At 40.6% G+C, this 72,089-nt stretch overlaps 2 protein-coding genes and 1 long non-coding RNA gene across 6 annotated transcripts in view; 2 read left to right on the top strand and 1 right to left on the bottom strand.

The window, feature by feature from the left end:
• Positions 1-18,292: 18,292 nt before the first annotated feature.
• OPRM1 (opioid receptor mu 1) lies at positions 18,293-42,204 on the top strand. The gene is made up of 4 exons (XM_057364885.1): positions 18,293-18,688; positions 32,875-33,227; positions 34,110-34,630; positions 39,916-42,204. Exons 1-4 carry the CDS (start codon positions 18,369-18,371, stop codon positions 39,952-39,954), a joined length of 1,233 nt encoding a protein of 410 aa, XP_057220868.1. The 5' UTR covers positions 18,293-18,368; the 3' UTR covers positions 39,955-42,204.
• On the top strand, positions 23,969-29,437 carry LOC130572877 (uncharacterized). The gene is made up of 3 exons (XR_008965269.1): positions 23,969-24,084; positions 25,843-25,885; positions 29,039-29,437. It is a non-coding gene; the product is annotated as an uncharacterized LOC130572877 (long non-coding RNA).
• Positions 42,205-54,948: 12,744 nt separating the features above from the next.
• Positions 54,949-72,089, bottom strand: part of IPCEF1 (interaction protein for cytohesin exchange factors 1) — a 75,168-nt gene continuing 58,027 nt past the window's right edge. For 3 of the 4 annotated variants that reach the window (XM_057364880.1, XM_057364881.1, XM_057364882.1), the window contains exons 9-11: positions 69,953-70,322; positions 60,762-60,955; positions 54,949-57,543 (exon numbers count right to left, since the gene is read on the bottom strand). In XM_057364880.1, the coding sequence (XP_057220863.1) occupies positions 57,343-57,543; positions 60,762-60,955; positions 69,953-70,322 (765 nt within the window). In that variant the 3' untranslated portion in view covers positions 54,949-57,342. The remainder of the gene's footprint in view (positions 57,544-60,761; positions 60,956-69,952; positions 70,323-72,089) is intronic. The other variant, XM_057364884.1, reaches the window with a different exon arrangement.

The following is a 72,089-nucleotide window of genomic DNA, read 5'->3' as shown; positions in this document are numbered from 1 at the left end:
TATCTGAACTGGAGATTCTGGGATAACTAAAACATTTCATGAGTACCATGACTGTACTGTAAACTAATTTTGATTCAACTTTTCAATTTAAAATTTCAATTAGAGCAGAGGACACTCATAAAAATTAATCATAGATGAAAACAATAGTATTTTGAAAGTAAAAATTTGCTCCATGTGATTTTTTTTTTCTGGAAATTCTTTCTTGGCAAATTTTTAAATGTCAGGTTTCRTATACAGCTGAAATTAAAGTAATTTTTTACAACTGTAAGCTTCTCTGAGAGAATGAATTTCTACTCTGTGTCTCAGACAGAGATTCTGTGTGGGCTTGAGAAATTTAGGCTGGAACAAGTAACTTTTGAAGGAGACAGGAAAAGATGCAAGCAAAGTATTGAAATTTTCACTGTTAAGCAATTTAAAACTGAATTGCTCTTTAGCTGCTGGCCTTCTAAATGATATCCAAACCTYGCTTGGGCAGAAAGATAAGGTATTTTAAATTAAAATAGTATGGTCAGACTGAGAAGGCAGACTGTGCTCTCCATTTGCAGAGTTGTTTGAGATGTAAATTACCTCTTAGTCACTTATTTTTTGGTGCCCCCAGATTCAATCTGGAATACAGACTTCTGAGTGCATTTACAGAGTCCTTCTAGAGAGACATTTCAGAGGGAGGCAATGGAGCTGAGCTTTTCTTCTATCTGGAGGACCATACAAAGGAAGACACATGCTGTATACATACTATGTCTCTCCACAGGTAGGTTTTCTTCTCTTTTCATCACCCTTCTTTCTTCTTTCTTCTACTTTTAATACTAGAAATAAGTCTCACAAGTTTGGTAGTCTTTGTAGGAGGTGGGAAAAATAGAAATATAGGTTAATCTTTATTTTAAAGTTCACATAAAGTGAACATTGATTATACCCACACGTGTTCATCCTTAAACACTGCTCTGGGATTAAAAGCCTCCTTGGAAAAAAGGGAACGGTTTCCAGCCTTCAGGACACAAATCTGGTCCCCAGGATGACTGGAAACATCTGGTAATCATGCCTCATCGCCTTTGCCTTGCAAATATCTATTAGAAGGAATGAGCAAATTCTTTAAACAGAAAATATTGGGTAGTTCTAATAGCACATTGAGACAAAATTAGCCCTTCATTCTTTTAAAAATTAAAGTCTCTGCTGTTGCATAGAGCTACTCTACTCATATTTTTCTATCCTACCAAAGAAAAGTTCAAAACAACAGTTAAAAATAGAAAGATATTTATGGTGAGAAGACACATCATTCACTAATACCTGACCACAGATAATGGTGATTGATATATCTTGGTTTATTTGCTAGCACTGCTTATAGAACACCACAGGAAAACAATGAGGAAAATCTAGGTCCATATGTACCAAGTGAGGAATCAGCCCTGGCACCTCCAAAGGGGCACCTGGGCAGGTGTTTTAGTGCACTCTTAATGCAGTGAGGGCACAGYTTGGGATCTGAATGCATTTTGTCAGATCCACCAGCAAGGAGCTGGAACCAGACTGCCCAGCCCCAGTTCAGGATTTCCCYCTCTCCAGGGCTGGGACAASAGCACCAGAGTCTATTTCAAAGGAACAACTTTGAACAACTTCATTATACCACAAACTTAAAAGGAAAACTAAAGAGAATTCATTCAAGAGAGTACTGTAYTAATGGTATTGAAAAGGCACAATTCCTGAAAACCTACTTTAATTTACACCCAACAGAGAAAAAAGCTGATCCTCATTGTTACAATGCTATCGAAGACAAGAAATAGATACAGATAAACTGAAGTCAAACTTCTGTTGCCTTAGTCTGACAAATTCTATTGCTTTGYTTATCCCAGGGCAGAGGTCATGGCATGTTCTTATAGGCAAGCTATTCCCTGGAAATTTATGAAATTGAAGACTAGAATAATTTTACTTGGTCATTTAACAGAGGCACCCATGTTAGGGATTTTGAGGCCCAACATGGACACAGGAAACAGAAGGACAAAGTCTTGCTCAGGAGAGAGAATGCCTCTTACATGATTCAATGCATTTCTCACTCTGCCACTACTACTTCTCCCCACTGTAGCTGTGTTGTCTATTCCTCCGGTACATCCTTCAGGGCTGGGACTCTTCAGTTCCTGAAGGAAAGGGAATTTCATTATGKTTGGGCTGGAATAACAGCAGATGCCGTAAGAAAAGTGAACTGGAAGTTGCTGCAGGTTTATGCTACCCATGAACAAAGGAAAGTTTTGTTAGAAGAACCTGGAAGGGAAGAAATAACCTCTCTGGCTTGCGGAGTTATTCATTAGAGACGGATCCTCAGCTGCAATTACCTCTTCTGCATTACAGCTGAAGGGCCCCAAGCATTTGCCTACATTCTATTTTGTGCTTTTGCCCTAACCCCACTCAGCATTTGATGGCACAATGCTCCCCTGGRCACTTGCATTTAGGGAGCCCCATCAGAAGGGCTTCCTGACGGACCAAGTGTGCCACAGGAAAGCGTCAATCGTGGGCTGCTCTGAACCCAGTCTCAAAATACTTGAACATAAAAAACCTATGTTCAAGCAAAGAGGGCACACTGACTTCAGCCTTTCTTCTGCACAAATGATTCATTCCAGGACTAATGAAACGTCAAGGTTTTGGCAACCCATCCTCCCACAATCTGCCATATCAAGGCACAAACSTACAAGGACAACCTGAACTCTGATTTCATGTTCTAATTACTCTGCTATCTCGACCTTAGAAGGTGGTAAAGGAACTGCAGAGGTAATCATGCCTGGCAGGTGAAACACTCACAATAGCAGGAGCGTGGTTCCTGCCTCCTAGACTTCCGTTCCTTTGTGCTTATTTTCACAATGAMTTCATAGGTTCTTACAAGATGTAAGGGATGGAGAATTGTTGAGCTTTTTATATAAATGAAGTCTTGAACAATGATTTGTCACTCTGCCTTCAATTGTAAGCAATTTCAATGAGCAGCAAAATCTCACACCCCCTAATGTTATATTTGGCCAGTACTGCTGCACAAGTTCAAGTGGCCTCCTAACCAAGAAAAGAATGCTTCTGCCTAGGAGTAACTTGATGAAAGATAGAAATACAGCAAAAATCATGCACTCAATGGGTAATAACCATTTTGTGTGCTTCCACTGTACATGTCATCTGAGGATTGCAGAACACTTCTCAAATGTTAATTGAACTTCGTAATAYCCTTCTGAGACACATAAAAGACGTAATGAATGCTTCAGCTCCGCAGTAAACTGTACTAGCTTCCAAGAGAGAACCAAGAAATTATCTGACAGTATATAAACACTTCAGCAGGAAGTGAGAAATGTCAGCATATTACTCTGAAAAAAAGCAAAGGGAATTCAGTGGCAGTTTATTCCAGAAGGCTAAAACTTCCTTTTGCTTCAGATTCACTGAAACATTAACAAAAATACAAGTGAGGAGCTTGCTGTTCTCTCCTATTAGCTCAGCTGTTCAGTAATACAAGTGCCCCAAGTTCTTTCTGAAGTACTGCTGCAGTAAATTCTGCCAAAAAGCAACATCCCTTCCTTCGCTCCTCCACCTCCTGCTTCATTTACTATCCCTGTACAGCAGCTATACCATCAGCTATGGGTGTATATGAAGTGGTGTGGCCCTAGGCAGGCCAGTYCTGTGAGACCAAGGCTCTAGAAACATAGAATCATAGAATCACAGAATGGTCAGGATCGGAAGGTACCTTAAAGACCATCAGTTCCAAAACCCCCATCATGGGCAGGGACATTTTTAACTAGACCAGGTCACCCAAAGCCCCATCAAGCCTGGCCTTGAAWACCTCCAGGTGTTCCTCCTCCAGGGGTGGAGCATCACAGCTTCTCTGGGCAACCTGTTCCAGTGCCTCACCACCCTTATGGTAAAGAAGCTCTCCCAACTATCTAGCCTAAACCAGCTCTCCTACAACTAAATGCCATTGCCCCTTGTCCTACCACAGCATTCTCTTGTGCAAAGTCCCCTTCCAGCTCTCTTGTAGGTCCCCTTTAGGTTGTTATGGAAGGTTTTTGTGAGGTCTCTTTTCTCTAGGCTRAACAACTTCAATTCTCTGCGACTTTCCTCATAGCAAAGCTTCTCCAGCCCTTTGATCATCTTCATGGTYCTCCTCTTGACTCATTCCAACAGGTCAAGGCCTTTCTTGGATTGGGGGCCCCAGACCTGGAGGCAGCACTCCAGGTRGACACTGAGTCACAAGAGCAGAGCAGAGAAGGAGAATCAGCTCCCTCTCCCTGCTGGCCACGCTGCTTTAGATGCAGCACAGGACACTGTTCGCTCTCTGGGCTGCAAGAGCATGCTGAGCTTTTTGTTCACAAACATCCCCAAGTCCTTGTGCCCGAGGCTAATCTTGATCCATCCAGCTCCCAGTCTGTACTTGTGCTTGGGATTGYCCTGACCCAGGTGCAGGACCTCACACTTCATCTTGTTGAGCTTGATGAGAATTGCACAGACCCACCTCTCAAACCTCTCAAGGTGCCTCCAGACACCATCCCTTCCCTCCAGTGTGTCGACTGCACCACACAGCTCYGTGTTGCTGGCAAACWTGCCAAGASTGCACTCGATCCCACTGTCCATGCTGTTGACAAAGACATTAAAAGTGCTGGTTCCAATACCAAGCCCTGAGGAATGCCACATGTCACTGCTTTCCACTTGGACACTGAGACTGCAACTCCTTGGCTGTGACCATCCAGCCAGTCTTTTACCCACCAGATGGYTGATCTTTCAAATCCCTTTCTCTCCAGTTTAGTGAGAAGGATGTCATGGGACAGTGTCAAATGCTTACACAAGTTCAAATAGATGGTGTCAGTCATGCTTTTCTCTTCTACCCCTGCTGTAACCCCATCACAGAAGGCCAACAGCTTTGTCAGGCATGATTTGCCTTTMGTGAAGCCATGTTGGCTGTCACCAATTGCTTCCATATTTTCCAGGTGACCTCCTTTGCCATGTCTCTTTCCCCTGGTGCTCTACACATTTGCTTATAGCAAAAGGAAGCTCTTTCCCACCTCCCAGAACTTGCAGTCTRAGTAAATCAACAGAGCAGACAGATTCTGTTCCTCTGGGTAACAATAACAAACAAGTCTTTCCTCAGGTTCCTGTTGCGCTGTGAAGCTCCACTGATTTCAGCAGAATTATATCCTACTTACTCCAGTAATATCAAAGACAAATTRCTCTCATCATTTTCTTTATGAGTAAATGATTTATGGTACAAAAAAGGTAACGGCATGACAAAAGAAAAAGTTTTGAACATGATGCTAAGGGTGGCATATCCAAACCAGGCAAGAATAGGGCTAACATGGATACTACTACTCTATCATTTCCAGCACTTCAAATACATAGAACATAAAAAAATAATTATGCAACTATAATATCCATGTTTTTAGTCATCTATCATGCAACTTTCCTTTGCAGCCTCCATATATGCTTCCGTTTACCTCAGGCAAAAAATGCACATGCTTCTTCACTCTGTTTATTCTTGCAGGCAAGGACAACAAAGTCACACGTCAGAGGTCACAAGAGATCTTAACCTAATGGACTACAGATGTTTCATAGAAGGGAGAAATCAAAGAGAGAAAATACATTCTAAACAGTTTGAAATTATAGAAATTTCAATAAACAATCATTTCTACCATCTAAAGGGGTGGGGTGCAGGGACTATTTTTTTCCATCACTTCAAATGTCAGTGTACCCCAAAAGGACACCTTTCTATTGTCAGTGCCTATTAGCATTCAGAATCTTAGTTACAAATTAAAGGTCATCTTCCTATCTGCCATATCCTACTGCAAATTAGTTTTTGCAATCACTAATTGATGAGAAACTGCAAGTGTTTATTATACAGATAAGTGTGAAAGCTTCACTTCAAGTTGATTTCTTTCTGCTATTGTGGTTATTTGGAAATGAATCATCTCCTATGCTCTCTTTTTAGTAACTGCAGACTACTTGCAACTAAAAAGAAAGCAGAAAAGGAAGGAAGAGACAATATAAATCAGAAAAATCAGAAATAAAAGTTTATTTCAAATTTTAGATTTTATGTTGCCTAAAAATATATAAATAAATATGGGACATGTTTATGACCTTTCATCCTGTTGTAAGTAGTACTGTTATCCCTGCTATGCAAATGTGACAACTATGACTCAGACATCTAATTTTTGTAGCTTGCTGATTCTGTTATGCATTTGATGAAGAGGCTTAATAACTCACTGAGCAGASTCTCTGCATGCTTGCACATATTCACAACACTGCACTGGGAATGCAGTAACACATCCCCATGTTCCAGTGAAATCCTATGCCACGTGGCACTAGGAAAGATTGTTACCTCTTCATATGTTGTCTATTGTAGTTGCTGCAAAGAAATAGGCTGAGCAGGTATACTTCTCCAAGAAAAATTAGCCAGGAAAAGTCTTCATCCTCCTGCAATGTCTCCCTTCACCAGGTTCATTGCTCAAAATGGATTAGTGTGGGAACAAGGCTACAGTAGTTCACCTTTTTCTCAGCCAATGGACTGGCAAGCCACAGGTGGAAAAAGCACCACCCCAAGACAGCTCTGCTTTCTGAGTGCCATAGTTTAACCTCAGAGGGCAGCTAAGTACCACGCAGCTACTCGCTCACTCCCTACCCCTGCCGGAATGGAGAGGAGTACTGGAAAAAGGAATCAACTTGTGGGTCAAGATAAGAACAGTTTAATAATGGAAACAAACTGAAAAATAGCTATTATTATTATTATTATTATTATTATTATTATTATTATTATTATTATTATTATTATTATTATTGTAGTAATAATGGTGAAAGACAGAGAAATACAACCCAGGAAAATTAAGTGATGCACAATAAAAGTGCTCACCACTCAGTCACCAATGCTCAGCCCATCCCCAAGCAGTGATTATCCCCTCCCACCCAACTCCCCCCAGTTCATACATAGAACATGATATTCCATGGTACGGAACATCCATTTAGCCTGTCTGGGTCAGCTGTCCTGGCCGTGCTSCCTCCCTGCTTCTTGCACACCCTCTCATTGTCAGAGCAYGAGACACTGAGAAGTCTCTGATTTAGGGTATGCACTACATAGCAACAAAGAAAACATCAGTGTGGTATCAACAGTATCCCTGTACTAAATCCAAAACACAAGACTGTGCCAGCAACTGAGAAGAAAATGAATTCTACCCCAGCTAAAACCAGGACACTTAGGAAAAAATAAGTGGAGAAATGTAAGTGCCTTCCTTTTGTGTTTTATGTAGAGACACAATACTTTTAAGATGCAAACTCAAACATTTGTCAAAGGTATGACAAGGACGAATGCAAGTAAACAACTTCAGAAAGAGAAGTGCTCTGCCTTCTGTCATAAATCTAAACTGAGATGACATCAGCATTCTGCTTAAGATATTCTATTTAGACAATGCCATTATCTTGCAACAGTCATCCATAGAGCACTGTGTGGGTTGAGTGCAAACCCCAARGTTTCTTTAAAGCAGACACTTGTAAATGTTAAAGAGAATTTGAGCTCCAAAATCAGCAGTAATTCTTGGGACATAAGTTCCCTTACCCAGCACTCGAGGGAGATGCCTCCCTCAAGTCTGAAATCWCAGACACAACTCCTTCCACTGCTGGGTGACCATCTCCATGTCACTTCTTAAGTCACTACTGCTGCTGCTATCTCWTTTCCCTCACATGTCTTAATCTGCACCTCAAGAGCAAGGCACCCTGCAGAGAAGCTGGAAGGTCTGAGCTCTCATCTCTCATGAGATCAAAATTACCTAAGCATAATTTTTAGCAGAGTGCTTAAACAGTAGATGATAGTTCAGGCGAGACTGGGAGAAAAGAGGAAGTGAAAGATATTTCTTTTTGGAAGCTAGTCCATTTAGTTATGGATAATCAACCATTTACTTAGCCAGAGCAAAGGGACAATGATAATTCCCAGTTCAACAATTAAGAGGCTTTGCTTCCTGAGGTGAGCTTTAATATCAATCCCTACTCCAGTGAACACACTAAATACAAAATATTTAKCATCTAGTGACAAATGGCAGACAAATAGAAGTATGGAACTTCACATTTTGGGAAGGAGTAGTGATTCTGTGATCAAATATCTAAACCTTTTGTCAAACTGGCCTTTTGTGGCTAAACTGTTGACTTGAACTTGATGAATTCAGGCTGTGTTGCATGTCAAGGCGATTGTTCCTACTACTCAATAAAACAAAATGAGGTTCAGCCTCCCTATTTGCAGGGATTTCTAGGACTGCACCTGCTGTTATGAGAAGCTAGTTTGACATCAGACTCTTTATGGAATTCAAGTTTTCCAGCGTGCTTTTTGCTTCCATGTTGTTTGTCTTTGCTTAGCCTTTAGCCCTACTTCTGGTCTATAGCTGTTATGTGCAAGCTTTAAAGTGCAGTGCTGTCTCACAAAAACAAGCAGCCTCCCATTCTGAAAGAAGCAAGGCACGCTGCACGCAGCAAGAATGAACACAAATGCTTCAAGAACATTTTGACTATTAAATGTCAGAGCAGACAAATSAAGCAAGAAGAAACAGTTATGAACTGGAAAACAGAGGACCTTATTTTACACTAATTGATACTGGGAAGACAAAAGAGAGATTAATTCACTTCACAGTATCGCTTACTGCAGAAAGGTTTGAAAATACAAAGCCCAYGGCATGCCTGTAGGTAATTGCTCTCAGTCGGGCATGTTACCAGTGCTTTTTGCAAGCACTGTTTGTGAGGACACTGCTTTTATGATTTATAYGAACCTCTAAAATTATCTCCCTACAAATTACTGCAGGTACAGTAAAGTGGTAAAGTGTTCTTCCTCTGCATGTGGAAGAATAGACAGATAAAGGAGGTGAGGAGGTGCATGGAATTTTTATTTTGGCTCATTTCAGTGGTACCTCAGGTCTGGCTTATGCTCTCATCCTTTCAYGAGGGGGAAAACAGGATATTTGAAGGGCACATTGATAGTCTTCTCTCTTTCCTCCCATTTAATATATTTTATTCAACTTGGCCTAAAAAAAAAAAAAAGAAAAATCAAATAACAGAAAAAACCTTCCTATAATATAATATTTATTCTTTGTCAAGAAACATCATATTTCTTWGAAATTTTTTTTTTTTTTAGGATTTAAGGTTCATAAGCTGAGCTAAGAAATTCATCTCTTCTCTGCTTCTCTTCATAGTAATTTGCAGTATATCTAATATAATTTTTATTAGCCCTTTGAAATCTTCTGCCAACTTCATACAGTATRCACGGTTACCCAGCGGAATACTCTGAAACACTGCTATTTCTTTGGATTTTCTGAATGGCAGAAGCTTCTTCAAAGAGATTTATTTTAACATTTTATATTAACATCAAGCCTATTTCCATGGATATCAAAATAAAATGCTTGTGTGTGTGAACAAATTTATAAAATCAGTTGGTATTACCACTGACTTGTTATATTAGAAGCAATCTGAGTGCAAATGATCATCGAAGAGTTTAAAAATCAATAATAATTTGAAAAGTACAAGTAATAGCTCCTTACAAAACTCAGGAAAACATGTTAATTGTTCCAGTGATCCTAAGAAAAAGAGATCCTTGATTAATATTTAAATTTAAAATACTGTCTTTAGGACTTATTTGAATTCAAAAAGACTGTTTAAAAGACAAGATTCACACATGCATAGAATGCTAAAACACCAACTTTACTATCATGGCATTGACCACTGTGTTTTTATCTGACCAGATGGTCCAGTTTTCAAACAGAGAACACAGAGTTCATTGGTTCTTCTTGCCTTTTTCACCAAACAGGCAGATTTAGGCACTTCTGAGTGAGACCCAACAATCTGCATGCCAAGGATGTGACCCACTGTGTTAGACAACATGAAATGACAAGGACAAAGGTGTGACATCCTGCCCTTCTCAGTGACCCAGAGGTAACAATGGGTGGCATTCTCCACTTGATCCTTCTCCCAACTGTCCCAGAAAAGGACAGTTTTGTCTTCAAAAATAAAGCTGAAAGAGACTGATTTTAGACAATTCATCACAGTCATCAGTCAYGGCCAACACGGCTTTATGAAGGGAAAGCCTTGTTTGTTGAACCTGATCTCAAAGAGTAACCCACCTAGCTGGTCTAGGAAAGCCAGTGGATGTACTCTTTTTTGGACTTGAGTGAAGGTTTTGGTCRGATATGAAGAAWAGGTTTTWYACCCAAARGGTGATTGAGCACTGCAGCACCCCATGGCAGTGGTCACAGCACCAAGCCTGAAATAGTTCAAGACTCTGGACAACAGGCACGTGCTGTGATTGTGGGGGTATCCTGTGCAGGGGCAGGAGCTGGACTCGATGAAACTGAGTGGTCTGTTATAATTCAGCACATTTGATGATTCTATGAATTYTGGGTGATGACAGATTTGGGTTCAAAACCTTCCTTTATCCTATTAATACCTCCGGAAAGCAGTTTTTATTCCTACTGAACTTGTATGAGCAATAGGAGAAAATTCAAGATTCAGTGGATGAAGAAGAGGAAAGAAAACACATAAATTTTACTATAATAATTAGATCATTTAAAAATACMTTTTTTTCACCTAAAGAGAAACATATTCTATTTATCACTTGATACAAAATACATAAACAATCTTTGCAGCGGGAGCAGAAATCTCAAAAAAATACATACCCTTGCAAAAAAAAATCCTCAGTCCTATTTTGTGGAGGCTGAAGTTCATTTAAGCATAATAAAAAAGATTCTCAGTAACTCTGAAGGTGAAAATCTAAGTGACTATGGATCTCACCAGGATACAACTGACAGGTTCATAATTTTGAACCTCAACACTTGAAGTATCTTGGTATCCTGCTGACCAAGATTCTCTTGAGATTTGATATTTTCATCAAATACAGGATGATATTTGGGTTCATTAAGGTAAATTACATTTCCTAAGTAAAGTTTACWGAGATTAAGGGAGTACCTAAAGCAACTGAAGACAAGAAAGAGTGAACTCACTGAAATGAAGTTCACCAAGGATATTCAGAGGTCCTTCCCAAAGAGCACAAAGAATTAAGGTTTCATTGAATGTTCATAAAAGCCAACACATCCCTTTATGGAAGACATTACCAGGATGATCCATTAGGATGCTGGACACCTAATATTTAAATCTACCTAATCCTTACAGTATATCACAGCTGCAAATGAATTTGCAAGAAGAAGCAGAGTGCATCTTTCTCATCCAGGGAAGTCACTGCACTGAGCTGTCATCTGYCAGCTTCAGCTGCACTTTTCTTTCAGTGCTTTCATCTTGTCTTAGTGTATTCATCCCTTGTGAGCAAATAGCAGCAAAAAAGCAATAAAGTAGAAACATCATAACACAAAGATGTGGCAATCCTTTTGCAGCATGACATTTGCAACACGTATAACATCAGAATCTCACTATCAAAAAGGGCAAGAAAATACACCAAAGCCTTGCCTGTCATTAGATTTTAGGTTTTATTCTTGAAACATAGTAAAATACTGCTCCTRAGGGGGCAACAGCTCCTCCCATCAAAAAACAAAATTACCTCTGATATCTAGATGGAAGTGACAGATACATTATGCTTTTGGTTTATGAGGTTAAGCTGTTTTCATTAGGGGGTTTTTAAAGTTTACTTAGCATATGCATTTTCTCAAAATGAATTTAGGATTGGAATAAYAGATATTTGGCCAGCACAGGAAAGAGTAATTTCCAAAGTCAAGCCCTTTCTGAGAAGTGAGACATCAAAAATTCTCTATGGACGGGTGCGAGCAACTGACTGAAGACACTACTGCTTACTCCTTGTTCTTTTTGGACAATTCCCCATGTTCCTTTAGATAAAAAGAACAATTTCACTGTTGCCTGTCAAAAGACAAGGCTGAGAATCTGACTAAAAGAGATGCCAACAAAGATAAATATGYTCASTGTGCAGGGAASCCTCACCAGGAGTAAGATAAGCAGMTGTCTAAATCAAATCCTCTCCCCGCTCTCTCTCCAACTTCCAATTAGCCAGGAAACMTTTTCAATTGTCCAACCCTAGAAGTTTACAGGTAGCTTTCCTAAGGGTTGAAGATCATGATTGCTTTGAAAGCCAGCTGCAATATGTGCTCCACCTAAACTTAAAAAAAATTATATTCATATCCCAATACTGAGACTATCACTAAGCAAGACCATTATTCAGACTTGGCATTCTATTTCCTATGTGTGGGCTATACAATTTTAAAAAGTCAGGAAGACGTAGCTCACATTTTGTGTTTATCAGCCCTCCACAGTTTTGTTCTGGGCAGGAGAGACCTGGAACGTATCAGATGTAAATGMCTGCATGGCTCTAGGGATACCACACTGGGACCCACTTTGAGGATCAAGAACTGCTAAGAAGAGATGGGTTCTACCTGCAGASACTCACAGGATCACAGGCATTGCCAGCACATTCAGGAAGGCAATCCTGCCACTGTACTCAGCACCAGTGAGGTACATCTGRGTTCCTCAGTAAAAAGGAGAAATGGACCCATGGAGTCAAGCAAAGGGCCACRAAGAYGATCAAGGGACTGGAGCATCTGGCATATGAGGAATGACTGAGATTGCTGGAACTGTTCAATGTGAGGATCTTATCAATGTGTGTACCTGGCAGGACAGTGTAAAAAGGATGGAGCTTGCAAATTGAAATCCCATTTAAACATAAGAAAAACCTTCATTACCTTGTGTKTGGTAGAGCACTGGAAAAGGCTGTCTAGAGAGGTTGTGGAGTCTCCATCACTGGAGTTACTCGAAATGTGATGGCACAGCCCTGAGCAGCCTGCAGTCGATGATCCTGGTGGGAGTGGGCCATTGGACTCCATCATCTCCAGAGTGGTGTCCTCACCTCAGCCACTGCCACATCTGTGACCTTGGACACTGGAAACATCCTGAGCATTTGCATATGCACTGAGAGACAGGTGAGGGTCCTGCTTTGCAATGGCCCTCCATCTTCTCCCTTGTAAGGCAGCTGAAGAACAGACTTGAKGAAGATACAGAGAACCAGGTGAACATGCACACTGTGATGATACATGCAGGTCTGAACTAATGAAACAATGAACGATTGTGTGAGAATGGTCCTATAAACATACAGTGTGAATATCAAACTGTGCTTGGACAGCAGCTGTTGACCAAGATGAGCATTATCTTTGACATTTTTAACTTTTATATGCAAGAATAATAAGGAGTAAAACCATCCATTTGTTTAAAACTTCCCATTATTTCAAATTAAGAATATTAATATGGGAACACAAATGATGGCAGCCACACTGGACAGTTTTCTATGGCAGATCAAATGTATATATCATCACCTCTTGTAAGTGCTACAAAGGAAATAATAAACAAGGAAGGATTTTAAAGCAAACAGGGTGTGAGTTTGAAGAACAGAATAAATAACACAGTCCTCGAAACAGATCCATATAGGATGTCCACAAAAAAAGTTTGGAAATGTAAGCAGGCAGAGGCAAGGAAATGTTAAATTTGATAAATTTGTCAGGCAACAAAATCCCACAGTTGGTTTTTATGGAAAGAATCATAAGCTCACACTTCACACAGGAGCAAATTGAGACTATTCCTTCATTTGAAAATACATAGAACTTCTCAGATTTTAAATTCTGTAACTTTTAATCTTTTAATTTTCAAAAATAAACTTTTAATTTCAAAAATTAACCAAAACATACTTTGGAAAATTCTCAAAAATATAATCCTTCATTTTCCCTCATTTTCCCTCTCCTTTAGATTTTGAAAATAATTTCTCAAAATAAAATCACATGGATAAATCAAAAAGACAGATATCATTATGTCCATTCTGTAGAGATTTTGCTAGTGTCCTACCCCAGCAAAAATCAAAGTCATCTCTTTATTCTGCCACATTGTATTATTTAATTTCATTAATCATATAACAGATGGCAATTGCTTAGTGTCAGATAGAGCTCTACTTTTACTGTTACCAAAGTGGCATTATGCTGTAATTTAGAAGTGATATTTGTCACAGGGCAATTTATGATGGCTCAGAATTTTTCATTTATTTCTCAATGCCTTGTCAAACCTCTGAAGCCYATAACAAATATTTTACTAGTGCATTCTGAGGATTTCCTAGAAGCATATAACTTTATTTAAATTACCTGTTTGAATCTTCTCCCTTCAGCAAAAGCCAATTGTATGTCCACATAAATATTTTTCCCTACATTACCATCTRCGAGTGTGCAGAGCAGTCAGTCTCTTTGTGGACAGTATTTCTCCAACAGATGCATCCTTTGTGGGTGCCTRATGCTGTCTCTCTGGCATGTCAGAGAAATCAGTATTTAGCAGTGAAATTGCCAAAGATGACTCTTAAGTATGTGACCTGTATGTGCACACATTCAGGGAGAGACACAGAGACAGCAGCAGGTCAGGGAACCTAAATAATTCTCTGCCCTGGTTACTCTGGGAGCCACCAGAGGAACCACCAACCCAAAAAAGACCCATCTCCTCAGAAAGGAACTAGGGAAAGTGGGGGAACACCAATAATCCCATCAGAGAAATAAGATCTCTCCCTAGACTGTCCCCAGACTGTCACAGGGGAGTGTCAGCCCCACGGGCCAAGCACAACAATCAGCACCATGGGGGAGCAGTTTCCTGGAGCTCCTCCCCGAATGAGGGTGTCACTGCCTAGGGATATGGGATGCAATATGGGATGCAGGAGAGGATTAYCTTGGGATTGCACAAAAATGTATCATGAAATGCTTAAGGAGGAAGCACAGGCAGGAAAAGGGAGTGATAGAGGCCACCTACTGGGTACATTAATTCTAAGGATGATTTCTAGGGGGCCTCAGTGTGTCCCCTATTGCTGGGTGCATGGAAGTGCGTCCATATCCACAGCTGGAGTGGTGCTGCAGCCTCAGGGCTCCTATGTCCCTGTGCCAAAAGCAGGGATGCAGGGAGCAACTACTGGGCAGACTGAGTGGCTGATCCAAATGCTCACTGAGGAGAGCCATATGGTGCACATATACATATATATACATATATATATATATATATATATATATTCCCACTAGCAGACTTTCACCCTGAAGAGCCAGAGGAGAACAGGATGAGGTTGGTGCAGTTTGTGTTTCTGTTGGTGCTGAGTTGGTGCCTGTGCTGGTCTGTGTGGCCAGCTGTGTGTATCTGCTTATGYGTGGGTTCTATAAAGGGGTTTGCAGGCATGGCTATCAGAAATACAAGYGCAGTCTGGCTATTAGTTGTACTGGAGGGTGTAGAGCTGCAGCAACCTCCCCTCTGTACAGCTACTGGATTTGGAAAGCCTAACCARTGACCAAGAATTAAACTTGCAGAGGCAAATTACCTAAGAGTTAGAAAAGGTAAGAACTGAAGGACTGTTCCACTCACTATAGTGTTTAATTGTATCACACACTAGGTTCCTCCAGACCCTTATGTCATTCAGTACAGTGGTAGTTTTTGRAACACCTTTCACTCTTCTCATTCAATATCTCACTCCAGCTTAGCAAAAGCAAACTTATTAGTTTGTCAAGGATAGATGAGAATATAGTTAACTATCAAGGACAGTTAATACAGTCCTTTACAAACCATAATGAATCTGCTCTGTAGCCTTGCCAGATTAGGAAATTGAAGACTGTAGCACAGAATCACAGAATCATCAAGTTGGAAGAGACCTTCAAGATCATCTAGTCCAATCATCAGTGTGGTCGAACTGATACCCTGATACTGATACTGGTTATGCAAACACAAAATCTATCTTTTMTAGCTATATTTATTAAGCTTTGAAGAGACATTTTTTTTTACAAGGGCAGAACTCAGAGATGCTAAACTAAAGTACTTATTTTCAACTAATGGGTATAACATTTGCCACTGTGCAGGTTGCCCTTATCTGCAGAGTCACTGTCACAATCTAGGAAGGAGACACGGGTGATCTGTGAATACAGAAATAATGCAAATGACTGAGACTGCTTCTTTTCTGTGAGGAAGGAAAAAGCTGAACTACTATCAACAACAGCAAATTACTGGTCTTAAACTTCACAAACACTGGTCTTCAGCAAAATCTTGACTACACATTCCTTTATTGTGAAAATTGAAAATTATTTGAAAAAAGGCTCTCACATATTATTACACTTAAAATGGCCTTCACCATCTGAAAACATTGTTCTAAAGATTTATTTCACATGGCCTATGTCCTTGGGAAACAACACTTGTAATCACTTTGCAAAGAGGTGCATTCAACTATCACTCCCCTACCTTGAAATTTTGTTTAATGAGGCCTGTCTTAAACAGTCTCAGCTCCCAGGGCTGTTTGCCAGCCCTCTCTGCATCCTAAGTTTTCATCTGCACCTGCCAAAAGTTTGATTTATTCGGGCATAACCATTTTCTGTGTGTGTAATCACTTTTCCATGAGCAGTCATAAAGACTTGAATATAACACTAGATTTACCTGGGCATCTGTTTTTCAGGGTTTTTAAAGACATTTCAATGTAATTTTTAAGTAATTTTAAATGCACAAAAGGGCCTTCTGACAGTGAGGATGATAAAAATCTGGCTATGACACAAGATAGGGAATGGATCTCCTGGAAGGCTTTGCTTTGTTCCCCATCTTCCCCATCCATTCCACAGCCAGGCACAATTGCATTCAAAAAGCTAAATACTAATTGTGTTCAGGCTTACATTAAACTCTTCTGATGGCTTTGGTGCAACAAAGAGCAAGGACAGAGTGAGGATCCTGCACTCTGTGCACATACCCAGAGATGAAAGTCTTTGAGAATGGCTCAATTTTAAAGCCTTGTTCCTCCTGCTCTGTGTATGACTATACACCATGTACTTCAGAAAGGGATAAAGAGACAGTACCTTTGACCATATAAAATCTCTGAGTTCTTGCTTTCATTTGCCCTGTTCCACAGGCAATTTTTTTTCCAGAAACAAAATGACTCCTATTCTAAAGCTCTTCGTGAATGCAGGGCTAAATGGCTCTCTCCTACCAATGAAGGACTGAAAATACTCTCTCTGGCCATGAAGCAATGCATTCTATCTACTAAAAGTGCCCATTAATAGCTCACTCGATCTTCTCCTTCCATTCCACTTTGGAAAGAAAAAAGGAAAACAAATTCCCCAGATCTATGCTTCTCAAAGTCCAATGACACTCCTTGCCCATTCTCTTCCTCCCCACAAATTATCAGATACACATCAAAGGAGTGTGTGGACAACTCTGCTCTTACCTGCCCTGGGCAGCACTGGTTCCCATTGCTTGTGGCACAAGCACACGGGAAGTCTTTAGACTAAAACGCCTGGGATTCTGCATCTTTCTTTTAGGTTGCAACTTGTTTCTTCTCCGCATCTGTCTCTACCACTCTAGAAATAGCAGGAGGTGCTCTGCACARGGTGAGTAGACAGAATAAGTGTTCATCCATGATGAAGCAGGAGGAGCAATCACTGCTACTCTATCTCCTTCCTGCTCACTAGGAGGTGTTTTTTTCTGCCTTACCAAGGTTCTCTTCTGATTTCATTAGWGAGACAGTAAGAGATCAGCCATCAGTCAGTCCTGAAGATGCACCTCTGTACTCACTTGGAACGAGTGATCATGAAAAGGTGCTGGTGCAAACAAGTGGTGTGTGAATCAACCACCCAGTAAAAATGAACTTACGGCTGAAGAGAATGGGTTTCATGTCTTTCTTATCTGGGTTACCACATCCGGTAACAATCACACCAATACCTAGGGGAGAGCATCCTTGAGATCTGAATAGAAGGTCCTCTGAAAACCCTGCAGATCCATGGGTTTCGAGTAATTTCCAAAGGACAACTGTGATCACAAACACCCTCCCAAAGTGTTGCCCTAAAGTTTACCACATTTTATTACAAGGTTCTGTTATCTCCATAATCACGGAGGACATCGTTTTRCCAAGATCCCTGACTCACTACGATAATCAGTCGCGCACCGATCTCCTCTCTGCACCGGCCTTTATCCCGCCAAGTCAGTCTCCTCCGGTTCTCTCTCTCCGGTATTTGCCGCCTGCGGCGATGGGGAAGGGAATGTTTTAAGCGCTTTGCCTTCAAGTGCCACCCGCAGGGAAGGGGAACACCGCCGGCGCGCCGCCCGCTGTCCCCGGCAGGTGCGCCCCAGTTACCGCTGGGGGCGGCCGCCACCGCTCCCCGCCGGCCAGGGAGGAGCGGCGGCGGGCGGCGGGCGCGGAGAGGCGGCTCCCGGCGCTCCTGCGGACACGGCCCCTCCTCCCGGCCCGCCCCGGCCCGCCCCGCCCGCCGCACACATGTGCCCGCACCCAGCGGCGGGGCGCGCCGTCGGGGCGGGCGGGCGCCGTCGCGTCCCCGACACCGCGCCAGCATCGCCGCGCGTCCCTCGGGCGCGGGGAGCGGGTGGCCGCGCTGACGCCGCTGCGCGCCATGGCTGTCGCCTACCTGCTGGGCAACGGGTCCGCGCCGCTCCTCGCCGGCGCCCTGGAGGTCCCGTTCGCCGCCAACGCCTCCGCCTGCCGCCCGCCCGGGCCGCCCTGCCCGGCCTGGGGCAACGCCTCGGCGGCGCTGGGCTGGAACCGCTCCGAGCCCTGCGCCGGCGGCAATGGCAGCGCGGGCGGCGGCGGGCCCTGCGCGCCCGCGGGCGGCGGCCCCTCCGTGGTCACCGCCATCGCCATCATGGCCCTCTACTCCGTGGTCTGCGTCGTGGGGCTCTTCGGCAACTTCTTGGTCATGTATGTCATCGTCAGGTGAGTGCCGCCCTGCCCCGCCCCGCAGCCCACGGCCGCTGCCGTCGGGGCGGAACCCCGCCGCGAGGAGCCGGGATGCGGGACGGGGACCCGGCGGGGATGCTGTGCTCCCCCTCCGGCAGGCAGCGCGCAAAGGGCCGCGCTGGGGGCGGAGGGGCGCCGGCCCCCGCGGGAAAGGGAAGGAGGCTTTTGATAAAGAGCCGGAGTGGGTGATCGGGGAAGAGAAACTTGCGGTTGAGCCGTGAGGGACGGCCGGTCCGTCAGAAATCGCTSCGCGTCCGAGGATATTGTAAGGACCATCCGTGCCGTAGCACTCTGCGAGCTGCTSTGGTCAGCGGGGCCTCAATCCCGCACCTGTCCCGTGAGGAGAGAGTGTTTGAAGGGACTGTAGCCACTGCCTGTGAGCGTGCACAGGTACGGGATGGCCCATGGACAGCCGGCACGCATCCACCTGKCTTTCCACCCACCTCTCCCAAATATATGAGCAAAATGTGAATGGCACCGCGGCTGAACGCTTGTCTATGCCCGTGTCTTGAGATTCTCTGCCTCACATCTAGATATGTATGTGTACACTGATATACATTTATATATGTGTATATATATGTGATATTATATATGTGTATACACACAGGTGCCTATTCACGTGTATAAATGCGTGTGCCATGATCGCCACCGCTGTCCGTAATCCCGGCGTTCCTTCTGTGCTGCGGCACTTGCAACTTTCTCGCCCGCAAGAGAAAAAGCCCCCGATAGGGCTGTTACAGATCAGATCACGCTCGATAAATCCATTGCCTTTAAATGAGCGGAAAACGAGTGAGAGGGAGATGAAAGAGGCTCCTTTGCCGGCCTGGTAACGGAGCGGAGCGGGGCGGGTGGCTTCCGTGGGGGAACACTGCCACCTCCCGGGAGCGCCGGGCCGGGCGCGACAGGAACGGGGCCGACTGAGCTCATCTCCCTTCGTGGCCGCTCGTCGTTTCCAAACCGAGCATCCCCTGAGCCCTGGAGAGCCCAGCGGGCGCATTTAAGAGGGATGGAGTTAACCCAGGGGCACGSTCYYTTCCTGTCGAGGCARCCSCAGCACTTCCAGTTTCCCCTCCCGSTCTGGAGCCGGGTCCGTTCTCCCTTTGAACGCTGCKTTTCCCGAGCTGTCGGGGYCGCCGCTGTGGGGCAGAGGTGGCCGCAGGAGCAGGAGCTGTCTCTTGGCATCGCTTGCAGCCCAGCGGCACCGGGTGGCTCTGGATGCAGCGCTGGCAGTGCCAGCTGCAGAAAGCCGGGGTGAGGGTGGCGGTCATGGTGGAATGGTGGTGGCGGTCACGGTGGGATGTTGCGGCAGGGTGGAGGATGTCACTGCACGTGTTAGGGATGTCACTGCAAACCTGTGCTTCTGGTAGACCTGGTAGGAGCACAAGTGATGTCCATCAGTGGTTCAGACTAGAGCAGTTCAGAAAYCTTGCGGGTTTAATTATGCTTTAAGAGGCTGCATGTACAGAGCTGGGAGATTCTCTTCTGTCCTGTGGATTTTTTTTGTCAATCTGAAACTCAAGCTGTGTGAAGATGCATCTGCAGAAAGGCTTCTGAGTGGGAGCATGACTGCAATCACTGTAGCGGTGTTGAATGCATTCCTCTGGGAGAAAAAGCAGATGCACAGTGTAACAGAGCCAGGATACCTGTCAGCACAGAAATATGCCACAGGTTGTCSTTGCAATTATGTATTTATTATCCTGGGCATAACCCTTACTAGGTTCATATTTCTTACAGTAATTAATTGAATTACACTTGCATCACAAAGCCAAATCGAATGAGGCACTTGTATTTAGATTTCTATCTAAAGAGAGCATCTTTCCCTGAGATGACAGCTTAAAAACAAAAGCCAGAAGCAATAGGAGAAAGCAAAAATATGTTTTCATTTTACAGAGGAAAATACAAATTAAATGGCTTGTCCAAAACAGTGAGAAATTCTATGGCAAGCCCCACATCTCCTGTTCAAGAGCAGCTTTTGGTATGACAGAATTCATTCCCAATTAATACCACACAGCTGTTTGGCAATTGGGATAAAAAAGAGTTTACATTCTATGGGCTGAATAGCATCTGTGGCTTAAGCAACATGAAAATACATTTCCTTTTTGTGCTTCTCTGTAGGTGTAGACTATCTGGTCAGCAATAGGGAACTCAATGATTTAGCTCCTGTTGCAAGCTATGCTAACATGACAGTGTTTCAAATCACAGAACATGTACCTATGAAATGGTGACCCCCTGTGCTCACATTCATGCATCCAACTACACATACRAGGCCAATGTTTTATTGGATTGAATTTGTCATCATATAAAACTCCCCTTCTTTATTTGCCTTTCCCATAATGCCTGTTCAGGAAGAGCAAAACATTGAACCTCATTAATTTTGAGAGGAATCAAGGCTACTATAAATTAAGATTTTTAAGTGATATTGGTATACCTAGTTTGATTTGAAAATACTAGGAGGTGGGAGGTAGGTGCTTAGATATTTGAAACTATGCAACTCACCTTTTGGAGTCCAGCCCCAGTGAAAGCAGCCATGACTTCAGATCAAGTGTGCTGCATGCTAACATTTCATGCTTGGTTTCTTTGGAAACACTTTAAAAATAATTATATTATTCTTCTAAACATTGTGACTCTTAAATCTTTTCCACATGAGGCAAATCCAGGGGTTTGGAGTCAGAGCCATGCAAGTTCTGGCCTGGCAGAGAACTATCACTGTCACTCCACAATGCCACCCTGCTATCCCCGCTGGGGCAGACAGAGGTCAGAAAGCAGACATGTCCCAAAAGGAGTTCGACACAAGTGTGTTCTGATTATTGTTCTGTGATATGAAAAGAGGGGTCTCCATGCAAAGCAGATCCGTGGATTTCCAATTTATACACATTACTTTGTAATTAATGCATTCTCATCTACCCTCCTCATTCTTCCAGATGGTTCCTGTTCAGCTGAATGCTTTCATCCTTGAATTAATATTTACATGTTTTATATGTAGTGTGGGAGGCTTAACCTCATGTTACTGATACTGAGCTGTTTCCTTTCTCAAGTACCAAAAAAATGCCTTCAAGTGACAGCTGTAATACTTTATCAGGTTTTACTGCCAGCCATGAATTCCCTGTAATCTGAAAAATCGGTAGATAATTTTTATTACGTATTTTCCTTGTGTGCTTTGTGTAAGTGTAAATTACTAATATGAACACTGTGTTGTTATGGCTGTATCAACAACAAATGCTACTTTTAGCTGCTGTGGAATACAAGACAGTGTACAATTGGTGCCATGTGRCATTGAATTAATTTACACAGTAATCCAAAGGCTTTTGCAGCTTTCTCATCAAGTCGGTGGGATATTAATCTCACAAATAAGAGTGGAAACAAGAATATCCCTTGTGATTAAGGCAATATGCTAGAAAGCTGTAATATATCCTAGATGAAAATCTTGGGCATCACAGGTCTGGAAGACAGGAATAGCTCACAGAGGCTGCAGTGCTCCACAATTCAAATGCCCTGGGAGGACTGTAATTCCACCAACAGCCACTGAAGTCACTCAAGTTCAGAGTGATTCCTCAYTTATTTTGCTATAAATTTTGTCACATATCATAAACAAAAGGGTCCCTGGTCCTCTGATCCTTTGCAGAGGAAGGAAATGTCTTATGTCATTGAGTTAATGATTACACTGCTTTAATAAAAAATTAAAAAGGCAAAGAGGGAAAGAAGTTGAAGTCCTCTCTCTGAAATTAAGAGAAATCTCTCTGCGTGTCTCAAAACAGTCTCTTACCACTGTTTTTAAAAAAATGAGCTGTCACTGAAGTATCATCGAATCTGGAAAGACTATGCAGCAACTGAAAGCTCTGTTCAGCTTTCTCACAAGCATTTTCTACTAAAATGTTGAAATTGTAATTGTAGAAATAATCAGTATCACCAGAGGAATAAATATTCTCACACATCTGCACAGAAGTGTGGAGTCTTTTTAGAGAAAAAAAAAATCTGAAAATTATCACAAGCTCAGAAGTGGCTGAAACAAAACAAGTGTTTCTGAGAARTGGGTTCCTTGCAAGTTGAYGTGGTGTTRTGGCTGCAGTATGTCAGGCAGCCTACAGCATCTTTTGTGGCACTATAGATCAGGGAACTTAGGAATCAAGAAATGCATAAAATTCTTGCTTTTCTTTCCTGTTCACAGCCTCATGAACTTCTCTGCATTTGCATGCATTGCCTGTGTGATTGTGTGTCCTGCCTGTTCCACTGATTGCAAAAGTTCCACCCCCACGCTGAGAGCTGAAAGCCTCAGCAGCCTTATCCAGTCATGTCAATTATGAATTAATACAGCTCACAGCACCAGCCAGAGAAGAGCTGGGGACAGAGCAGAGGGAGCCCTGTTGGGCAGGAGCAGCAGAGGAGCTGAATTAAATCAGCAGCAGAGCAAGGGGGTGACCCTCAGCATCCTGCCTGACAGAAAGGCAGGTGTCCCTGTTTGCATACTGTTTGTGACAGAGTTTACCAACCTTTGCTAGTGGGTAAATGTTTGACTAGCAAGCTCCTCTCCTTTCCCCTTTATGTGTCTGAAAGCAGACAGATAAAATGRAATGTATACCTTTGTATTCTCTCTTTTTCTTTCCTTTTTTTTTAATTATATTTTACAGACATGGTCAAAATTTGACAAAAGATACATGAGGCTGCAACCTGAGGGTAACACTGAGGAAGCAGAGGTGCCTGAGGGATGAGTGAGAGCTCTGCAGCCCCAGACTCATCTCCAGACCTTGTGCCTGGCCCCAGTCCCAGTGGAGTCCTACACACAGGACAGCATCCCAGGGCCAGGTGTACAGACCCTCTGGCTCTRCCAGTGCCAACCACTGGGCAGTTCTGGGCAGAAAACAACCCTTCTCACTCAATTTTTATTAAAAAAGCTGTTTGATCCCACTGTGCTTTKCCTGGAGTACCACTATGGTAATGGCTCTCATGAAAAAATAGTGTTAAACACTTCCTGATTTTTTAAAAAAATTCTTTATAAAAATAATCAAATTTTACTGACTTTTCATGACTTCAGTAAGAGTAGAAAATACTGTATGCACATATTGCTTATATTAAGTAATTATTAGCAAGCTAATGACTAATGAGTTATTTGGCTAACACAATCCTGAAGTACTGTTTTATTTCATTTTAATTTAGAGTGTTTTTCCAAACCATCAAGCATGACTTGAGYTAATCATTGTGGATAAGCTTGTGTAACTTTTGTACATAAAAAGGTGATGTATTTGCGAAAATCTCAAATGTAACATGATGCAAGCCCAAATGTCTCAGAATCACAATTTAGCTTTGTAGCCTCTTTTCCAGCCATAGGCAGCAGTTGGTGTTTAATCACAGTGTGGAAGAAATAGGGGCAACACTGGGTGAGTATCCTCCTAAGAGACTTTTAGACTGCAGAGGGACTTWCTGAGCTGCAGTTTGCATCAGCATTCATTCAGTAGCTTTTTGTGGACATTTCTAACATGCAGAAATCCCCCAAAAAATGAGGATCAAAAACAAGAGTGGAAATAAAAGRTCACAAAGATTGCCACTTCTAAACAAAGCTGCCTTGAAACAAATATGTGAAGCATTTTTTAAAGATTCTAAGTTGGTTAATTTTAAGCTTAGGTGCTCTGAGATGGTTGTTGTAGAGATCCTCATTAACAGATATTTTGAAAAAAAATCTTTTATTTTCATGATGATTCCAAGTGAAAACAAGTTTTCAATGCTTGATAAGTCTTTTCAAAATACAAATCCGCTCTTGGTAACTATATTTTTTAAAAATCCAGAGGCAACTATTTTCTGAATTGTTATACTTAAGCTGATCTCTAAGAAAGCTCTTTTTATAACCATCTGTGTCTTCTTTGGTTTACATAATGAAGTTTCGGTTTATGGTTTTGAAAGTGGGAATATTATAATTATCTTTCAAAGACCCCTAGTTCCTTTTGGAATTGGGCTTTTAATGGTGTTCACTATGAAGGAGTTCCACAGTTTAACCGATCTGTGATAAGARGCATTCTCATTCATCCATTCAATGTTAAACACTTCTAAATTTTATTTATATTTCTCTTTGAATTTACGTGATGAAAAAAGGTAGGGATGACACACCATAGCTAATCAAATAACTGTGAAGTACATGAAATAATAGATTTTTTCCACCTTCCCACTGCGAAGTGTTCAATTATCAGCTATAAGATCTTGTATCTCAGATCAGGAATAAAACTTCAGAACAAAAATGTTTGTGAAAAATGGAACATCTCCTCCTTATCTTGTTGTGTGGAGCAGTTCCAACTGARTGATGCCTCTTTTTTGCAGGGGGAACAGGGAGCAACAGTGCTAATCTTCAGCCCTGGGATGTGCTGCCTCTATAGAAAAATCATCTAAGGAGACATTTATCCAAATTGTTCTAATTTGATTGTGGTCTTAGTAACTCCCTCAGAGCCCCAGTTTCAGACACAATCTCATCCTTGTCATGTAGAGACTGAGTCCATGATTCCCAGTACTTTTGATTTGGTCTCTTCACATAGCATAACTGTTCTCCTTCTTCATGTCATGCCTGCTTCCACCATTGCCTGCTTTCCCTTTTCCCCACATCACAGGCAAGCCTTCCTCCACATTTATTCTCTCTAGTTCCTTTGTCTCACCTCTGTCACTCCTTTCCAGATCACACTCAACAGCTTCACCAGCAGATCCCAGTCTCTTGTATGAGAGGCCATACCTTGTACACCCAGCTGGTGTCACTTTGACCTGTACAGTGTGTGTGGCCTTTCTTCCAGCCCCACGCCACCTCCCTGTGACCCTCTGGCCAGGTGGGATTGGTCACTGCTGTCYCTACCACACCTTTGAGGACCTCACATCTACTTGCATTAAGTCTTCAGAGGCTTCCCTGCAGCTTCCCTGCTAACCAGGGATGTTTCATGTACAGTCCTTATCTCAGGTGATCAGTCTACAAATCAGGAGTCAGGTACCAGCACCTGGAAACAGGACAAAGTCACTGATAACCTGTCCCCTCTAGAAAAATGTCACCACAGTTTATCAGAGATGTAGTCAGCAGTTTTACTCTCAGTCACACTTCCCTGAAGGCAGAGGCGGGGGAAGTTAAATTGAATATACTGACAGTTTTCCTTTTTATGTCTTCCTAGCAAAGCAAGAGCCTCAGCAATAAGCACCTGCTGCTGGATAATGGTAATATATTGAACTTAGCCTTTTTGGCACCATTGATTTATTTCAAAGAGATTTGTTACACAATAACCATGAAAGCAGCGACCTTTATTGGCTGCCCATATATGCCTCAGCGCCAGGCAAACAGAGATGCAAATAAAATTGGTTTGACAAACAGGCCAGATTAAGTTCTGAAATAATTGGCAGGTAATTTTCTCCCCATTTAACTAGACTGGAAGGAAGTGTACCAGCAGATGACTGTTTGGGCACTGGAGCATGCATATTACTGTCATTTAATTTTTATCATTAAGTAGCTTTTTATGATGTCTGGGAAAAGGAGAAGGAATTAGGGTAATGGGAGTTAGAAGACATGGCAACATGTTAAATATTTTTGCAGCAAGTGATTTATCTATACCTGTTCTTGTCTGGTTCTCCACCCTTTTATGAAAAAAAAAGTATCCCATCAGCTTTTTTTTTTGGTGTGGATTTCTGCCAGGATATTTTTCACATTCATGTGACTTGAAAAGGCATGAAAATAATAAGAAATCATAATCACCGGTTATGACTACTGTGAAGTTTGTGTGTTCTGTCTGAAGTAATCTCCTTGCTTGTTAATCCACTCAGTCAGACATCAAGGGAAAGAACCAGCCTTCTTCCTGAAAATGGCTGCTTTTCCCCAAAAAAAAAAAAAAAAATGCTTTTATTTTGTCTGGGCAGGGACTAAACTCATTACCTCAAGGTAAATAGCAGAAAGAGGACTTCTGTGTGATGCCTTTTGGTAGCAAAAAGAAAAAGCAGGAAGAGTCACACAATGACAGCAGCAAGTAATTTTTAGTCCAGAGCCCAACACAGGAAAACAGGATGAGTCAGATGCCCTCCCAACACTCTTGGTGCCTCATCATTCCCCAAAAGACTGGCACTGAGTCTAAAGGTGACTCTGCCTAAAAGGCTCTTGTTTAGCTCATCCTCTCCCAAAGCTGAGGYATGAGAGAAATTTGTGCTGGGTTCTGAGTACACAAGAAACAGCCCTGAGCTGGTGCTGCATCCCAGGGGGTGAGGTGCTCTGGATAAGGTTTGCTTCTCCTGCATCCTGTAAGCAAATACTGCTGGAACTGCTCATGCCTTGGCTCTGTCCTGKTGTGAGGAAAGGATAAGCTGGGAAGTAAAAGGTGCTAACAAGGTAACCCAAGGGAAGTCAACTCTGGTGACRTTCTGGCTTATTTGTGCTGTGGAGGAGAATAAAGTGGAAAAGGATCTTGGCAGTGGGAGAACAAATTTTTGGGGAGAAAAGAGGTAGCAACTGAAGCAACTGCAGTCCAGCAGCTACCTGCCCTGTGCTCAGGTCYGCGCTGACCACACATACACTCAAACTCCTTCAGAAAATAGACATTGCCTTGGCAGTGAGTGAAAAAAGGAGAGAAAGGGTGCTCCAGCACAATGTGTGTGAAGTATGACCACATATGTCAAATAATAAAATCCTTTGATTTTAAATCTGCTGCACTCCCTCAGTACGTCACGACTTGACACCTGAAGTGATGCCTAATATTTTTCATCTCTCTAATTGACTGGTTAGCACTGTGCTTGGAGTCAGGATGCAAGACTTCAACAGGAGGGAACAGCAACTGCCTTCTTTGTCTTTTTTTAAGGCAGTGAAAGCTTCTTCACTTCCCCCATTTCAGCYTTTACCCTCAGACTCGGGATGGGTGCAGGAAATAAGTGAATGTGATGCAAATTGCACAATTTCATTGCAAGCATGCATGAACGCTTTCAGCTCTAATGTTGTACCTGCTTGAGGGTTTTTTTTCAATTTGTTCTTGGTCTGGTTTCGTTCAAGGCTTACCATGTTTAAATTACAGCCTTGTATATGATCTCTTCAGTAGAACATACATCGAAAGGATGCAGGTTGTTAACCACAGGATGGCACCTCAAATCTGGATGTCTGGGTGTCCTTACTGCCTAATAACTTATCAGGGTTGCACAGAAATTTATGGTGCTTGTACCCAGTGATGAAATTTAATGGCTTAAGTAATAAATATTCAGAAGTACTCATGAATAGAAAAATCAAAGACTGAAGTTTACAAGCTGATTAAATCATGTGCTCACAGACAGAAGGGCTAGAATAGATATGACTTCAAAACTTTTAATAGGTTACAGCCTACCACAGCACAAGTCACAGCTGTGGCTGAGATASAGTGCAGATCTCTCACTCTATAGGGACCCATTACCATGTGAAGAAAGAAAAAGGACAATAARATAGGATGGACACAAGTAAAGTCCATCATTTGAGACCCTTTAGTTCAAAGATGCTTTCCAGARTATTTCTTGAGATGCTTCTTTTCAGTGTCAAATATACTAATTGGATTGGCAGACGGAAAGATTTTGAGGGTTTTTACAGACAACCTTGATATGYTGTGACCTTGTTCAAAGCTTTCAGCACTCAACTAAAATTAAAAGTACCTGATATCTCAGGAAAACATGCCAAAAAAATCCCTTCTTTCTACTGTTCTTGAGTTGCAGATATAAAGTACACCAGAACAATTATGGGGGAAAAAGAATTAATTTCAATTGATTTGACAAGGCATACTTCACATGTTTCTATCTTCCCACCCARTGCGACCTCAGCTAATCTAATGTATGCACATAATGATTCTTCATTTGTTTAACAAGTCATTTATGCAAGAAGAACATGAATTTGAAATGCTAACTTAATCTCCTCCAGCATCAACAAGAGTTATGTCAGATTGTCTGTTGGCTGTTGTTTCTTTCAGCAGCCAAACCGTTTTTGAGAGTGATTGCTTTCTGCAGTGAATCTCCAGTGATTATCTCCAGTTTTTCWTGTATTTTGTGCTGAACTTAAACACAAATCTTGAAGTTGTCTCTGTCCCCAAATTAGCATGCTGTAGGCAACACCTTGCACACCTTTGTGTTGCTGAAACCACTTATGGGCAGTCTATCATCGACCAGCCAATTTCCTAAATGCCAAAGACTATTTCTKCTTTCCTCCTCGCTGATGTTATTCAGATAGGAAATTTTTCTAATTAATTTGTAATGGTATGTATTACTCTGAGCTGTATCATCATCATCAATACTAGTAATAATAGTAATAATAATAACAATAATGATTATGATGATGATGATGTAGCTGTATTATTATAATTATTGTACTCTGTATTACAGTGAACTAAATGTGGATAACCTTCTGTAGCTTCTTTGCACCAGCCCAGTGATGCAAGGATGCTTGTAAAACTGATCTGGTTCCGAAAGGCAGAAGGCTCTGGAGGAGGGGATATCTCAGCAATCCACATGGATGAAAACCACTCGGCCAAGGAGCAGCTGGGACACAGCTACATTAGTTGTATAGACTATGATAATGATATACAAACTCTGTTTTACTTTGCTTTGGCTTAAATAAAATATGATGCAAACTAAAGATTTCATTAAATTTTAAGAAAATATATGATCTTCATGTTATTTGTTCATTACTTTTGAGTCATGGAAGCTTAAAAGAAGAGACTCGTAAAAAATGTTTGAAGGTGTTAAGGTGGAGACTGAACTATCAGAGTGGACAGGGCAGAAACAGGGCCATGGCAGGTGTCCTGCAGAGAGRGTCACAAGCATGCTCACATCTCTCCTGTTGCATGGGAAGTGCAAGAGAAGGTGCTCCTGGCTCCTTTCTGCACGGGAGTTGGAGTTCTCTTTGGTTAATCTGGTGAAAGTTTTATTTGGTTTGCAAATTACAAGTGGCCCATGAGCAGCCAGTTGAGGGGTCCATTTCAAACCTTTCTATCAATCCTTGAATGCTGGGTGGCTCTCTGAGCTGAATTCTCACTCTTTTCTCCAGTGCTTTTTCTTATTCCAAGCAAATCCYGTTTGGGTGGACCTGTACACCTCAGGTCTTCAAATTTGAAGTCTCTTTTAAAGCTTTGTTGGATTGAAAATAAAGACAAGGCTGAGCTTTCCCTAAAAAATTAGAAAGACATAAAATATATTCTTACTGTTGTAAATCTGATTTATCATCTATCATACCATTACCAACAAATCAAGTCTTCATTAACAGGAATTTTGTGATAAAAAACCTTCACTGAGGAGTTAGTAGGGGTATACTAGTGGGTATCGGTTATTATAATGAGCATAATTTAGACATGTATCCAGAGCAGTAAATATTCACAAAAAATACCTTTAATCATGTTCTATTAGTCCTTTCATTGCAGAGTTGTAAAATAAAAGGCCGCCCAAAGCCAGCTTCTGTCTTCRCTTGCAATCTTGCTTAAATTTTGTCATGCAAAATTTAATATGTTTGGTGTTTTAGGCACTGAAATTCCAATATAAACTAAATACCAGTATCCAGATTTTAATGAGTTTGCAATTAAAATTCTTTCTTTACACATCTGTAAATTTTTTGGTTCTGTAGTGGGTTTGAATGAAAGTGTAAAAGCACTATATTAAAAGATTGCATTTGTAAACAAAACTTTTGGTGTTGCTAAGTCCCTCTCAAGTATAAAGATCTCATTGCATATACATCTATGTCTGGATAATGGACATATTTGTTCTGCTTGTTCAAATAAGTACACTGATACTTTAGCAAAAGGTATAATAACAGCTAAGATCAAGACTTTGAAAATATCATTTTTGATGGACCGTTACTTTTCATGCTGTTAAAATTACATTTAATCAATTCCTTCAGTATTTGTTTGTTCGTGCCAAAAAAGAATCCTGGGGACACCAATAATCTACTTATTTGGAAAAATACATGTTTTACAAAATGTACCTTTCTGACATAAGCCCCTTATAAAATCTTTAAATACTCAGTGCAGAGAAACACCCAAATACCATACAATTTACTGAAAAGAATATTGTAAGTTTCAATAGGCTTTTGTTGATTAGGCAATTGTGGAGGTAAATGCTTTCTATCACCATAAAAGCTCTGCTTCTATTCATTGTAAGAAGAACAGCATGATTAGAAGCACAAAGATTACAGAGTACATCAAGCAAAACCCTTTATTAATGGTCTGTAGAGGACATTAAACAAAGTAAGTCCAAGAACTTTTGAGCTTGAACTGAAAAGTAGATAGCAAAACAGAAAAATRCATAGCATTTAAGTGGGATGAGGCCCATTCCCATTGAAGAAACTTTATTCTATTTATTCTATTCTATTTATTCAGGGCTTTTTTTCTGTCCATCCTCTGTCATGCTAACCTAAAAGTCACTTATGTATTGATTGATTTTTTTTTCCCTCTGTGTCTAGCATTCCCTTTAAATCATAATGGCTTTGATTACTGATACCAAAACACTGTCGTTGTTATCTGACAATGCACTCTCCAGGCTGAAGAGTACCAGCATCTTGAGGGATGGCAGCAGCGCTGAGCAGCAGTCCCGAGTGTGTTTCCTTGTCCAGCCATAAAGATAAGGCAGGCAATCACCTGAGGGCTGAGCAGGGATCAGCAGCCTGGGTGAGGGCACAGAATCGTCATCACCTTTCCCTGTCTGTGCAGASCTGAGTGTCATTGTCCCTCTGCCACTGTCCCTGCCTGAGCAGATCAGGTGGGAGCAGGTCAGGTATGTCTGCTCTCGACACAAACCTTCAGGTTAGCTCTGGATACACCTTCAGCTACTCCTGGATATGTCAGACCTATGGAGAGACATTCATTTTGATAAACCATGGAGCTTAGTATTGGATAATAGTAAAAGCAAAATAAAAATGTTGCTGCTTTCATTCTCATCTGCAAGATTCTCTGGCAAATTGCCCAAGAAATATTTTCCTCCTTCCCTCCAGTTTTTACAGCTGTAGCTTTTATTGTGTACCTCTTCCACACTTCAATCCTGTACCTTTTTTCCAGTTTTCAGAAGAGAGAGTCATGGATGCCTGCAACATCTACCTCCTCCCATGTTAGTGTTACAAAGTTGTTAGATAAATGGAGTGAGGAAAGATTTTACAGGACTTTGAGAATATGAGAATTTATTTACAACTTAGTAGTATCATATTCAGATCATGCTTTCTCAGTAGTCAAGATAGAGTTTGAATCTATTTGAMAATCTGTTTTTAAAAAGCACCCTAAATTGATATTAGGGTGATTAGTGGCTCCTCATGCAGTGCTAAAAAATGAAAGAACAAATCCAATACCAGTGACTTCAGATGTTCATCATAAAACAGATCCATTCAGCATGAAGTCGGCATTTCTGCACACCCTACCAAAAAGAAGTTCCAAATGAGTGTTGCCTACACAATCCTTTCCTTGGGATTTTTTTGCAACTGACTCATGTTCTGAAGAGATCTAACTCAGATAAAAACCATTAAATACTGTATTTTACATTTTGTCTTATTTAGCAGGTATCCTGACATATTTTCAAGTGGGCTATTTCTCTTGATTAAACTCTCCACTTATTAGTTTTGCAGAAACAGAAGAAAGTTTCATCAAAAGAGCAAGCCATCTGACCCAAAAAGCCAAGCAGCCACAGTGCCCAGAACCTCGACAGCAATCAGGGCAGAATGGCCAGGAACATTACTTAAATCAAAACATACGTTGTACCACTGCAAAAGTACTGCATCCGTATGGAAAGTGGGTTTCAAGTGCTGCTCACTTAGAATGAAATCATTATTACTGCAACCTACAAATTAATTTTCTGTTTCTACAGAACATGGTTATGATATTTAGCATGACCTTAGCAGATACAGAAAATCTATCCATGCAGTGCAGTATCTGATACGTAAAGACAGAATTTTTTTTCAGCTTCTCAATTCTTTGGCATCTATAACATTGTTTCTTCTATGTCTTTTCCTTCTACACGAGTTAAATTGATCTTTTTTTCTTACACCCTTTAGCTGATRTCTTACTGAACTGCCAACATGTAGGTGGATCATGGCAAGATCGTTTAGTTAAAAGCAGTAAATGTTATCTTTGACAGCATCTGTCACATTATTTTATAGAAGTTTATTATAGATGATGCATTGAATTCAGTTTTATGTAACGGTGTCAGTTGTGGTCATTCACATGCTCTGCCAATTTTTTTCCTAGGTACACGAAAATGAAGACTGCCACCAACATCTACATTTTCAATCTTGCATTGGCAGATGCCCTGGCGACAAGTACTCTGCCATTTCAGAGTGTGAATTATTTGATGGGAACATGGCCATTCGGTACCATCCTCTGTAARATTGTTATATCCATAGACTACTACAATATGTTCACCAGTATCTTCACGCTCTGCACMATGAGTGTGGATCGCTACGTGGCTGTTTGCCACCCAGTTAAGGCCCTCGATTTCCGTACCCCCAGAAATGCCAAAATTGTCAATGTGTGCAACTGGATTCTCTCCTCTGCCATTGGCCTGCCGGTTATGTTCATGGCAACTACTAAATACAGGCACGGTAAGTCTGGCTTYCAGTCCTAAACTGAGCATTCAACATTTTAGCTCCTTTCTGCATCRTTTCACTGTAGTGTAGAAGAATTAACATCTGTCTCCAGCCAGTATAAAATGAGTATCAGTGCAATTGAGCCCCTTCAACAGTTTTGCAGCTGGCTCCTGTGGGTCTGTGCAAGTCTTGCTGTCCGCTGTGATTACTGTAGAGTTTGGAAAAGCATCTGTGCCTGCCTGCCTTCTGCTGTGGGGCAGTTCTGCATTGCCCTGCAGCACAGGAGCCTGCTCTTMACCCAGGATATTCCCACTGGGAAGCTGGCAATCATAGGTATTGTACACCTTGTCAAGACATGATACAGAGCAGCAGCACGTTCTGGATCTCTGGCACTCCAAGACCTTCCATGAAGGGACAGTGACAGTGTGTCAACACAAATCCACMAATCCAGACCACCCACAGTGCAGTTACCAAGTGTTGTGTCATTCTCCTCCCCATTGCCCTGAAAAGCCCAAACTTTCAGCATTATGATGGCTTAACAATCTTTCTTTTCACCATCTTTTATATTGAAAGTGAAAATTAGTCAAAGTTTAAGCATTTGTGACAATTCAGCTCTTTTCCTTGTTTAGTGAACATTAAATTTCAAGCCATAAAATGCAAAAGAGAACATGTTAATTTGTTGGGGTGTTTTTTTAACTCACTTCATGCATGTTTTGCTGTACTCTGTCCTACCAATGTTTGTGCAAATGACAGGTCAGAGATTGCTTCATTTTACRTGTTTACTTAGGTGTAAAGTCTTCATATATTTGCCTGTGATATTTAATTAAAGACAGGTTTAAAGGAAAGCAAATGAAAACTRACCTGCACGTTCTTCTCTGCTGTATTCCTTTTCCCCAGGCTCAATTGACTGCACACTTACGTTCTCCCACCCTGCTTGGTACTGGGAGAACCTCCTGAAAATCTGTGTGTTCATCTTYGCCTTCATCATGCCAGTGCTCATCATTACCGTGTGTTACGGGCTGATGATTTTACGCCTGAAGAGTGTTCGCATGTTGTCCGGCTCCAAAGAGAAGGACAGGAACCTGCGGAGAATCACAAGGATGGTCCTTGTAGTGGTGGCAGTGTTCATTGTCTGCTGGACTCCCATCCACATTTATGTTATCATTAAAGCCCTGGTCAACATCCCAGAAACTACTTTCCAGACTGTCTCCTGGCACTTCTGTATTGCTCTAGGGTACACAAATAGCTGCCTTAATCCAGTCCTTTACGCGTTTCTAGATGAGAATTTCAAAAGGTGTTTCAGAGAGTTCTGCATCCCCACTGCCTCAACCATTGAGCAGCAAAACTCCACCCGAGTCCGACAAAACACTCGTGACCACGCTTCCACTGCCAACACTGTGGATAGGACTAACCATCAGGTATGACTAGCGGTGGAGATGTCATCTCTGGATGCAGGCCGCCCGCTTGGAGATGACATGTGTTCTGAAGTTACTGCTTACACTGATTTGTAGCTGGTGGAAGGCCCTGAGCACCTTCTAGGTTGTATTTGAAGCTGGTGTGTGCATGCACGGAGACCCCAGTCCTGCATGGTGCCAGTTGCTCTCTGCCCTGCTTGATGCTCAGAAGCYGAGGGTTCCAAAGGCACCTTGGGTGACTGGGTCCAGCGTGCATGCATGTACAAAGCACATGAAACAGCCTTTCACKTGCAGGATGTTTACAACAGGCTGAAAATTAATCACAGATTCCTCTGTTCATACTCCTTGTCTGCTGGTGGAGACAGGAGTGGGACAGAATACAGATCTCTCTTCTTCTCCCATTGCAACAGTGAATAAAAAGAGAAAAAAACTGTGCTTATTCACTTTTGATTGATGTACAAAGAAGGTCARCCTGGCCTTGTTTGTGCTGAAAGACATACAGACCAAGGCCTGTCTACATGCCGTTCTTGTATCAGACAATGATGTGGAGAATAAGGTGGGGTTAGTTATGTATATAGATATATGTATACATATATAAAGATCAATGTGCCATTTTGCCRTTTTAGGTATAGCAAGAAAATACCTTTTCCATGTAGAAAAAAGCCTTTGATTTTGTGGCACATCCGATAACAAAAGAAGGAGATTTTTTTTTTTATTCAGCCTATTTTTGCATAGTTTTTTCAAAGAAGCTCTTTTCTACATGTTCAGTATCCATGACCCTGTGATTAGTCTTGAGAATTTCCAATCCCCATCCCTCAGCAAAACATGAAAGCAAATCTTAACATTCACAAAAGTAATTCAAGCACATCACAAACACTRCAAGAGGTTTGAGTTGTCTCTGCAATTCCTTAAAAATAAGAGCAAAWGGCATAAGCCTGGTTCATTCCTTGCCATATCACCTTTCAGCAATATACTTGGGTGGCTCATGCACCAGTTTCTCACTGCTGCCACTTCAGCCACAAGCTGGCTGCCTCCTCGAGGTGCAGAACTCAGTGGCTTCTTGTGAAAGCAGCTGCCCACCTGCCACTCAGCTGGTGCCAGATATTCCGAATCAGAGTATTCCCATCTCCTTGCAGACTAAACAGTAATTGCACCAGAAAAGAGGAGGGAACAGTCTAAAGGGAGAAGGGCTAAAGTCWTATATTTCATTAAGCATCAGCAGTTGGTATTGTTGTCCACTGTGGCCATACTGTGGCCTGCGAAATTGTCACCTGCTCAGTGTGGTGGTGAAGCAGAACTGCCAAACATGGCACAGGTGCACACATATATTTATGTATGTATATATGTGTAGTATTTACTAGATGTAGCAAATTATGAGATTCATCTGTTAATAATGCATTTGTAACCCTTAATGGAGTCAATTCTGTGCATGTGTCTGACAACAAGATTGCAACTGTACAGTTCCAGCTTTTTAGAGTGCAGTGTGAATGCACCCATTTTCTACATTTGATTATRTATCTTTATATTATGTTTAGGAGAGCTGTAGCCTTCTAAACTTCTACCCATAGAAAAGATGAATGTGATACTGCCCAGAGGCTGAGGGAACTGGAGTCTGTTTCCCTGAGCACTGAGCAAACACAGAATAGAAGGTGATGCTTCCCACAGAGGTGTTTCAGCCTACTCCAGCAAGAGAGACAGCAGCAGGGATGGACCAAGCAAGTGAAGGGATCTTGAGAGGGCAATAAGGAGGAAGCTGGTCTCGTAGTTGGAGTCTTTGTTGGTCAGGGTTTGGTTTACATTCAGGCTCAGTGATGAAATTAGTTATGAGGAAATAAAGTACCTGAGAAAGGAAGGGAAAGGGAGGTGAGAGGAAGAGTGCTGAGGAGAAACAGAAACATAAGGAATGAGGTCCAAGTGAGGCAGTAAGGATGGAAACTGAAACAAAAGAGCTAATCTTTGGATTGGATGGAACAAAAAAGGTGCCTGCAGAGCTGGAAGAAATTGTTTGAATACTTAGGTAGCTCTTCCCAGGAGCAAACTGTCAGTTTTCCCCAGAGCCAGGGATAAGAAGACAACACTTGCAAGCTCAGGTCCTCATAGGTGGGTGGACAGGTCTCCCCTTTGGTATTTGAAAGAATTTGGAGTGGCCAACTTCACTTCCCTCGCCACCATCCCTGCAGTCCTGGCTTTGGCAGCTGCTGATGCTGCCATTGGTTTATTCCTGCCAGATTTGCTCCCTGAATGCTGACCTGAGCCTTCTCCCTGGAGTCCAGCTCAGCAGCTTTTTGGTGCAGTGTTTCTCATTCTCCACAATGAATATAGAATACATTCACAGCAAGCTATGTTCAAACTTAATATTAGTTAATCTTTTTTTTCTCCAGCAAACGTTTCTGTAAGTGGTATTTTTTAACTAATATACACTAAAAGGGTTCTCTGGAATAGTAATTACAAGTGTAATATCTGATATTCATTATTATTATTATTATTATTATTATTATTATTACTTTAAACAGAAAAATGCCCTCGAGTGAGTGCATCTTTAGCTCTCAGAAAAAGAAAAAAGAAAATAACTCCCCAGACAAACCAATGTTTGCTCAGACAGTGAATTTTTTTTAATTCTATAGACAAGGTATTCTTCTCACAGGTAAGTGCTTTCCGTACAAGAAAGTCTAAGTTGTGTGTCTGTATCGATTGAAATGTCCTGACAGGCTCATTCTTGTATAGGCAAGGCCTTGGAGAGCATTTGGGATGAATTTTGATTGCAAGGCTGTGTAGCACTTGGCACACCTCACACATTTTCTAAGAAACAGATGTTCTACAAGTTGCTTTTTTGCCAAGTGAGAATTCTTTTCTCCTGCTAAAGTTAATGAGAATGCAAGGCTCAATCRCATAAGGCCTAACACTCTTGAAGCATTTAAAAGCGTTTAAAATTAACAYTCTTAAGCGTTCAAGATGCTGTAAAGAACAACAGGGTCTTCTGTCAGGTCAAAAGCATCAACAGGAAACATWAATTTCTGAGTATTTTTCTGAATTAGTATACTGGCCTTTGGCCTACTCTGTGGCTCCCTGGCATTACCAGAAAGGTCTCGATTAAGTTTGAGATTGATTGTTGTTTTATCAGCATCTACAGAAAGTGGAAGAGGAAAATAATTTAAAAACTGCAGAAATGCAAAATCTTGTGAATGCAGAGAGCAGCATTTGTAGAAATTGTATGTGCTCAGTGAAGAAACACAGTTCTGAGACAGTGCAGACAGTGGCTGATGCAGAAATTGGAAGAGTTTTAGGACTGAGGTGTTTCACATCTGTGGCAGATTATCTGGTATTACACTCCATTAACTCCTGCAGTAAAATGCATTGGGCACATCTATTCCAGAGTGAGCTTAGAGGTTTGGCTCACTTGTTTTCTGGAGGGCATACACAATCTTATAAGTGCACTTGCATGGAGAAGGAATGATGTAATCCTGGGGGGAAAAAAGTGCTTGAAAAGAAAACTGCTTTCTTTGAACTTTCCTCTGTATGGCCAAGTATTGGCAGGGAAGGGAATAAAGGACCAAATATTAACAAATTTTGCAAATGGCTGAAGGTTTTTGATGTCGTTGACTTAAACTGATTMGTATCAAAGACCTTGGCAAGTACTTTGAAATAGCTTTTACTGCAGCTACTCTGCATCAATTTATCTCTGAGATTAAAATAAATTTTTTTTAATTGATTGTTATTTTTCCCTGAAAACKATGTTTTCCAAGGATATTTTTGTTAGTATCTATGTGCTAGCAACAAAAAATCCTAAATAATTAGGAAACTGGATTATAAATAATGATAGAAATCTGAGAAATTTGTTTCAGTGGATTACTTYCTTTGTGATCCATTTTTACAGCTGCTTTCATAGGAGCTTCACCTGAATGTATCCAAGCAACTAAGCAAATTATGTATAGGCACATCTTCAGGGCTACTTAGTCATCCTATGTAACTAATCTTTTCAATTTTAGCTTCTGATGCTTTCTCCTTAACTACTGAAATGTTTAAATTCCCTAATGGAAGCTGCAAATCCTCCTCATATGCTGAAAATGAGGCCTCAGATATTTTCAGTAACAAAAGGCTCAGYGCTAAAACCTTTGCCTTTACTGCCTGGATTGGCAGCCACATAGAAATAAAAATTGGATTTGAGAAAGGTTTTTAAGTTAAAACAAGGAAAAATTGAAAGCTAGTTTCGCTTTGATTAAATAAATGAAGGAAGTGTTTTCTTCCCTCTTACTTTTCCCAGTGCTATATGACATAATTGCAAACAAATGTGGGGAATGCTGGTGAGTCCTGTTGCAGAAACATGAAAAAGAAATGGGCAGCTTCTGTAACTCCAAAACTTGGCAGATTCATATCTACCTGTATTCACAGAGAATGGCCTTTCTGTATATATAAGTGCATGTATCTTAAATTATACTATATTTCAATAATAATTTTAAGGTATTGATTCCTTAAAAAGCCCATTTCTGGCAAGGTAGTGACATCTATGAAACACTTGCCTAAGTTAAATTGATCCTCAAAATTGGGCTTTCTTTTGTAGCTGCTATGTGTTAACATGGTTTCTTGGTGACTCTTCAGGTTTCATCTGTGTCTCTGCTTTCCATTCTGTAAATCCTTGATTTGCAAGGGTTTCCCACCCAACTCTCAACAGGTTCTGGTACAACATTTGCTGGGCAGCAAAAAAGGGRTTGCAGACTTTCAGGACATGCTGTGCAGTAAGCAGGTTTCCTTGATGAAAGCCTGCATGCAAATMGAACGCTACAGGGATTCTGTGCACACACAGGGCTGAGGGGTTGTTGGGTTTGGTTCCTGGTGTAAATCCATCTCACACAGAATTTAAACTAGACTGAAAATGAAAATCCAAAAGTTAGATATGAGCACAGAATGTATTCAACAGAAATAATAATTCCCCTGTAACTGCTGTAGAAAGAATACAGAAAGGGAGTGAAGTTTTTCCATACTCATGCAATTCATGGAGAGTCCCACCCTAGAAAGAGAACAACTGGCTTGATATGAARTATATTCTAATTCAAATTTCAGACCTACTAATGTTTCTTTGTGATCATTTTCCCTGCTTTGTTACTTCACAGCAAAACATAGTCTTGCCTTACTCTGGGCTTTGTGTTTTTAGCTTTATACAGCAGGATGGCAGCTCAAAATGAGATATAAATTCCTCCTATAAAAACTGCACAAGTAAATGCGCACACAAATTTGTGGGTGGGAAGATACCAAGCAATTGTTCATTGCATTTACAATTTCTTTCCTTTCAGTTGGAACTTCAAGAAGCTGAAACTACTCCACTGCCGTGACAGGGTCTCCTGCTGCATGGCTCTCAGAGCAATTGCACGCCACTGCACTGCCCTAGTGTGCTAGTGGGAACATGTAGGATATGCTTTCCCTCAAAAAAAAATACCACAGAGGAAAGTGCCTGCTTTTCCAGTCTGTCAAAAATTGCTTCTGCAGCACATCTACACTGCCCATAACAGAAGCATGAAATGTAAGAGCGAGCAGAGCCAGGAGATGTGGGGCCTTCCAGGCTCCAGTGCTCAAAGCAGTCACGTTTGCCAGGAGTGCACACRTTAGTCTAAAACAAAGCTACTCTGCCTGTAGCAGCCTGACACACTCTTGGTAAGTTACAGTGGTGTTAAAACAGGTTGGAAACAAAAATTCAAAGGCTAGACAACTATAGTTTGGAAAAKAAAGTGTGCTTTTGAGGATGGAAAATAATGAGATATGAAGTCGTAACGCTGTTGGGTACACTCTATTTACTCTTAAAATTCATTTGTAGAGGTRCTTTCTGTGCAGGTTGTTTGCGTGCTGAAGTCTCACGAGGTCATCTAGAATAACRCATTTGTAGTTCAAGAGGTCTTCTCTTACAAGGACTGCATGTTCTGCAGTTTYAAAGGAAAAATATTTTTTCAGTGGTCCCTTGACAAAAAAAAAAATTATAAAACTCCAAGCTTCATCCTCTACTTCTATTTCACATAAAAAAACTTTAAAATCAAAACAATGAGCTATCACTTTTTCTAAAAGAGATGAGTAAATGAAAGTATTCCACATTGTTACTGGTTGTCAAATGAACCCCAAAACAGCATATATTAACATAAATTTTTTTGTGAATAAGAATGTAGCTATGAGCCTGTCAGAGCTTGCACAGGCAGATAATGTCTTCTCTTTCAAGTAGTTTCTTAAATTTCATCTGCTCTGTCAGCAGCATTTTCATTTTGTAAGTAAATGACAGCCTCTATGTGTAGTACTCAGTGCAATTAATGCATTAGACCTTCTTTAAAAAAGAAGTTTAAAATGATTTTGCTAGACATCTATTTTTCTTACCAAACCCACAATATGTTTGCTTTTCTAATTAACACAATACAGTCTGCATCTGCATTTTGTATTAGCTGTTAAACATTAAGATTTCAGGAAKAAGGATTGTACTGCAGTAAATGCCTTCTTAGCTGTTTCTAGTATGAAAAATAGAAATATTCATGTAGATAAGTTGTGGTGCAATAGTATTTTCTATACATTGTTACTTGCTTTGTAAATAAATCATCGTAGCTGACCAGGAGAAAATGTRCTTTGATGAATTTAAGTGTATTCTGAAATACAACTATATGGAACAGGGTTGGGTTTTTTTTTTTTGTCTTTTTCTTTCTGCAGCCAAAATGTATTTCTTATTTTTATTGCTAAAGTCTGTGTAACAATAATATTATAATGTGAAATGGTTTGTTTCTGCCATAGACTGCATAATAAAGATTGAAGACCAAATCCTTGCAAGTTGTAAATGAAAGAATTATTTCAGTTTCATCCTATGTTGCAACTAAATATGTAGCCTTTATATTAGCAGCCTGAATCTAGAAATGACAGAAGTGCCTTAATTTTTTTCTTTTGCTGTTGAAAATTCCACTGTGTTKTCATATGGACTTAGGTTTAATTTTGTGTTAGTTTAGCTCTATCACCTCATAATCATCATTAATGTTTAAACCACAGGCATCACTATTCTAACAGGTTTTGCATCTAATTTTMAACAGCCTCAGATGGGCACTTGGAAGAAGTTGATAAATTGTTTTGCACTACACAGCAGTATTATTTAAATAACAAAACCAGCATAGAATACACCAGATGTAAACACATTAATGTCCTATGACATAATTACTACCTGATGGGTTCAGAGTAGTCTGACATTTTCACATACAACAATCTCAAAAAAWTTTWAAAAGTTGAATGAATATTTAAAAARTCTTAAATGATAGWCAAAAAGCATGTTTAAGTAAACTTAAGATCACAGTTTTCTGAGTAGTCAAAAGTTCAGCTTTCAYAAAATTCACATAATTAATTGAAGCCATTATTTCTTCTCTACTTTGGATGAAGCATACAGGCAAAATACTGTGATCTGCCAGCAGACAGCCAAATATTTTTTAAGGATATTTTCCGCAGTCCAACAATTGAAAAACCCCATTGTAAATATGTTTAGCAGTAATAATGTAGCCTTGATGGTTTAAGGATATGAGGAAGCAAATTTTATTAGCAGAGCATTAGCAAAAAGTAAGAAAAATGTCTTTTTTTTTCAGAAGGCTTGAATGTTCATTAGTAGTGCTTTGCAATAAGTAGCATATTATTACARAACTTCTGTATCTGCATTGTAAACCTTCAATAAAAATGTCTGTGTTTCTTGTGTATTTGCACTCAACCCCACTGTCAATATTTGTGATGAAAACATTAAATAGCACGGATCCCAAGGGACACCATTTGTCACCAAAGTCCATCTGGACACTGAGCCTTGGATCACTACCTTTTGCATGTGCCTGTCCAACCAATTTCTCACCTAATGAACAGTCCACCCATCAAACCCCTATGCCCAATTTAGAGACAAGGATATTGTGGGAGGCCATGTCAAAGGCCTTATGTAAGTCCACACAGATGACATCCACGGCCCCTCTCTCATCCACTGATGCAGTCACTCCATCCTAGAAGCCCACAAGCTTGGTCAGGCTGGATTTGCCTTGGTGAAGCCATACTGGCTGTCCCAAATCACCTCCCCATCCTCTGTGTGCCTTGGCAAAACTTCYGRGAGTTCCTTGATTTTCCCAGWYACAGAGATGAGGCTGATGTGTTGGYAGTTCCCAGGAGCCTCCTTCCTACTCATTCTAAAGRCAGGTGCAATGTTTCCCTTTTTCCAGTCACCTGGGACTGACTACGCCTGACTGCCATGACTTTCCAAATATAGCGGAGAATGTCTTGGCAACTACATCAGYCCATTCCCTGTTTACTTCCAGGAGTCTCAGGAGAAGGGAAAAGGAAAATTGAAGAGATTTTCTATATAAATGTCCCCTCTGACAAGAGGTGCTTGATCCTGGAGCTGACATTTTCCACTGCAGAGGCAGACTCTGTGAACCCAAAGCTCTTTCTGTGAGCTTGCCTTTCCTGAAGCTGGAATGCAGCTGAGTGGAATTGCAGATGTTTCAGCAGAGGAAATGCACATCTGAGCTGGCTTTGAGCTGACTTGTGCCAGTTCACTCAGCTGACAAAGAGGGGGTACAGTTCACCAGCTGAACTCCCTGTCTTTTTTACTTTATTGTTATTAAAGGTAAGGCAGCATGAGTAGGCTTACCTAGTGCTACAGGCATCTGATCCTTATTTTGAGTAATGGGATGAAACCTTAGGAATCGACATCATGCCTTTCCATATATCCAAATTGATAAAAAAATAGGGCACTTACAGCAGGTTGTGTCATGGGCAAAACAGAGGCAACTAATTCTTAYTAATTAACACAAAGTTTTCATAAGGATTCTGGTAATAAGAAAAAAACTCTAAACCAACTCTGTGCCAGCTGCATTGGTAAAAATACTACTTTGGTGGCCTCCAGTGGGCACCTGCCACAGGGTGGGCTGCTTGCAGACACAGACCTTTGGAGGGTGTCCCTGTCCTTCYGAATTCTTTTTCACAGTTTTGGTGTGTTGGGGCTTTTTTTATCAGAAAAATTTTCTGTATAAGGTCAGTGTTTTGSCAAATTTACACAAAAACTGATTAGCTCTGATTTTCCAAAATTCAATATTTTTTTTTCAGTGACCTGCTTCTGAGTTACTTGATTTTCTCAAAACTAAGTTTTTTTAAGACCATGTTCTCTTGAAAGCCATTTTGTACAAACAAACTGAAAGACCTTCTTTCAGTTTTTGCTTTGTCTCAAACATTTTCTTCAACATATAGGCTCAAAGTGATAACTTTGGTGGCAGGACTCTTAACTGCCTGGAAAATTTATCATCTGGGAATTGCCAGTACTAAAAACTCCAAAGCAGGTGATAAGATCAACATTTTACTTTCCACTGGTATCCAGTTCCTAATTTGACCAGCTGCTGTTTCTCCTGATCTTTTTAAACTTCTCTCTTGTTTAGTGCTTCCATCTACTACATTTTGGCAAACAAAGTGAAGTCAAAAGTGCTTGGGCTTTCATATATTTTTGGGTGAACTTTTTACCTGACCACAATCATATTCTTCTTCCCCCCCCCCCCTCAGAAAAACGAAAAAAAAATTATTTTCTTTTGAATTTTTCAAAGAAGCAAGTTATTTGTGAATAAGGTGCAGTTCAGTTCAGTATAATCTGAATTCTCTCTCACTGCTTACCAATTTTGTGAAAGTACGTATTCAACCTCTTATATTAAATGTTTGCTTGGTTTACTCAATAGCACAGAGATGATTCAGGCTGTTCAAATTTAATTGCTTTTTTTTGTATTCCTTCATTGGGATATTTTCTCGTATGTGGTGTTCCGGAGAGCAGAAGACAAAAGAACAGGGAACAGGCAGGCTCCAGGCATACACTGTTCACATTTAAATGATGCATCAAGTTGTTTTACATATCAATTTACTATCACAGTCTCTTTCTGTAAATATATATTTTTTTTTTTATTTTTCTCTTGTAATGGTGTCAGTAGGAAGCATTAGAATAACTCATTCTTCCCTGAGTCTTGTACCTTGAATCAGACAGATAAATACAACCTGGTAGATCCAAACATGATAAATGACTCTGATCATAAAGGCAGACAAAACTTCTTGCTCTGAAAGATTTACAAATCAAGATAGCTTCCATGTATCATCATGCAGTTAGATAAAGAAAGAGAATGGTAGCATCATAACACTGACTAAAACAGTGGTTATTATACAATGCTTATGAGGTTATTATTTTCAAGAGAGGATGAGCTCAGACCATAACAAAGTATCAGTTTATGATGGATCAGTGGTTCATGCATTGACATTAATTCTTGGTAATGGAGAAGCTGAATATCATCACCAGATGAACTCTGAATGGGAGGCCTCCCATTGGTGTTCCTAATAACTATAACCTCCCCCTGTGCTGATTGTCTCCGGCTTAATGCAGTTCATTACAGAGCAACAGAAGACTAATCTTTTTTAAGCATTTGATGCAGCATTTATGTTGCCTTTTACACTGCCATCATTCTCTCTGTAATTTGGTTTGAATGTGGGATAATTGTAAGAAATCTTTTCTTCTCTTCCAAGAAAACCATGCACTAGATGTGGCAGAGAAACCCCATGTTAATTTTTTGAAAGCAGAAGCAGCAGTTGAATTACACATGTGACTGTACACACCACCTGTACCTCTGTCTACTGGTTGAGCTGAAGTGGTGTAACGGTTTCAGATAATGTTTTCAGAGAAAAAATGTTACAGGGTAAATGTCTCCTCTGAAGTGAAAAATTTGATAATTTTTCCCAYCAACATGAAATAGATGTTTGGGCAAAAGTGAAGAGAAAAATAAAGCACTTTATTAACAAAACASGGTGCCCACAGGACACAGATAAAAAGTAACAGTTAGATATTTAAAAGTCCGGGAACGCAYGCTGCTCCCTCCCCCACAGCCGCTCGGCCACATGGTGTGGAGAAAGATGGCGTGGCTCTTGTCCTAGGGGGAAAAAAAAAAAAGAAGCCAAAGAAAAAGTCCACGTGGCTGCTCGGGCAGCAGTGGCAACCTTCTGGCTGTCCTCTCTGTAAATGAAACAGAGGGCTTGGTGTGCTTTTCTGTCACCCGCTTGGCTTCTTCCGGAGTCTGGGACGAAACAGAGCGGCACCACTTCTCCCCACCGGCCACCTAACTGCTCCAGAAGAAAAATCACAGGAGCTGCAGAGGGGGTGGCGTCCAGGGAAAGCTGTTTGCCCAAGCTAACAAACCCGAGCTAGCTAAACGGCAACAAYGTAACTCCACTGCATGCAGCGAGCAGGACCTCCTGTGCACAGATCTGAGCTCCAAAAGCCCTCAGCAGTGTGGGAGCCCCGGCTTTTTAAACTCCCCACACTGCCTTCCCAGCCACCTCTGCCCCTTCTTCCAGGTCACATTTAAAGGCACAGACATCTTTTGGGCATACAAGTTGATGGAATATAGGAATATAGGATTGGCACAAAATCAACCCTAGACAAGTGGAATCACAGAATCATAGAATCACTTAGGTTGGAAAAGACCTCTATGATCATCAAGTCCAGCTATTAACCCAGCACTGGCAAGCCCACATCTTTAAGGGCTGCATCTACACATCTAAATACCTCCAGGTATCAGAACTCAACCACTTCCCTGGGCAGCCCATTCCAATGCTTGACAAGCCTTTCCATGAAGAAAGTTCTCCTAATACCCAATCTAAACCTCTTYTGGTGCAACTTGAGGCCACATCATCCCATCACTTTTTACCTGAGAGAATACACCAGCCCTCACCTGGTCACAGCCTCCTTTCAGGCAGATGTAGGGAGTGATAAGGTCTCCTGTGAGCCTCCTTTTCTTCAGGCTAAACACCCCCAGCTCCCTCACTGGTAGGTGAGCTGGAAGTTTCAGTCCTTTAATAGCAAGGGGTCTTTAAACAGGAAAGGAATTCCCATCAGTAGGAAGTGAGCAATGGCAAATTCAGATGGCTCCCCTTTGAAAACATGTACTAGAGATGATTTAGAAGTATCAGGAAGGTGTAAAGGAATTTCAACCAACTGAGTCAAGAATACCCTCCCTCCCCACTGTTCTTAAAACAAAACATCATGCATTGGGACTACTTGAGCTGGATAAAAGACTAGCAGAATGCTTCTGTAGAATGAAAAGAAGGTTGTAGCATTTGGGTTTGGTTTTCAAATCTCTGGATTGGTGAATTCGCCTGTGAGGAGTGAATGAAACACCATCTAAAGAAATCCTCACAGTGCTTTGGTTTAAAAGTACAGGTCACTTCTAGCAGTAGATTTTATGTAATGATGCCAAAACTTCAGCAAGTCTCTTACAAGCCCTAAACGAACAGATGTCCATAAAATACATAGAAGTATAGAGAAGAARTGAGTGAGAAGAAGAAAACAAACAGTAGAAGAAAATTTACCATGCAGGAAAATTCAGTGAAATCAGTATTACCTGTAATGGAGTAAAACTGAGGCCAAATTTTAAATGTCACATAGGTGGTTATCTCCACAGGCTGCCTTACTAAGGTTTTCCCTTTCCACTCCCCCACCCCTTTTCCTTTAACATCACTGCCTCTGCTTTGTATTTGCTGTTTTTACCTTCTGTCTGGTGTAAGTTCAGTGAAACTACTGCTGCCTCTTCTCCACACAGCAGCAATCCTCTTTCTTGTCCTGTTCTTTTGTAGAAATGATTCTTCCTTTTAAGTGCACAGTCTCCAATAATATATTTGATGGCTGCTGCTGGGCTTTTAGCAGAGATATCAATGAGAGTGTTAAAGGGAGCATTACCTTTTTTCTAAGTTTATGAGGAAAAGAACAGTGAAATAAAATGTTATATAAGAGGTGTTATGAAGAAAAAAAAAAACATTGTGAGTGTTCAATAGTTTACAGATTTTAACACACCTTTCTTCAAGCTCAAGGTGTTTTGTTGCAACCAATATCAGCACCTAATCTGTGAATCTGTGGGTATGTGCAAATTTATGTGTATTCCAGAAAAGGCTGATGGATTAGAAATGATTAATTGGAGCAATATACAATAAACGTCACTTACCTTTAATAAATGTMTCTTATCTTTATCTGTATTACTTTTATGTTCCTTACTAATGTAGCACTTAAGAATTTAGCCTGATACTCCAGCTACAAATCATTCTGAAAGTTTCACTGAATCAAGGAAAAAATATCTCTTTCTTCAGCTAATGCCAAAAGTGAATTTGGTGCAGTAGAATTTATTTGATGTAACAAAACTGAATACAGGTTTGTGTATTGCTATATTTCTAATCTTTACTGTAAGCTTTCTCAAAGTAGGYGTGTGAAATGGTTGCAAAGATCCTCATCCAAAGTCATTTTACCATGAAAGTTTGGGAGGCTGCAGAWGGAATAAAATCCCAGAGTTAGCTGTGTCTTGCTAGGCTGTTGTGCAGTGTCTCTGTAGCTTCCCTTGAACCATAAACACAATTTATCAGTATTTCCTATCCAAGAGGTATCAGGGAAGATGTAAACMCATATAGTGGGATTTCATATCTTCCAAAGCAACAAAACCGTTGGAAGACTGAAGGCTAGAGAAACTGAATTGTGAACATTGCCAAAAGTGGCATCATGGTTCAGGCCACACTCCAAAGTTCAGGAGGGTGCTGCAGCTGCCTACTACATACAAACACGTCTCTGGGAACTGAATCTACTGYGGTTTCCCTCATGGCCCCTTCCCATCCTGTATTGACACCAAGACATGCTTTTCTATGTCTGGATGCTCTGCTTACTTTGCCAGGTGGTGCCTATGAAACAAATGGAACTTGGGAACTATGGCAATTTTGCATCCTGTTTTCTGTCTCCATGGGATCCACTTGCCTGGTGTCATTCATAGCGTTCCAGATGTCAGCTGATGTGCTGCCCAGTTCTGCCTGAGCTATGGCCTAACTAGGTCACCCTGCAATCCTCCAGAGMAGCCCAGTCAATACCTTCCTGCATCTGAACTTTATTGCCAGGGGCTACTTCACACACTGATTTTTAGTATGAACAGCATGGCCATTTCTCTGATTCCTTATGGGATAGTCTTCCTTTCTCTCTTTAAAGAGCTAAAYTCCCATATACTCTTTTCAAGATATCATTTGTGTCACTGTCTCCAGAGTGCTGAGCTGTTTGCTGCCTCAWTCCTGAGACTCTCATCTGCTTCTTCCAAATAGCATCACCACCGCCATTCTTTTTMTTGTGTTAGAAAACACATTTCAGAAACAACACAGCTGCCTGAATTGCCTCAACTTGTCATCAGCAAGAGAAACAGAATAAATTGTTTCACAGAAAACAAATTATGCTCATGATGAAATATCACATCTATCTGGGAAGGTGATATGTGTGTTTTACAACAGTATGAAATCTTATTTGGAAATCCTCCTGGCATTTGTAGAGCAAAATTTCCRAATTTCACAGAAAATGACACCACTATCAGAGTCATCTTCATTGCTGCTGTAATTTTTGAACTTAAGTGCTAGCCAAGGTGAATTGAATTTACTGTCTGTAAAAAAAATAAGGTTTGGGAAGATGTACCTTAGAAACAAACATTCTAAGTCAGCGACAGGCAGACCTGTCGATTACCAGGACATGGCTGCCATTGCAAGGGCTAAGGACATTGGAAATGCCTCTGGATTTTCAGCTGTTTTCCTGTGGCACACCATGATAGTGGCTTTGGGCTTTCACCAGACATGTGCAGAACATTTCACGAGGGACTGAAACGCACTGTGGTCCTTACGTGCATTTTCCACAGAACGATCTCTGACATCAGAACCCTCAACTTCAGGGTGCTCCGCAAAACAGCTTTAACAAGTTGCTGGATCAGATACACGGATGTTAAATAGCCACTTACTAAAAATCACAGTCTCTGACACATCAGTTTTATGGCCAGTTGGGGTGTTCCACTGATMTCATGCCACCCATTTTCCCACAGGCAATAATTATCCCTTTCCTTTACCCCCTGATTTACCAGCTCTCCTTTCTTTGTGCCTGCCTTTGCCACTCAGGTGTTCACCTGCTCTTCCTCACAGAGCATCTTTATTCCCAGACTGATCTCGGTTTCATTTTACTGCTTCTGTTTCAGGTCTGGAGAGGGACGGTGTCCCAGACAGCATTTCTATTTTCAYACCTGCAGTAAATGCTGTCACCTCACTGCAAAACTTCCTCAAATGAGGGCTGAGACCATCACACACTTGTACACACACAGAAGAAGGGAAGGCAAAAGCCCAAAACCTCCTACTGAAGACAATGAAGCCAAGAGATCATGATCCTGCAACAAAACCTCTGATTTTTGTTGAGGTTACAATACAAACATGCACACACGTGTGATTTCCTCCCTCGCTTGCCGTGCAGCCCGCAGCCAGCAGGCTGTGCTGAGGGATCAGTTTTCTCCATCAGGAACGCGCCGAGATCCGCTTGCAGAAGCTGTGCTTTCCCACCGGCCGTACAAAAACTCTCTTGTCTGCCCAAGACTGACCGCACTCTGCCAGGAAGAAACACATCCAAATTTCAGAGCGGTTTGTCCCTGTATGCTACATCCCATGCACTGCCAAGGCTTCTGTTAGACAATTTTAAACATCCCCTAGTGACAACGAGGATTTTTCTTGAGAACGGGAAGATAATACAGGAACTTTCTCACTGACAGTAGGCACTTTCTTCCAGCAGTAAGAAAAACCCACAATAAGAAGAATGATGACTAAGTCATTCCAAAATAAGTAGTGATGAAATAGGGTCAGATGCCAGGATGGTGCCTTTGCCCTCTGTGCTGCCAGTGATCGTGCTGACCCCAAACTCACAGGGAATCCCCAACCTCTCAGGAAGCCAAACAAAGCCCAGCAGGATTTTTCAAGCAGACAAAAGACAAATGTCCAAATCATGATGAGCAACTCAATTATACCTTTGTGGAAAGTTGGAACCGCTTATGTTTTGTGCTACCACAAGAGGGTGTAAAGCAAAAGCGAGAACCAAACAAGAGGCACCCCAAGACATTGAGTTGCGGGGTCACAGCAGGAACAAGGATAGACATTCGGGGTCCCACTGCCTCTCCTGTCAGCATTCCCACAGCAAGCATGCCAGGAGAGATATCACTGGATGCTTTTTTGTAGAGTTTGGCTTTTTGGAAACAAAATGTTTGGCTGTGCATCAGGCACTGAAAGCAAGAGCACAGGTTGAGATCATATGAAAACTGTTTCCTGAGGTTGTCTTCACAGCTCCGTGTCTGGCAGGGGGGAAAAGATAAATCATGGCTTGGTGGAAGCAAAGGTATAACTTCATGGGAAGCTAAGTCGAGCTTATGCTCGGCTTCTGAAAGAAGAAATTATACCTCTTCCCTCCCACTTACTCAGCTCATCTTCCTTCTGCTTCTGCCTACAGAATCCAGCTGCTTCCCTTCTGAGGACCATGTCAGGCACTGAACTTCTCCATAAGACATTTTAAGTTGTCATCACTGTGGATGAGTATCCAGCTTGCGATGTCTGTTCCCTGCTGCCTGACTCGGCTGAGCTGACAGAGGTGCCAAATGATGAGCTGCCCTAGGCAAGCAGTGGGAGCATGGAGGAGGCTGGAGGAACAGAGGGACAGAGACAGGGACATTCTTCCTTCAGCTGAGCCCTTAGGATGAGCTCATTTCCTAGGAAACACACTTTCACCATACTGCTGCCTGGCTGGCCTATCCAGCTAAACTGAAACCTTTCTGACAAAAATCCTGATCTTCTTTTAATTGAAACAGGCTGTTCTGTGAGCTAAAAAAAAAATCCAGTAACATCCTGTACCTGTCAGAAGAGACTAATCTTCCTAAAGGGTGCCAACAACAACCAGTTAAAGAGAGTTAACTAATTTAACAGCATTTTCAAATATTACCTTGCAAACTAATAGAGGGCATTCCTCAGTCAAACCATTCATTGACTCTTCTGGAAGATTTCAGATGACACAACTTAATAATATTATCCCACAGGGAAATTGCTTGTTTCAAGAACCAGCAAAAACTTATTTTATTTTATAGCATAAACTGAAAAATCTGCAGTGAGAATCAAACAAAACAAAAAAAAAAGGCTGAGCAAAATATTCTCTCATTTCAGTGTTTAATTGACAAGTGCAAACATAAGTCTCTCCTTCTGCAAGATGTGTGTATCATTCCATGAAAATCAGTTCACACGTGTGGGCAACAAGCAGTAAAAAGGCAGCGCTGAGTGCCAACATTGCGCTGTGAGTTTTAAACCACTGAAAAAAAAAAAAAAAAAAAGACCAAACTGGGATTCCATATGCTTTCATGGTGCTGCAGGCCCTGCCCCTGCCTGATAGATGTCCTTGCAAATATTCCTGTCTGCATGACTTTCCCTCTCCACACCGAGCACAATGGGATGGACACACCCATTCTTCCTTTGGGCCAGCCCTCAGCCCTGGGAGCTTTGCACAAGAGCACTGCTATTTGTGTGTACAAGAGCACTGCTATTTGTGTGTACCTGTGGCTTTTCAAGGTGAATTATTTTGCTAAACACTCATAAATTAGGTGACTGACATGAATCTTTGCAAGACTGGTGCTAGTTTCTCTTCACATGGGAGTGGGAGTTATATATTCATATCCCCTTTTTTTTTGTTTTAAAGTTTTAGTTGGGAGAAGTCAAAACAGCTGTAAGTAACTTCAAGAGAATAATTTGGGTAGGTCCTAAGACATCTAGGACACAGGGAGTGGTTCCTAGGCTATGATATGATGACACAAGCTATTTGCCCTATAGAAAGACCATTCACCTACATCCTCAAAACAGACCTCACGTGAACCAGATGGGGTGCATCAGCTTCAGGCACTGGTAGCTACAATGCTTTCCCAAATAAATGAATTTTCTTTGATGGGCTGAGTCAGCTAAAGTCAATCATTTCCAGATCATACATTAAAATTGTYGAGCCATCAATGAATTATACTCGTATTTCATCTTTAACTTGCTGCCAGTTTATAAACTACTCCCTTTGGATTTTTATGGGGAGGAAATAAATTAGGAAAATATTCATTTTTCCAGAGCAGACAAGTCTTGGAACTTCTCCCATAGCAAATTTCAAGGAATGTGGTAGTCTTTTCAACACCTTGCAATCTTTCTTCAGTGTTGAAATGCTTAGCTTTTGGCAAGCTAAGCTCCCATTACCCTATGCAGAGATGTGAATTTCAGCCTGMTCTTAGCTGAGAGCTTYTTCTGTTCTGTTTTCTTTTTTTCACCTTAAATTTTGTTTCAGTTCATACTGAAGCCAGTTTTTTTAAAATGCAAGAATGTTGCAGCTTGAAGCAAACCAAAATGGGATAAATCTTCAAGCATCAAGGAAATGCTCACTGACATTTAAAATGTCTGCTGCTTTGAAATGCCCCACACGAAACAGGAAATTCCACTTTGGCTCTACTACTGCACTTYAGTTTCCTGTTAGCAGAAAGACATGTCTCGTATAAATGTAGTAAGCCCAGGCCCTCATTGCAATTGGCTGCTTTTTGCATATTTTTTTAAGCAAAACAGAAAAAAAAAAAACAAACCCAAACCCCACCCATGATACATGGAGTTCTGGTCATACAAGTATGAGAGGACATGGCCTCCTTTGCTATTGAAAAGTTTTAAAATGCAGGTTTTCATATTAAATCTGTAATAGACATGTAAGYTTACAGGCTCACGCAATTGATGTAACAAGCCCATAATTTTTCCAAGTTAGAAATTAGTTAAAATTTAGTTAAAATAAGTTAAAATTTCCAAGTTAGAATTTTAAATTCTGAATTTCCACAGAGTTTTAAATCAAATACCACGTTTTTTATTTCACTCCCTCCTTGGCTGTCCCAAAACAGTCTTTTCTCTCAAAATGAAGCTTTCATCCAAAATTAAAATTATTTTTAAAAGAGAAGTAACACATTTTCCCTGTTTATTCCTGGTTTCAGTTAAGGTMGAGTTAATTTCTTCTGTTACAGTGCTGTGTTTTGGATTCAGAATGAGAATGGTGTTGATCACACACTGATGTTTTGGTTTCTTGGTAAGTTGTGTTTATCCTAAGTCCAAGTCACTTTTTTTTCCTTGTCTCATGCTCTGCCGGTGAGAAAGTACACAAGTAAATAAATTGGGATGGAGCATAACTGGAACAGGTGACTCAAACCAACCAAAGAGATATTCCACATCATAGAACATCATGCCTGGTGTATAAACTGGGGGTGTTATCCAGAAGGGGAGCCTGATCTGGGTTCCGGGAGGGGTCTAGCAGGTCAGGGCATGGTGAGAAATTGCCTTGTGCATCTCTTGCTTGGGTTTTATTTTTTTTTCCTTTTTATTATCATTATTATTTATCATTATTATTGTATTTTACTTTATTTAAAATTGCAAAACTGTTCTTATCTCAGCATACAAGTTTTACTTCAATTCTCCTCCCTGGTGTGGAGAGGGAAAAGAGAGGGGGCCTGGGCAAGCAACTGCATGGTGTTTTATCTCCAGCTGGACTTAAAACCATGACAAGGTGAAACCCTAGTATTGATTGAATCATCAGAACCAGATGTAAAAATTATTCACAATCCCCACATGAATTCTCTCCCATCACAGGAAAGGAAATATGACCCCACCTCATTCTGGTAGCTCATGAGATATACGCCACCAGAACAGAGAGATTCAATTTCCAGAAAAGCTGCAGAAACACTTGAAATTAGACATTGTTACTAGTAATCCCAAAATCTGCATTGCTGCACCARCTGGCTTTAATGACAGAGGCATAATTGTGCATGTGCACATGTCCATGCACTCACACTTTCTCCTGAAAAAGTATAAACATAAAACAAGTCCCTTGAGGCAGATGATTAAAGACTTCTTGACATTCACACACGAGGGATGCACAGCTCCCTGCGCTATGAGTCAACAGTGCAGATCTTCCAAATCCAGACCAAGAAATACCAGTTACTCCAAGCATCACTGAGCAGAGCATGGATGTGTCTAAATTTCTCCTGTTGAGGTGGCTCCCCGCTGTAGCTGTCAGCTTGTGCGTAATTCTGTGTCCGATTATGGCTTTCACACTGCTGGGCAGCCCCTTGTGATAAACCCAGGCAAAAACTGTCACAGTAATTAGTAATGCCAGAAAATTAATCCTGTTTTACTGCAATTTTCACCTCACATTTTCCAYGCTTTTCATTTTTTTGGATCTATGTAGTAGCTGAAGACAGCAGACTTCCTGCACAGTACTTGCATCAAATCCATACATTTGTTTTCCTGAACRCATAAATTTGTAAAATGGTAACTGGATTAAAGCAACCCCATTGAAGAATKTTCTGTTCATTTCTGAGGAGTGATACAGCCCTTTCTCAGCAGGTCTCCAAAACCTCAAGAGTTCAACAATAAGGATCTACTGACTATCAGAAAGAGAGTAAAAGCAATTTTAGGCTATGTAATCTGACAGAACCAATGGCAGAGTTTGGGCAGTCCAAGGGCATTTGCTTGTCTCTATATTTGGGAAAGCTGTTTTGCCTATGCTTACCCAAACACAGTGTGAAAAGAGCCRCCACAGCATGTACAGGACACATGGTGCTTTTCTTTGTGTACTGCAAATCTGCTTTAGCAAATGGAGTTCACTAGGACTTTACTCAGAACTGCAAGGCACTGACTTTCCTGGCCCAGCTCAGCAGGCCACTTAAACACATGCTTCTTTTCAACATCTAGGTGCAGATGCTTTGGAAGAAAAATGGTGTTTACATGCTTTGTTTCAAAAGAAACTCATATGTGTGATAGAAAACATCCATGCAATTCGACCTCCAATATTTATCAATTACTTAGCACCAGGTAGTTAAAAATTAAATGGACCAAGCAGATTAATCCCTACACTCCTAATTTTCTGGGTGCTCTCAGAAGTTAACTGACAGCATTTCAATGGGAATGGTGAAAGAAAAATTAAAAAAAAAAAAAAAAAGTAACCTAAAAATGGGCTCCATTTTCAAGATGCAATTACTCTAAACCAAATTGCACCAGGTATTAAGCTTGCTTAATGTCTGTCAACTTCTAGTTAGAATTAGTAAAGTGGTGAAATCACCACTCATATGATGATTTCCTGAAAAGGATAGTTAACCATCCAAAAATTTGTGTCTGCTTCCCCATTTATTCATTTTCATTTATTTCCATGTCCCTATTTTAAAAGAAATGCTGCTGAGTATTAAAAATGTAATATCAACAGTCAAACTAATCACTACACAGATGGAAAAGATTTCAAATGTTCCTATTAACACCATTACCTTTTGGTTTCTCAGACCAACTATGATAAAACATATAATGTATAAAGACAGATTAATATGACTGCATCTCTATAGTGTAGTTTTCTTTTAAAGATAAACTCTATTGAAAATTATTGACAAATAATATCTTTATGAAATAGCAACGGAAGTRCAGGTTGTCACAATTTCTGTAGTGGCATTAATTTGAGAATGGTGCGCTAATTCTTGCTTTACAAAATTCAGCACTCTGCAAAATTCATTATACTGCAGAAGAGGGGAAGGCAAAAAACCAAAACCTTGTACTGAGGAGAATGAAGCCAAAAAATCATGGTCCTGCMGCAAAACCTCTTATTTTAGTTTCCCTAAAGGGAAACCTTGAAACTTTTTAGAAAACTTTTTTTCAGGCCTTAAGTTTTACAGATTTTCTTCATCTAAAATTTAAAGCTAGAAAAGCAGAAGAAAGAGTCACAGCAGATGTCTCAGGGTAGTCTCAGCTGTAGAGCCATTACTGTGATCTATAATGCAATAAAAACCGAAGAGGCTTTTCAAGTCAACYTATAAGCACTCGCATCTGGGTTGGTTTGGTCCACATGTGCCTATTTATATTAGGAAATTCAGCATATATAAATATATAAATAAAACATCTATACAGTACATAGTCACATTCATATAAGCCATAAAATTACATCTATTTACAAAAATATTTGCAGCTTTGTTTTACACTTCCAGGTCCACATTGAGGAGTTTAGTTATTTAGCTTCTGCCTTGTGAACTTGATCACCTTCCTTAAGTCGGACTCTAGGATGAGCTTGTACCTTATATACTCCCAATTGTCAAAAATAAGAAAGAAGAGCATAATCTTCCAAGGAATTCTGCCAAGTCCATAAGAAACCTTGAAACTTGTCTCACTGAAGAGCAAATTACATGCTCGCAAAAACTGAGAGACCTTCTCTTCTTCACGTAGAAAGACAGTACCTTCTTGGCCTGGACCATAGATAAATTGAAACTCATAAAACATCAGGCAGAGCTCAAACTGGTCATCTGGCAGCCATCTCTAGAATAAAATAATTACTCTTCCATTTGTCTCAGTTTAAACATGGAGTGGTGAAAACAAATGGATGAAGAGATGAAAATGCATACAACAGGTTACTGTAGAGGGTAAAAAGGTAGAGTAGACTACATCCTGCTGGTATCAGTTTAGCTTCATTTCAAGGTAAAATGGTTAAGACAATCCCAAGGACCTCATATTTATACAGTACGTATTTCATAATTCTGTGCCTTCCAGGAGCTGGACACAGAATTTTCTACTCCAAAAACTGACAAACATTTCTTCGCTGCTTTGTTAAATACTCTTCTCCAGTATGCAGGCCAGGTTCAGGCATGCTCTTTGAACTYGGAGACTTTCCCTTTTGACATTAAATGAATTCTGCAAGAGCAATCAATGCTTTGGAGAAGGGGTTGTTTTCCTTTTGAACACTTGCGAAAAACAAAYCTCAGGATACAGCAGCTTACATTGCTTGTATGTGAAGACCCGTGGAGAAAAACCTTGCAATGAGCCATTGATCAAATAGCACTTTCAGTGATTGGCTGTGGAGTCATCTCTTGCTCCTCACGGTTCTCTGTGGACATGTCCTGGACCTCCTGCTGCTGGTAAATATCTTGGACCAGCATGATGTTTGTGCTCCTCCACTCTCTGTACTTCACCGCTGTCAACTTTGGGTCCTCGAGCAGCTGGTTAATTGTGGCCAAGTCGTGTTCCTTACACTAGGAAGAGAACAAGAGGTTATTTCCACAGAAACCTTCAAGGTCATTGTCCATACAGAAACACTCTGGGAAYGTTAGAGAGCCACGTTACAAGGAGATGGCCCAATATCTGTCCTCCTGGCAGCTTGTTCCCTCTTTTAGAGCATAGGTCATCAAAGTTATGTCTACTGCAAAAATTCTTCCCAGTTAAAGGCAAGTTGTGATTTCATCTAGATTTTTTTTTATAGGCTTCTTAACAAAACTTCRTGAGACAAGATTCAGGTGATGTGGAGGAATGGAAGTTACACATTGTTAAGATGTCTTTCAAGCAGACAGTACTTGCAYGAAACCAGACACAACAGCATTTACTTCTGTAATTCACAGCAGTTTTAACTTTCTCAGAAAATACTTACTCCACATTATAAATGTCACTTCTTTGGAAGCTAGACTGAACATAATTTTGGATATGATTTGTGCACTGGCAGTGGAGTGGCTACAGCACATGTGGCTGCCACCTACCACCAGCTACCAGTAATAAATCTGGTATCTGCTTTCAAGCAAGAGCAGCTCAGACCATCTATTGCAGGCACCTTGGTTCACTTGTAAGATGTGAGCAGACTGAYGCAGGGACACTGAGACTCAGTATGCCAGAACTATGGAATGGTTGAGCTTGGAAGGGACCTCTGGAAGWCATTTGGTCCAAACCCCTTCCTCATACAGCTCTATACAGTAGACCACAGGATAGAGAAGCCCTAGTTAGCAGCTACAATTTCTTCACGGAAGCACCATGCTGCACTAACAAACCTTAACTGCTTTTGCCAGGCTCCATCCCTCCGGTCTGAGTGTGAAAGTGATGGAACAGTTCTAACCATCTTCTGCTGCCACCCGTCCATCACACCCAAAAACACTCCGTGCTGGTGGCTGCCCTGAAAACATCTTGAAAGTACTCCCACACATTCMTTTCAGTTTCTGATAGCAGCAATCAGCTCWTTACAAATCMATATCTTACTACTACACTAATGAAYCTTCAGCTGCTCCYATCTTTRKGAYRYCTTGGCTGCTTTTTGAACATCAAACTTGTTCATCTGAAGTTTATACACATCCTACCCTCAAGACCCAGCCAGCCCTTGTAAGAAGACTTCTGACCTTGATGCAGACACATGTGCAGTTAGCTTAAAAGAAGAGAGGAGATAGGGAGGTAGAATGGAGAGGAGTATTTCTATTGGACCAGCTTGGAAGCAAAAATTCATGCCATGGAATTTCTCCTGTAGCACTAAATCTATTTCCCACATTCACTAAGACTGTGGAGCACTTGCACATAGCTGCTTTCTCTTCCAAAGTATTCTAAGCATGTTTTGTTAATGATATATTGTGGCAGCAACATTAATCTGTTGTTAAATATGTGGAGTCAAAAGTCTAAAAATRAAATTGCACTGAGACTTGCATAAATCACTTCTCAAACTAATAGGGTTTTAATTAAAGCAGAGTACATATGAATCAGAAGCAAAAAATATCCTGATTTTTAAATTTCCAGTAGATAATTTCCAATTACCTTATGTCTTATACTATACTTTAAGAAAATTTGACTTTAAAAGTACATAATTCCACTCATGTAAAGAATATGGCAGTTTCCCACTGCAGGCATTTGCTTTTCAGACAGGCTWACTTAAACACTGCTGTGCACAGAACTCTGTTTGTGTCTATGAGAAAGTGTCTGTGCTATATTTGTCTTGTCAATACTCCAGTTTCTGAGTTTGAAGAGAGAAAACAAAAGACCATAAGTAATCAACACATTTTATACACTATRAACACTCCAAAACTTATTTTTCCATATTAAATATAAGTGTTAGGCAAATCTAAGTTGACAAACACTGTTAATCACAACTTAAACAATGCTCCCATGCTAAATCAGTGCACCATTGTCCTCCCTGCTCGTGTCTGGCATTAAGGCTTCCATTCAGCTCCTCACTGATGAAAGTGACAAAACACAACTCCATTTTGTACTAACTGGTTCTTAGATTTGTTAGTGAGGCTCCTATCAGGGAAAACCTTGCAGAATGCTTCTGCAGGTCTATTCTATAAAATATGCATACTTTTTAAATGAACTTTCTGTTATGTGGCAGGCTCACTTTATTGCTGTGCAAATGAATACTTCTGTAGTCACTGCCATAGGACTGAAAACTCATTGATACTAAGGAGTGACTTCTCTAGATTTCATATGGAGCCAGAAAGAATGCCTCTATTCCCAGTTCTCTTTACAATTGTATCTTTCAGGAATTTCAATACAGGCTGAGGTGCCAAAGCCAAGACTCCAATTGCAAGTAATAATCAAACCAATGATCGTGCTGATARGAGGTTTTTACAATCATAGAATTGCTAAGGTTGGAAAGACCTCTAAGATCATCAAGTCCAACCATTTTACATGCATTTCTCCAGCTTACAGTGCATGAAGCCAAATACATACATGTTAAACAAGATACTCAATTCCTGCTTCTAATGCATATAAAAAGAAGCCATTGAAGTCCCAAGTTTGCCTTTTTTCTTTCTTCTCTTTGTAATATAAATGTTGTAGTTAAGCTTTCTGTTTCCCTCAGTACCATTTAGAAGCAGCCTTTGAAATCCCGTGACGCTTGATGCTGGCTCGATAAATCCCCATATTCCAGACTGATTTACTGGCCCTTTCATGGAACATCWCCTGAACCCCTGCACCCCTCCAGTTTGTGATATATTTCCAACATAAAAGCAGGATGCTTTTGTTATTAAAAATATTTTAGTTACAGGAGGTCTTTAGAATAGCTTTGGCACATCCTGTACATTCTCTAATAATCACATAAGGAAAACTTTTTTTGGCTCAGGGTCATTTTCATGTCCTTTATCGTCAATGTACTTTGTCTGCTCTTCCTTTTTTAAGACTCCCCTGTTTATTGTATTCAGCTGAGCTTGCAAGTTTTCCAGTTAACTAAGAGAGGTTTTCTTTATTAAATTTTCCAAATGGGCTGGAACTTCTGCAAGAAGAGTCCCTCCTGAGCTATTGCCTCTGCTTCCAGTTCAAATTGAACAACAAAACACAGATCAGTATTCACAATGAAGCGGAAAAAAAAATTCAAAGACTTAACCAAATTCTCTGGGGCTTTCAGTAAATATGTAATTAGAGTTTGGCTGAAGCCTATACTGCTGCTTTTTTCAGCCAAACTTTTTCTTTCTCTCAGGCATTTCCTTGGCAAGATCTGCGAACTCACCTTTAATGTACTGTTCAGCATTCGAATTTTGTGGAGTTTCTCATTAATGGAGGGRTTTTTGCTGCGCTTGATAAATGACTTCCTAAGCTCCTTCTTAGTTGACAGCCGACGATCACCAATGGGAGACAGGCTTGCTTGCTCCAATGACTTGTAAAGTCGCTCCATCTCGTCATCATCATCACATTTTTCCTGGTCTTCAAAGAAAAGAATAAATTGGGTATGAGAAYATGAACGTGGCAGCAGATAGCAGAAATGTTCTGTTCAGCCATCAGGAAATCTCTCAACCAYGTCAAAAAGTAATGGTATTAGAGTTAAAACTGAGGGCAATTAGGGTAATTTCTAGGGTAATAATACCCATGAGAAAGACAACTCCCAGACTCAAATGTTGTTAAGAATCAGGTGATGACCCAAACTGATATGAGCCTGTATCTCTACTAAGAGTGCTGCTTTAATGCTCTGAATATGTCACAAACTTTTAACAACTGTCAGTAAGTCCATGTTTGAATGAAACCACTTTGATAGATTCTACACCCATTCACCCTTCCCTGCATGCTACACGCAGTGGATTGCGCTTCTACCTGGCAACTCACAGGGCAAATCCTCTCAGGTGTGCTGATTCATCACCAAGTTTTGGTAATTATTGAAAATTGAGTTTTAAAAAATTGAGCACTTAAATGAAACATAGAAGCATTTCAGTGGCCCCAATAGAAGGTCCCAAGAAAACAGATTAAAGCCAGAACCCTCGGGGCATTTAATGTCTCATCCCTGAGTTTCACAGATTGCAGCAGRGAATTTGCTTGTAGTGCCTCACAACAAAGCCTTGATCATCTCCACCTTAATTATTCTGATGTCTCCCAAACTGCAGGACCATATTCCAAGACAGAGAGTACATGAAAGGAAAAGCAAGTAAACAGCTGAAAATAGCATAAAATAAGAYGAAAATTGAAGCAAAGGCATTTCTCAGACTAAAACAACTTAAAAATGAACAGATGGAAACTAAAAATGTACCAGGCACATGTAGGGGCATTTAGCAGAAGGCCATTTTTAGAAACAGACTGCGCAACTTCTTGTCCTTCAGTCCACACTGCTTCASTGATATTTAAAGGAAAATCTTACAGCTATTGCTGTTTTCATGGTGCTAATGAATCCCTCATGACCCACTTCAGATAACACTTGGTTTTATATCACTGGGGGTAGTGATGTTGGTTTTTCTCAGCTGCAATTCTCTCTATGCCCATTGAACTGGCTGGATATTTTTCTTTTAAATAAAAGTGAAACATTTACTTTTCTAAATCTTCTGCAGTCAGCAAATATATTTTGGACAAAGGGAACAAGTCCTTTTGCTCACTCATGCTGCAACTAAAAGWCTTCTGCAATATGTCAGCATGCTTAGGAGGCTGCTTCTTATCTTTTCCGTGCTTTATAAAGTACAGCATCCTCCTACATCTCTGTTCTTTCTAAATATTTAGGTTACAAGAAAGGTTTATGATATGCTGCAAATATTTGCCTTCGCTGCATTGCTGGCCTATTCTTCACTACTGTGTGATTATAAAAAGCCTACTGTAACTTGACAAAAACTAAATATAACTTCCAACATTGGTACATTGCTGAGGGAGGAAAAGGAGAACTGTTGTATATTTAACAAGCTGCAGGAAATAGAAAAAAATGGAAGTGTAAGGCATAATACACGGCAGTAGTATTTCCTGAAAACTGTTGGCTCATGCCATGAGGTTTGTAATAGCTAGTTTCCTGCCTGCTTTCTTGGGATGAAGCAGCTGCTTGTTTCATTAGCCAGACTCTGCACAGGACTGGCTCAACTCCGCTGTGGACAGCACCTATCAGGACTGTGCACAGTMACACTTGCAGAGATAAATTTACTTTTATCAGCTCTTCAAGAAAGACTGTGTGAGAAGAAAAAGAGATTGCTTCAATCCTGTCCAGCAACTTTTAGATAAAATCAACCCATAAAGGACTTAATATCCCTTCTCCAGATACCTTTCGAGGCTAACTCAAAACTCAGTGTCCTAAAAGGGTTACAAAGCAGCAAATATGAAGCACTGAACATTCTTCTTCCATGCTTCTGGGATCTTCCATGCACTTGTTGGTAACTGTAAGCAAGACAGTAACACTCAGCACAGAAAAAGATGGAGCCAAAGTCAGAAAAGCCCAGGAGAAGGCTCCCAGATGATGTGCTTGCCCAGCAAAATGTACTCAGCTCCTGCAGATTTTYAAGACTGCTACCTGAAGCTCCTCTGCTATTTATTATTCTCCCACCATTCTCATCCTCCAAMGGATTAATCAGGGTCATGTAATTTTAAAGGGAAAGAAATGTGTCTGATTCTTCATATCAGGGGSATAAAGGAAGTGGCAATAAAGCAGCTAAATGGAATTTCAGCAAACTGTTGGAAAATGAGGGTGATTGGAACTTACAGGTTGTGTAGAGCCAAGAATAAGTTGTATAGCACTTTTGTCTCCATTTTTGATTAATTCCAACTACAGTTAAAAAATACAAGAGTATCCTAATATTGTGTGTTTGCATAAGAAGCAAATACTGTTGCTATTRACAAAGGACATGTCTGCCAATAAACCTCAATAAATTGAGGCCAGACTGCCTCTTACCTATGCGGAATTTTAGCTTCAGTTACCCCTGAGACAAGTTCAGAAAGAAAAAGCCAACATTTTGCAGGCTTGAAGCTGCCACCGAGATTGATGCTGTAAACCTGAAAGCAGGAGAGGTAATAGAGGAAGGATACAGGCATTATACCTAGCATTCAATTAACAAGCCCAAGAAAATGATCTGTGATAAGAAAATATATTTATCTTCACTGACACAATGATGACTTTYACTATTTCTTAATGCCTCAAAATAAACTAAGAAAGCACTGTAGTGCTACAGAAACCTGTAGTTTGCTTGCTTGTTTATCCCATGAAACACCTGAGAGAAAATTAGAGTTGGATAATAGAAATAAAACAATATGAATCAAGGCTTTAGCACAGAATGGAGGTTTTCTTCAGATTCATTCATGGCACTCTTTCCCAGAACTTGGCATGCTTGAACCTGGAGTCAGAACACTGACCTGCCCGGGAACATCTAACAGAGGCACAAGCAATCACCAGTTCTGTACTCTTAGGCTGCAGTAATTTGGATTCTTCCTATGAAAGAAACCTGGGGTGTCTAGACCATACCACCAAATTGTTACAAAATATTTGCTTTCTATCACAAAGTAAAAATACACAGTACATAACCACAGGCCTTGGTGTAAAAATGAACAGATTATCTGTGTCAGACTCACACAGACAAACGTACCATCTCTGCTTTGCACTTTTTTTAAACCTCTGAAGGTTTTTAAGGATGAATATATTCTGCTGGCAAAAAAAAAAAAAAATCTTAATAATATGGATATGTTGGACCCCACTAGCATTGCTCTGGGGTGATTCTTTCCAGATGGGTCACACAGCTCACATCAGGCACATTTCAAATCACTTCAGAATAAAATATAGCAAGTTATCTCTTCCACCAACCACTCCTCAAGCTAAGCACTTTCTGTCTCAGTCATGCAAGTTAGGAAACTGAAATGCTACTASAGCACTTCTTTATCTCATCCTATTTTGAAGATAAAATACATTCATTTTCTTCCCAGGACCTACTGATGGATAGTGKCAAGGAACAAATGGCCACAGTGCAAGGACAGTACATATTGTGTGCATCTATGATGGTGTACTTGCAATTGGGGGCAACACATGCACTCTGCACGTTTTTCCCCTTGGCTCTTCTAACTATAAGCAATCCCACTGAGTGATACCACTGGATAGACCTGTCTTCCTGGGATCCTACACCATGCCCTTCACTCCCAAGCCTCACAGCCTGCTAAGGCTTCAGGACACTTCTGGAAAAAGTCTACATTGCTGTATATCTCCTTTAACTTTGCCAGACTCCAYAGTGAGCATTAGTGAAAAAGAGCCAGTGCTCATCTGAAGAAAAGAGAAGTTCTGCACTGAGATAGTTTCATCCTCAAGAGAAGAGACCTTCTAGGCTGGAATAGTAGTAGTATTTCAGGCACAGCTGACAAATTCTGATTTAGGGGAAGTAAAACACAGTCCTRAGGCTTGATGCCATTTATCTGGAATTTCCCTCTAGCAGGAGGTATCACAGACAAGGACAAGCTGCCAGAGGTTCAAATGCCTGTTCTTCACCTCCTCAATTTTCAGCTTCCGCCCTCCTGTCAGCCAGCTTGCCACAGGCTGGAGACATTAAGGTACTGAGACTCCCAATCTTGGAGCATCAATACAGGAGMCTGTCTGAAATATCACCTTTAATGCTTTTTAAGCCTACAAAGTGAAATTATCCAGAACTTTTCAAAAAGCAGCTGTGGAAAATAAAGCTGATTTTTTTTTTCCCCAGCGGTAAAGATATAGAAACTGGAAATGCTTGGCAGAAAGAGCACTTTGCATTGAAAACCACCTCCAAMAGAACTAAATTAATCTGAAATGTAAATATTTGTTCTCCTGTTCTTTAACTGAGATCTCACAGACCCCCAGTTGTCTATTAATCCCAAGAAAAGAAAAAAAAAATCTGCTTCTTCCTCCTGTTCTTGCTGCTCCTCTGAGTTTCTTGTAGCTTTGCCAGCATCTCTGTTTCTGATTCTGCTAAAATTTTTGATGCCACTGGGAGAGAATGCAAACATCCAGGCTAGGGAAAGCAGAGATAAAACAGTAATAAAGTATTTTTGCCCTTATTTGTCTATTCACCCYGTAGCCCTTCTCCACCATGGTGGTAGACTTTTCAATGAGAATATGAAGTCACTTGAAGGAAAATCACATTTCCCACATAACTGTGGAATAGAAAATATGGGGGAAGTTTGAATTAAGTGAGCATAGCTCAGRCAAACTCCTCACTGGCAAATGAAGAATTAAGGTAGGAGAGACTGGTAGAAAACAATARGAAATCTATGTTATCACCAACAGTTAGATGCTGCTGTCTAACAGTATGGTGGACTCAGCAGCGAGGGATGGAATTTTAATAAACTGACTGAACTGGAAACAACATGAATAGGTATCTCTTTTTCAGAGAGTTCAGAAAACCATAGTTTTCACTGTGATTTCTAAAGCTTTTTTGATGAGAAACAAAATAATTACTCATTGTTTCTTTACACAGTTTTTCTCACCATAGACACATTTCTTCACTAGCCTCAGCCATGACCTAGGCATTTTATCTAACATTTTCAGAAGGAACAAAGGGACCAGAGCACATCAGAGGATCTGTTCTGGCTATTACTGGCACAGACAGATTCCAGAGGGGAAGAGGATGTCAGTTCTGAGAACAGAAGGAATTGAATGAATCCAGCTCCTATTTAACCAACTCCTTCCCACAAAACCAACCCAGATAAAATCCAAGCAGTATTTGAAAAGCTGTCCAGGTTTGAAAATATCAGCACACACCAGCTCTYCTACAGCTACTGTGAGCTAAGGTAAAACAAACCAGAAGTGGTAAAATAAGAATGCCTTGTCAATATGCATTAATTTCATTTGATCATGAAACCYCCAGAAAATGCAAGGAAGAAGGATCTTACTGCTATAGTAGTGGATCCATAAATAAATYGAACCACATATTCCTATTTTCTTATATAACCTGTCAGTTCCTGCAGCTTCCTACTGCTATTATGGTTTAAGCTCATAATGGTGGTGGGTCATAGTCAGATACTTTTTGTTCCAGGGGTTTCCAGAAGAAATACAAAGTATGGAGTTTGGCTGGAGAGTATGTCTAGCCATCCTGGAGGGAGGAAGGCCGGCTTCTGGATGCAGCACACGTAGTCAGATCACTCTTTGTATTCTCAGCTGTTTCTTGTTTACCTTTCAGTTTCTTTGCATCACAGGCAGCACAGAATCTTTTGTCGCTGTGCATGTAGGAAGCTGCAWCACCAAAGTATCAAATATTCCCAAAAAGTAAATGGAAATACAATGTTGGTCTCTCCTTTCAAAGGAGAAAACTGATAAATTCCCCTTCTTTGTACCTGTGTATCACTCTCTGGTATGTAACATCTCCCTAGTAACTGGTGCRGAGATTTAATGTTGAGAGAATGCTCACAACACCACTAAGAGTGGTTTGAAAGATTGTTAAAATACAACTTTTTATGGCTCTTTGCACCAGATACTCACAGTTGCTTAGCAGAGTTCAGCAAATAATTTTTGCTGAAAAAATAATCCATCATTGATTTAGTTGATTTAGTAGATTTAGTTGAATCTGTAGCTTTTCTCATGGAGTTTCATCCATTTATTTTTGAAAAATGTTTCTTTCCTTGTTTAACTCATCACTAAGGTTTCTTCACTGTTTTTGTACTTTTTCATGGTAAGCTATTCCCACCAAACCACAGCCACTCTTTCTTCCTTCTAGGTACCATCTTTTCTCACACTTGTCTCCATTTCCAGACTTTGTCCAGCAAAAGTGTTCTTCAGTTCTAGAAAATTTTCACCTCAGCTCTAGGCCTGTCGTGGGTTATCAGCTCTTATCAGCTACAACCAAAAATTCTTCATGGGTTTTTACCATGCAGAATGTGGCCAGAAAACATGGTGGCAGGGTTTTTTATCCTCACCAGGAGAAGGAGAGCGCACAGAAGACCCGTAGGTTCTGTGTGGAGTGGGATCAAAGACCACATCTCTGTTCTGATGACAGAAGGGCCATCTGTACACACAGGGAACATGTGCTTTCAGGACAAATGTTGACACAAGACAGACTTGTCCCCCCCTGGATGCAGTCTCATGACTCTGAAGCATGTCAGAAATGCTCTATTCAGAAGCATTGTAAAGCAAATAATAGACTGCACTGAAGTGTGCCTCCTTGTGTGACATCAGATAACAAGGATGACATTACCAATTGTTGTAAATCATGAGAATTTGCAGCTAGATTTTACAAAGAACTTGAGTTCATCTCACAGTATTCATGCACATCCTTATCAACTAGCTGGAGAGGGAAATTCTTGGGGGATAAGCTACAGAACCAGAACTGCATCCTTTTTGATAACTTTCAGTTGGAATTTTAATGCTACTTTACATTAATCCTTCTTTTACTACCTCATTATCAAATTGAAGTAGTTTAATCTCCTTTCAAATTATTTCCTTGATTTTTCCAGAGGCCATTGCAGGGGAAGGCCCCACATAGCAGCACTCAACATGGCCTACTCATAATATGAAGACTGACAAAGGAAAGAAAAATCCGTGTATATTGCACGATCTACTTGCTCAGCAATGGACTATGATGCAGACAGTAACTTGTGAGGTGATAGGGTTTCCATAGTGACTGTCTTGGTGAAATTATCTATTTCTGGAATTCTGTCAGTGATCACCCCTGGGGTAAGGATGGAATTGTTCTGTGTTCTGCCATCAGGGTTGCCCATCAGCCAAGCAGTGAGCAAGAGAAGAATTCATTTTCTTTTTCCTTCTCAGCAAACTCAAACCACTTTGCAAACAGCAGGAATATACCAAAATGTGCATTAATTTAGATTTTAATTCCATTTTTATTGGTTAGTATGGCTGAGCCCATCAAACTATACTTTAAATGATTATTAATGTGTCATGCTAATTCTAAGACATCCATAAAAGCATTCGTCACCCTTAAATTATTATGGAAAACAGTAACTTACGCATTATTGCAGATTGCTGACAATACCAGAGCAACATATTCTAAGCAAAAGTTTAGATTTCTGAAAACCAGCCACTGAATCTTTGCCAACAGGACCTATAAGCCACTGCACTATTTATGATCTAAATTCTGACAGTCCACTTGATTGTCCCTAGTAACAGTTTCCAAAGTTATTACTCTGCCAAATTTAAMCCAGAAGGTAAAATCACAGAAAACAATTGTGTCATTTTCATTAAGGACTCCGCTTCTGCCAACCCCAACCTTTTCACAATTTGCAAAGCCAGAACTTACAGGAATTAGATTCCACAGTAACTCTCAAAGCATAGTACTCTCTCCTGACATATACCAACAGTACATATGCTCACTCTGGGTTTTAATTCTTTCTGATTAATGCCACAGAATTTTCCAGCAGAGCAGCCTAGAAAATGAATAATGATGGTGAGCATAAACACTGAGTTAATTATGACTTTGCTAAAAACTTTGCTTAATATCCTTTTTTTTTGTAAAATCGGAAAAATATATAATATGAAGGGGTGCCAACTTGCTAAATGTTGGTAGCTGTAAAACAATAGGGGGACTAACAAGGTAACTAATGTTCCTTATRGTGTCATCTTTCAGTGTCAAGTTCACCGTCAGAGAAATACTCTGAGTTCCCAACAACTCCAGTGCTGTTTCTTTCCACCATTGCATTACCTTCCACCTAGGCCTTAAAGTGCACCTTTGTTAGCTTTGCGTTGAGACAACCCTTCTTTTTCAGTGACAAAGTACTCACTTCAAATCTTTCCAAAGGATTTGGAATCATGGAAAGGGTTGATGCACAGGAACCTTGCTGCTCCCTAATGTACTCTCTGAGYAGCATAATTGTACTCCAGGAACAACTCTTAGGCTTCAACTGCTTTTAACTCAGAAAGGAGCAGTTTTGCTCAAAAGGCGGGAGATGTTTCCTCACTACACAGGAGAGTTATAAAAAGTAACAATGACCAAATTCTGGAGCTATGCCACCCTTTTCAATTAGCAGTACATTTCAGTAGGAGGGCACTGTGCAGATACCTATTAGCTTAAACAAAATCCAGTCTTAATAGACTTTCTGATTCAGGATTTCAGTTTTCTCTTGGTTACAATGAAGCTCAATGAAGCAAATAGGGAGTATGTACTTCAAGTAAATGCAACTGTTGGTAATGCCGTTTGTAAAATCGGACTGATCTAACTCCATTTCCTACATATTCCATTTTATTCCATATCCATTCTGTGACACACTTTCTTAACATTTTGATTAAATCAATTTTGGCATTGAAATAAAGACTGTTAACAAAATTATGTCTGTGTTAGATTTATATACATAGGGAAAATTTGAGAAAAGTTGTAAAGGAACCTACCAACCAGATACTAGGTTACATATTTAATGTGAAATAAATTAAATGTTTGTTATAAATGATGTGCCACTGGAAAACTCTTCAATGAAGAGCATAAAGGAAGGAAGGGGAAAGGAAGTTGAGGAAGYCCGTAACTCCCATATTGTATGGCTCTGCAAAAATCTCCTCTCTCATTAGCTCACCTCTGGCTGGTGATCTCTGTCCTGTTGCATCTGGCACAGCAAGACAGTGTGTGTCTGCATTCAAGTAAGAGGTTTGGGATCCACCATTTGGTTCAGAAAGCTGAGCTTCCTGGCTTTCTGCTGCATCTCCACAGACAACTTCTGGCGGCTCATCAGCATGAATCTGTACGCAGAACGTTAAAGGCTGATCACCCTCCTCCGTGGCAGAACTGTTCACCAGGTCCAGCCASGACTGCCTCTCGGAATAAACCACTTTGGATGCCAAGGAACACGATGATTCTTGGGAGTTGAAAGTGCTTTCAGGGGAGGAGAGAGAACAAGATGCTTCACTTGACAGAGTTGAGGTGAAAGATGACTTCTGCTGGTCCTGCTTTCCAGAAACAAAATGAGGGGGGGAAAGGGGTGGGAGACAAAAAAGAAAACTATTTATAAGTTATTTCTGTTCCTAGGTTCTACATAATATAAATATGCAGCTGAAATGCTAAATGACCAAAAATTTATGTAATCTGATTAACTATGCATTCAAACAAGCCTCAGGTAGGGCTGTCAATTTCCTACAGAGCTTCAGAAACCAAGCCATGAGCAAGCCAAAGGCGACAGAGTTATAAAACTGACAATGCCTAGGAGCAAAGGAAAGGAAAACCATTGTGTTGAATGCAGCCTTCCATGCTAAGTYGCACACTCACCTTCCTTCTTTAATTTGTCTTAACTTTATTGGCCTAATCAAGGGTGTGGAAGAGAAACCCCAAATTAGCCATTGAATGTGAAGTTGTCTTGAAGAACTCAACAGTTCCAGCAATGCAATAACCAGAGAGAGAGACAGAAGGGGTCCCCAGCACTGAAGTACAATAGAAAACTATTTTTCCTAGTCCATTCAGGGTATAATCATCCACCAGCGATGGCAAGAAAGCTTAGCAGAAACTGTCAGAAATCGTGATGAGATCATCATGATATGAAAGCCAGATCTTTTGCTGCTGCAGAAATGTACTCCTGAAAATCCTCTGCCACTGACCAATGCCAGTATCAGAATACCAGATTCGATGGAGTATAATTCTGGCAAGACTCTGTTCTCAATATTTATGCAAAATAGATCTGTGTAAGGATTAAAACAGACGATAACTAGACTGAAAATATTGAAAATTACTGAGAAGGTGTTGCTAGGGAAACCTGGAAAAGCTGCAAACACAGTAAAGGGACTAGCCTGGAATACCTATTTATAACCCAGTGGGCCAGAAATAAGTTTTAGTCAAATAAACCAAATCCAGAGTAACAAATTTTTCATTATGATTTATAAACTTCCTCAATCCAGTGTCGTATACTCTAATGTATGCAACATCCTTTGTATATTAAAAAAAGCAAAGTAGGTTTGTCTTCCTSTGCTTCTAATCCAGCTGCATCATGTAACTAGTAGTAAACTCAGAAGATGGGGAGGACCAATATCCCAGCAGACTGTGGGTCTGCTGTAATAAACTATGGGTGATAAAAACATCCTTGGGAATACAGGTGGCATGAAGCATTTCATCTAAGAGTTTCTATCACAAAGACAAATTATTGAAGCATTTGTAAAGTCAAGCAGAACAACTGAACAGTGAAAGCTCTTGTCCACATGGTGTGGATGGTCTAATTTCAGTTGTTCAAAACCAGGAAAGGAAAATATTAGATCTCACCTCTATGTTTATGGCATTTGTCGCCTAAAAAAAAAAAACAAGTGTTATTTAAATGAAAACTGTGCCTCACTGAGTGGAATATATTTCTGTTTCCATTTTCATTGTGTGTTAATTAAAAAATATGGGTGAGAATAAATATGACTGCCAGAAGGTGTTTCTTTTTCTCTACATATGTGTTGTGTTTTGTTTTTCCTTTGGCAGTACAAATGTTTGTACTGTGACTCCTTTGGAAGTTTTGCAATCATCCACATGATAATAAATTTCTATTTGGGGACATTTTAAAAGGCAGATCATAAGGATTTCACTGGAGATTAATGAGTCCCTAGATATTTTTTAGAGAAAAATTATGACCATGAAACTGTTCAACTGCTTTTTTGGCCACTGCTGAAATCTATTGTCTCAAAATATTTGCTGGTTTTGAACTGTAAATCCATTCACACGTGGACAAATTAATGCAGGTGGTCAGTTTA

Source organism: Malurus melanocephalus, unplaced genomic scaffold (genome assembly GCF_030028575.1).
Source record: "Malurus melanocephalus ecotype Western Australia unplaced genomic scaffold, MMel_1.1 scaffold_43, whole genome shotgun sequence".
NCBI classification, from domain to species: domain Eukaryota; kingdom Metazoa; phylum Chordata; class Aves; order Passeriformes; family Maluridae; genus Malurus; species Malurus melanocephalus.
This window is presented reverse-complemented; position numbering and strand designations above follow the sequence as displayed.